The 72,089-nt window shown below is 39.8% G+C and overlaps 1 protein-coding gene across 1 annotated transcript; it reads left to right on the forward strand.

Annotated features, from left to right (window-relative positions):
- Window positions 1-14,095: 14,095 nt before the first annotated feature.
- On the forward strand, window positions 14,096-31,646 carry LOC104214750 (plant UBX domain-containing protein 11). Its single transcript, XM_009764462.2, has 10 exons — window positions 14,096-14,208; window positions 20,109-20,208; window positions 21,619-21,671; window positions 21,776-21,857; window positions 23,402-23,467; window positions 23,545-23,612; window positions 27,918-28,124; window positions 28,201-28,696; window positions 28,860-29,120; window positions 31,213-31,646. The coding sequence occupies exons 2-10, from the start codon at window positions 20,109-20,111 to the stop codon at window positions 31,434-31,436; spliced, it is 1,557 nt and encodes a 518-aa protein (XP_009762764.1). The 5' UTR covers window positions 14,096-14,208; the 3' UTR covers window positions 31,437-31,646.
- Window positions 31,647-72,089: the final 40,443 nt, after the last annotated feature.

Genomic DNA, 72,089 nt, shown 5'->3' on the forward strand with positions numbered 1-72,089 from the left:
CTTGACAAACCCATGTCAAATACACGGACAAACCTGGAAAAGAGGGGACTGGGAATTTTTTTGGGAAAAAGACGGTTCACGCTTCTTCTTCTTAAAGAAGAAGAAGCAGAAACCCTAAGGCCTCCGTCCATAACCACCACCCTAAAACAGCTTCCCCCTCCTTGTCATCAAACCACCCCGTCACCTCCAAGCCATCACCACCTACGTCCGCAACCCCACCAGCTTCCAACCAGCCCCCCCCCCCCCCCCGACGCCGGAACCCAGCAAAAGGACCCAAACAACCCGTCAGCCACCTTCCTCGTCGGAACTCCATCGTCGACCACGTCCAAACACCAAGCAAAACCCAGCAGCCATCGTCGACCACTATACACGACGTCCTCCGTCGTTACTGTCCCCAACCCACTGTCCAAGCGCCATAACCATCGACGAAAACCACCTCCATCTCGCACCCCGTCGTCACCCCCACCAAACACGACCACTCCTCGATCCTCCATTAAACCCTGTCGAGCAGCAGCTGCTGATGCTGCTGCTGCGTTTCGTTCTTCTCCTCCAAGCAAGTTAAACCCAAAAAACCAGTCGCTACCAGCTTAGTCCTCGACCACGAACGAAGCCCAGCTCTTGTTGCGTCGTCACTGCCCAAACAGCCCGTTGCACCCCCCGTCGTCAAACACTGCCCGTTGGGCCCACAGTCGTCGACCAAACAGTCCGTCAGTGAGGTCGAGTTGAAGTCGAGTTCCAGTCCAAAGTCCAAAAGTTGAGTCGAGGTCCGGTTCGTCGAGTTTGTTCCGGGGTTTGCGTTGTTGTTCCTTGTTCAGTGAAGTCCGGTTCGAGTTCCGTAGGAAGCACTGTTTGTCGTTCTAGGGTTGTCGAGGTTCGAAGGTTGGTGTTCTTCGTCCCTTGTTTCATTTTGTTCGTTTCGCATGTTATGATTCAAGGCAAATGAGAGTATTTGATATTGATGAATGTCGACAATGCAATTTTGTTGTTTTGTTAAAAATGTTTATTTTTATGGATAGTTACTGCATGTTTAAAGTGAATGTGAGAATGTATGAACGGTTTGCGAGTCATCTTGGTTGAATCGTTTTTTTATTTTACCATGGATATTATTATTTATTAGAATCGTTGTTTTCATTTAACCTCAGATGACGTCATGGGTAGAAAATCTTAATTATTTTTAGGCTTGCCTTTAATAAAAATGAGACGAGCCTCGAAAAAAATGCACAAATTGCGGGGCCCTCACAAAATATATGTATTAAATACTTAGATTCCGGGATGGGCCATTTAACAAATTTCACGGCCCTCCCCAAAAACAATAATGCGTTGGTTGCTTTAGGCGCGTCTTAATAATGTATCTCCCTGAACTCGGGTGCACATTTATGTGACCCAAATCCAAATCTCAACGAAATCGAAATGTGTCTATAACCACGGGTGCATTGATTGTGACGTGGTATGAGATGCATTTCCATGACGTTGCAAATTCCTTTTTTTAATAATGAATGAGACGAGCCTCGCCAAATAAAAATGCAAATTGTGGGGCCCTCAATAATTAGTCATAATAAATACTTAGAATTTGGGATGGACCGTTTAGTGAATTTCACTGCCTTCCCTAAAGATAATAACGCGTTAGCCTCTTTAGACGCAATTTAATCAAATTACTTTCTTAAACTCGGGTGTGCATTTCATGCGACCCAAATCCAAATCCTAAAACATCAAATAAAATATGTTTCGGATTGTGGGTGCATTTCATGTGACACAGTCCAAAGATATGTTTTAAGCGATGTTCACATTCCTAAAAAATAATGATAATAAAGCGGTAAAAGATAAAATTTGCACATGGTTCATAATTGTATTAAAAATCAGATAAATAAGCCGAATATAACAGTTGAGCGACCGTGCTAGAACCACGGAACTCGGGAATGCCTAACACCTTCTCCCGGGTTAACAGAATTCCTTATCCGGATTTCTGGTACGCAGACTATAATATAGAGTCATTATTTTCCTCGATTCGGGATTAAAATTGGTGACTTGGGACACCCTAAATCTCCCAAGTGGCGACTCTGAAATAATTAAACCAATCCCGTTTCGATTGTCCTTTAATTGGAAAAAACTCCCCTGCGCCCCCTCGGGTGCGGAAAAAGGAGGTGTGACATATATTGTATGTTATGAATATATATTCTCTTGTATATTGTCTTGTAGTATATATTGTATGTTATGTATATATATATCCCCTTGTATATTTTCTTGTAGTATATATTGTTGTTATGTATATATATTCTCTTGTATATTGTCTTGTAGTATATATTGTATGTTATGTATATATATTCTCTTATATATTGTCTTGTAGTATATATTGTATGTTATGTATATATATTCTCTTGTATATTTTCTTGTAGTATATATTATATGTTATGTATATATATTCTCTTATATATTGTCTTGTAGTATATATTGTATGTTATGTATATATATTCTCTTATATATTGTCTTGTAGTATATATTGTATGTTATGTATATATATTCTCTTGTATATTGTCTTGTAGTATATATTGTATGTTATGTATATATATTCTCTTGTATATTATCTTGTAGTATATATTGTATATTATGTATATATTCTCTTGTATATTGTCTTGTAGTATATATTGTATGTTATGTATATATATTCTCTTGTATATTGTCTTGTAGTATATATTGTATGTTATGTAGTATATATTGTATTGTCTTGTAGTATATATTGTATGTTATGTATATATATTCTCTTGTATATTGTCTTATAGTATATATTGTATGTTATGTATATATATATCCTCTTATATATTTTGTTGTAGTATATATTGTATGTTATGTATATATATTCTCTTTTATATTGTCTTGTAGTATATATTGTATATTATGTATATATATTCTCTTGTATATTGTCTTGTAGTATATATTGTATGTTATGTATATATATTCTCTTATATATTGTCTTGTAGTATATATTGTATGTTATGTATATATATTCTCTTGTATATTTTCTTGTAGTATATATATTGTATCTTATGTATATATATTCTCTTGTATATTGTCTTGTAGTATATATTGTATGTTATGTATATATATTCTCTTGTATATTGTCTTGTAGTATATATTGTATGTTATGTATATATATTCTCTTATATAGTGTCTTGTAGTATATATTGTATGTTATGTATATATATTCTCTTGTATATTGTCTTGTAGTATATATTGTATGTTATGTATATATATTCTCTTTTATATTGTCTTGTAGTATATATTGTATGTTATGTATATATATTCTCTTATATATTGTCTTGTAGTATATATTGTATGTTATGTATATATATTCTCTTGTATATTGTCTTGTAGTATATATTGTATGTTATGTATATATATTCTCTTGTATATTGTCTTGTAGTATATATTGTATGTTATGTATATATATTCTCTTGTATATTGTCTTGTAGTATATATTGTATGTTATGGTTGCTTTCGCACATATTAAGGAATTCACCTTTTAACAATAGTTAATAATGCAATTATCCATATTAACCTTAAAGTGGACCGGAGGGAGTATAGTTTAAAAGTATTTAATATGATGGTATCTTACTGAACATTTTTTTGTGGACTAAATTTTTGTGTGTGTATGTTTCCTCCTAATGATTTGGTTGCTCTGCTTTAACCAAAACTCTGGTTGTCGATCTTGATATCTCTCTTGAAACTGTAGCATACAGTTGTTCGTGCAAGAAAACATACTGCGGTAAATATAGTTCAATATTTAGGATGTTTGTCCTTGTGCTTTAGTTATTATATTTGCAAAACATAAACATACTAAAAATTAATTTCATACAAATTTAAAAAGGCATTCCTTAGTTTCGGAAGACAAAGTTGAATTCAGGGATAAGAATATACTTAGAAGCACATTGACCAGTATCATAAATTTTGCATGTATGATGTTATTGTAAAAATTCTATATACCATATGTGTGTTATTACAAAAGTTATTCAGCTTATCTAAATTTTTCAGTAACATGACAGACATATTTTCAAAATCAATCTATATACGATGGAAGGTCAATTTTAACTTAGTCTGTTATATATACAGTGACACAAACATACGTAAGAAATAATAAACTTGACAACAAACATGTATGGTAGAAGGCCATTTGATATTAAAGTATTTAAGTATTCTTCTTGGTAGTAATTATTGGTATTATTTTCTATTGAGTAAAAAACTGAAAAATATTTTGTTTTTACTATAATATTTGCAACCAACCTTTTATTTAGTTGATCAACATATTCATTTCCCCTAGCTAAGATTGCTTTTTAATTCTAGCATGCGGTTTGCACAAATTGCGTTTTGATCTAATGATAGAAATATTTTTCTTATTAAATGCACTACTATTATCATTGGGGTTGATAGCCAAGTATTCAGGAATAACCAAATCATCTTTTATTGGATGCTCTTCTTCGTTTCTGACACGAAGCAAGAAGACACTGAATACCGGATATGTTCTTATTTTATATTTATTGTCAGTTGAATCTTTTTCATTTGTGGCCAGAAGTATAACTTTGGAAGCTAGCTTTTACAGTCTCTGCCTTTATCGATTTTGGAACTACTGGTAGTACTTGACAGAAATCACCTCCCAAACCATTAATTTTCATCAAACGGTTCATTAATATCCCATATATCTCTAGAACTCCGGGCAATTGTTTTGATTATTTGACACTTAGCCATAAGTGCTTCATCCCGTACTATCAATTTTACTTTCCTTATAAATTTAGCATCATTGCTCTACTTTGATATATTTGTGATGGTTATTTAATTTATTTGAAGAGGTATATCAAATCTAAAGTGGGTGGCATCACAATAAATTTTTTGTTGGTACACCACTTGCTATTATTGCTAACATTATCATGCCTCTTGATATGATATTTGCAAGTAATGCATGACATATAAATATTATTTTAATTCCATTGGAGGCATCTACAAAGAATAATCCCGCAATACCAGAGTCGACTCTTTATAATATTGTCTTGAAGTCTTGTTCTTGTTTAGGATTTAGCTTTGATTGTACTTTCTCAGACACTTGCATAGCATTTTGATTCTTAGTAATATACTAACCTTTTTACTTTGTGTTCTAATTTTTTAAATCTCTAACGCTCTTTTTATGAAATAAATTTGTGTATCCCAATATTTTTTTAAAACTTGAATAAGAATTTTACTCATATGATGAATTTAAAAAATAATTGAATCGGATTCTCTTGCTAAATAATTAATTAAATGATTTAATTATTTGATTTTAAAATAAAAAATAATTTATTCTATGTTGATTCAAATCTTAATATTAGTTCATCTCTTGTTTTAATATTTAATCTTAATTATAATTTATCCATCATAAATTTTATTTTGAAAAAGTAAAAGATTGATATCACATTTCACTTTAGATCTTTATATTTGTAGAATCATTAGTAGTATTGACTCTTACCAACTATATTTTTCTCTTTCTCACACATTTATATTCTTAAATTTTCTTAGGTATTGTTTAATAATTGGGTATTTTTCAGTATTACTTGAAAAAATGATAAAAAAAATTATTTAAGTAGGAAAACGGTTCAAATATAATATAAAAATATATTATCGTGGGGATATTTTTTTCTCAATTTCAACTCTTTATGCAGTTCATTTAATATTGTTTTTATTTTTTCTTGGTATTGGACATTATGTAGTGGTAATGTATTGCCAACACGGAGGATTCTAATGAAATTGATATTATTAAACCTTCCTACATATTTTTAATTAGAATTTGGTAGACAAAATTTTATTAATTTTAAAATTTTTAATATTAAACATTAGCATAGAAGATATTGTAGTCCAAAAAATAGGTTATTGCAGTTATGTCCTTTCCCTATGAGTTCTTTCATTTAATCTTTTAAAGCTATTTTGGTCTATTAATATTATATTAGTGGTTTTGGCTCTTACCAACCTTTTTCTTTATTTTCTCACACATTATATTCTTAAAAAATTTCTTAGTTGTTCATTAATAATTTGGTATATTTTTATATACTACATGAAAAAATAATAATTAAAAAAATATTATTTGAGTAGGAAAGCATTTCAAATATAACATAATAATATATTATCGTGTGGATTGTTTTCTCAATTTCAACGCTTTATGCAATTCGTTTAGCATTTCTTTTACTTTTTCTTGGTGTTGAATATTATAGAGTGGTAATGTATTACCAATATTGAGGATTCTTATGAAATTAATTTTATAATATAATATAATATAATTAATTATATTATATTATATTATATTATATTATATTATTTTGGTGATTTGAGTACACGAATAAGTCCGAACCATATCTTTCTATCTACTAACTTTCTACCCTACTACCTTCATATCTTTCTATCTAGGATCATGTACTAGGTAAGCTGAAGATGCGTCGTGCCCTACCTAATCATTTCTTCCCAATACATCTTCGGCCTACCTCTACCATTCCTTAGACCTACAATAGCCAACCTCTATATCTCACCACTAGGTCATCTATATATCTTCACATGCCGAACCATCTCAGTCTCTCTTTCGTAGTATTGTCAAGTGTCAACCACGAAAGCCACTCCCACCTTATTTTTGAATTTATATCATTTTTTCAAAACAAATTCTCATGGATACAAGATACATTGCTTACCAAGTGACTGGCATATACATGAATATTTACAGATTTGATTGGATAATTTGATTTCTTGTTTAAAATGAGTGTGGACAAGAGGGGTTGCTTTAATGGTAAGCAAGCTCCACTTCCAACCAAGAGGTTGTGAGTTCGAGTCTCCCCAAAAGTAAGGTGGGAAGTTCTTAGAGGAAGGATGCCGAGTTTCTATTTGGAAACACCCTCTCTAGAGCTGTCAAAACGGGCTAGCCCAGCCCAAGCCTCGTGAGCTTTTAAATTTGGTGGGCTAGGGCGGGCTGGCCCTCCATCTATATGGGCCTTAAAATGGCCAGCCCAGCCCAACCCTAAGAGGGCCGCAGGCTAGGGCGGGCCGGCCCTTCAACTTTTTTAGAAAAACATATTTCTATATTTTTTTGTGACATAATCTTTTGATCATATGAATGACTCTGTTTATTTAGAGTGTACAAGAATCTTGATATTTGATAAGGAATCTCGTAATTGAAATGCAAATTCTCTATATCTCTAGCTCTTCTTTTTTTAATGTTACATGAATATTTTTTTAATACTTTTCTTACACTTTCCTTAGATTCAGGTAGTACTTCGATACGATTATATGTTAAGGTTTTTTAATTTAGGTATAACATTATTTGTTGATTTCATCATTATAGTCCATAAAATTTTTAAAATTCATGAACTTTGCTAGTGTTTATCAATTTTCTTTGGGTATTAAAACTTGACCTTTTTCTATACTGAAGAGCAATTTAATAATTAATAATATATTAAAGTAACCAAACTGATCATTGACCACTTAAAGTAATATTTCTTTTGAAAAAAATTACTATTGACCACGTAAAACTTTCCTAGTTCGTTGTTAATTAAGTAAAAGAAAAACTAATCTTGTCATACTACATGCATATCAAAAACATAAATTCTAGTTGATATGGAAGGATAAATGAGAATTCTAAGGGTGGGAAATGTGGATTATAATTAATATTTTTTTAGTTTTTACTTTTTTAAATATTTAAATATGAATTTAATTAATTTTTGGCCCACGGGCCAGTCCAGACCCAGCCTCGGTCAAGCCTCAAGGGCCAGCGAGCTGACTTGGGCCGGGCTTATAAGCCTTAATTTTAAATGGGCTAAAACAATCCAAACCAGGCCTACCCAAGTAGCGGGCTGGGTTGGGCTGGCCTCATGGGCCAAACCCATTTTGACGGCTCGAAGCCTCTCTAGCCCAGAGTAAGGGTAAGGTGTGCGTATACACTACCCTCCCAGACCCCGCTAAGTGAGATTATACTGGATTGTTGTTGTTGTTTAAAATGATTTTTTAAAAATTCAATGTCAAACCAAACTAAAGGATAAATGTTATAAAATAAAGACTGTAAAGTAAAGACAAGTATAGAGAGAAACTGATATATTATTCGAATTCAAACTGATGTACATAATGAACTGAAATCTCTTCTATTTATAGAAGAAAGGAAGCTGCTGTGTAAGCTGCTACTATACCAGATATGGATAATCTTCTACTGAGAGCAATGTTTATCCATAACGGAGTACTGAAAGGATAAGCTTATTATACCCGATATGTATAATCTTCTACCGGGGGTAATGTTTATCCATAACTGGGTACTGAAAGGATAAGCTTATTATACCTGGTATGGATAATCTTCTACCGGGGGTAATGTTTATCCATAACTGGGTACTGAAAGGATAAACTTATTATATATGGTATGGATAATCTTCTACCGGGGGTAATATTTATCCATAACCGGGTACCGAAGTGATAAGCTTCTTCAGGAAGCTTATTTCCAATAGAGTACTAAATAGATAAACATATTTACGGGGAGTCCCATATGGATAAGCTTCTTCAAGAAGCTTATTTAAACAGAGTACTAAATGAACATCCATAATATAATATATTTATAACACTCCCCCTTGGATGTTCATTAAAAGATAATGTGCCTCATTAAAACCTTACTAGAAAAAACCACGTGGGAAAAAATCTCAGTGAAAGAAAAAGAGTACACATATTTAGTAAGACGCATTGCTAGGTGCCTCATTAAAAACCTTATAAGGAAAACTCCATGGGAAAAAGCCTTAGTAAGGGAAAAAGAGTGCATCGCGTATTTTACTCCCCCTGATGAAAACCCCGTTTCAAATATTTGAGTCTCCACATTCCAATCTTGTATATCATCTTCTCAAAAGTTGAAGTTGGCAAAGATTTAGTGAATAAATCTGCTGGATTATCACTTGAACGGATTTGTTGCACATCAATGTCACCACTTTTCTGAAGATCGTGTGTGTAGAATAATTTTGGTGAAATGTGCTTCGTTCTATCTCCTTTTATAAATCCTCCCTTCAATTGGGCTATGCATGCAGCATTGTCTTCGTATAAAATTGTGGGTCTTTTCTCACATTCCAAACCACATTTTTCTCGATTAAAATGAATTATTGATCTCAACCATACGCATTCCCTACTTGCTTCATGAATATCTATTATCTCAGCGTGATTTGAAGAAGTAGCAACAATAGATTGCTTTGTGGAGTGCCATGATATGATAGTACCTCCATATGTAAATACGTAGCCGGTTTGAGATCGAGTTTTATGGGGATCAGATAAATAACCTGCATCTGCATAACCAACAAGGTCTGCACTATCTTTGTTAGCATAAAACAAACCCATATCAAGAGTTCCCTTTAAATATCGCAATATATGCTTAATCCCGTTCCAATGTCTCCGTGTAGGAGAAGAACTATATCTTGCTAGTAAATTAACAGAAAATGCTATGTCAGGCCTTGTAGCATTAGCAAGATACATTAGTGCACCAATTGCACTGAGATAGGGTACTTCGGGACCAAGGAGTTCCTCGTCCTCTTCTGGAGGTCGGAACAAATCCTTATTCACTTCAAGTGATCGAACAACCATTGGTGTACTCAATGGGTGCGCTTTGTCCATGTAAAAGCGTTTTAAGACCCTTTCTGTATAGGCAGATTGATGGATAAAGATCTCGTCTGCTAAATGTTCAATTTGCAGACCAAGACAAAGTTTTGTCTTTCCAAGATCTTTCATCTCAAATTCTTTCTTAAGATATTCAATTGCCTTTTGGAGCTCTTCTGGAGTTCCAACAAGATTTATGTCATCAACATAAACAACAAGTATAACAAATTCTGATGCCATTTTCTTTATAAAAATACATGGACAAATAACATCATTTATGTAACCTTCTTTCAGCAAATATTCACTAAGGCGATTATACCACATGCGCCCAGATTGCTTTAAACCGTACAAAGATCTTTGTAATCTGATTGAATACATTTCCTGAGATTTTGCTTCAGGCATTTTAAATCCTTCAGGGATTTTCATATAAATTTCATTATCAAGTGAACCGTACAGATAAGTTGTAACTACATCCATTAGATGTATTTCAAGCTTTTCATGTAGTGCTAAACTGATGAGATATCGAAATGTTATGACATCCCTAACAGGTGAATATGTTTCATCAAAATCGACTCCAGGTCGTTGTGAGAATCCTTGTGCAACAAGGCGAGCTTTGTATCTTTCAACTTCATTTTTATCATTCCTTTTTCGCACAAAAACCCATTTATGACCAACTGGTTTTATACCAGCAGGTGTTTGGACTACTGGTCCAAAGACCTCTCTTTTAGCAAGTGACTTCAATTCCGATTGAATTGCCTCTTGCCATTTTGGCCAATCAGATCTTTGTCGACATTCTTCGACAGATCGAGGTTCAAGATCCTCACTATCTTGCATAATATTAAGTGCAACATTATATGCAAAAATATTATCCACCACTATTTCAGATCGATTTAAATTAATCCCATCACCGATCGAACTTATTAAAAGTTCCTCACTCACATGAGCTTCGGGTTCATTGATTTCTTCGGGAATCTCAGAACTAATCAGATTTTGGGTCTCTTCAGGAGATCCCTTCATAGTATCATTTTGATCATTTGTCGATTTTCTTTTTCGAGGATTTCGATCCTTAGAACCCAAAGGCCTACCACGCTTCAGGCGTGCTTTAGGTTCGCTATCTCTCATGCTAGTAGATGGTCCTACTGGGACATCAATTCGGATAGGCACATTCTCTGCTGGGATATGTGACTTAGTTATCCTTTTCAAATCAGTAAATGCGTCTGGCATTTGATTTGCTATATTCTGTAAATGGATGATCTTCTGGACCTCCTGATTACATATAGGGGTACGGGGATCAAAGTGAGATAATGATGAAATTTTCCACACAATTTCTCTTTTGATTTCCTTTTTCTCTCCCCCTAATTGTGGAAAATTTGTTTCATCAAACCGACAATCTGCAAATCGAGCAGTAAATAAATCTCCTGTCAATGGTTCAAGATAGCGAATAATAGAGGGTGATTCAAACCCAACATATATTCCTATCCTTCTTTGTGGTCCCATCTTACTACGTTGTGGTGATGCTACTGGCACATATACAACATATCTGAAAATTCGTAGATGGGCAATATTTGGTTCATGACCAAAACTAATTGTGACGGAGAATATTTATTATAATGTGTCGGTCTGAGACGGATAAGTGATGTTGCATGTAAGATAGTATGGCCCCAAGCAGTAGTGGACTATTTTGTTTTCATAAGTAGTGGTCTTGCTAGTCAATTGCAGGCGTTTAATAAATGACTTTGCAAGGCCATTTTGAGTATGAACATAAGCTACAGGATGTTCAACTTTTATCCCAACGGATATACAATAATCATCAAAAGCTTGAGATGAGAATTCTCCAGCATTATCAAGGCGAATAGCCTTTATAGGATAATCTGGGAATTGTGCCCTTAATCGAATTATTTGGGCTAATAGCTTTGCAAACGCCAGGTTGCAAGATGATAGTAGGCACACATGAGACCATCTTGAAGATGCATCTATTAGGACCATAAAATATCTAAACAACCCACTTGGTGGGTGAATAGGTCCACATATATCCCCATGTATACGCTCTAAAAAGGCAGGGGATTCAATACCAACCTTCATTGGTGATGGTCTAGTGATCATTTTTCCTTGATAACAAGCATCACAAGAAAATTCGTCATTTGTAAGAATCTTCAAGTTCTTTAATGGATGCCCACTCGAATTTTCAGTAATTCGTCTCATCATTATTGATCCGGGATGGCCCAAACGGCCATGCCAAAGCACAAAAGTATTTGAATCCGTAAACTTCTGGTTTACGATAGAGTGTGCTTCAATTGTACTAATTTTTGAATAGTATAAGCCAGAAGATAAAGTTGGTAACTTTTCTACAATGCATTTCTGGCCAGAAATATTCTTTGTAATACAAAGATATTCCCTGTTCATTTCATCTATTGTCTCAACATGATACCCATTTCGGCGGATATCTATAAAACTCAACAAGTTTCTTCGGGACTTGGAGGAGAACAATGCATTGTCTATAATAAGTTTTGTTCCCTTAGATAGAAATATTATGGCTCTTCCGGAGACTTCAATCAAACTTATATGACCAGAAATTGTTGAAACATTTGCTTTTTCCTTATGCAAATAAGAAAAGTATTTCTGATCGTTGAATATGACATGAGTTGTTCCACTATCAATAACACAAATATCTTCATGATTTGTCTTTGATCCAAACATAATTTGAGGGTTATCCATATTCTTCAAAATAACATAAATAAAATATATTATAGTAAACATCATTATCAAAGCATAACTTTTATTTATGTACAACAATTACATAACCATACTATCTATTACAAACAACAAAAATTAAAATATTTACATTTCTACAGATTCACTACCGATTACATGACTTGTTTCTCCTTCTGGGAGTGCAAAGTAATCAGCTACATCCAAATGCATGAAGTCTAAATTATCTTCAGAAATAAAATTTGCTTCAGCATTTTTCTCTGTCTTCTTCAGGGAGGCTTGATAAAGCTCAACCAGGTGCTTTGGCGTACGACAAGTACGTGACCAGTGCCCTTTTCCTCCACATCTATAGCATGCATTTTCTGCATTTGGCGCTTGCACCGCTTCATGCTTTTGTTCCTTCCTTTTCCACTGCTGGTGGTGAGGAGGCTTCTTTGGTGCATTATTATTACCATGATTGGGGTTTCTTCCCCGACCACGGCCATGACCACGACTGGGGCCACGACCTCTTCCACGTTTAGCTTGGTGGAAGTTCGTCTCATTCACTTCAGGGAATGGACAAGAACCAATAGGTCGGCTTTCATGATTTTTCATTAATAGCCCATTATGTTGCTCTGCTATAAGAAGATGTGAGATAAGTTCAGAATACTTTTTAAATCCCATCTCTCGATATTGCTGCTGCAGGAGCATATTCGAGGCATGAAAAGTGGTGAAAGTTTTCTCCAACATATCATGATCAGTAATATTATCACCACATAATTTTAATTGGGAAATAATTCTGAACATAGCAGAATTATACTCACTGATAGATTTAAAATCTTGTAGCCTTAGATGAGTCCAATCATAACGTGCCTGTGGAAGAACGACCATCTTCAGGTGGTCATATCTATCTTTCAAATTATTCCACAGTATGACTGGATCTTTAATAGTGAGATATTCCATTTTCAGGCCCTCATCAAGGTGATGGCGTATGAATATCATTGCTTTGGCACGGTCTTGGTTTGATGCCTGATTTTTATCCTTGATGGTGTCTGCCAGACCCATCGCATCAAGATGAATTTCAGCATCAAGCACCCAAGACATGTAGCTTTTGCCCGATATATCCAGGGCTACAAATTCAAGTTTAGAAAGATTTGACATTATTTAGGAAAAGAAAGTTCTTACCTCTAATACTTTCAAAGTATTTGCTCGAGATGTCAGAGTCTCGTGCTGATAACGTGTTATAAAATAAAGACTGTAAAGTAAAGACAAGTATAGAGAGAAACTGTTATATTATTCGAATTCAAACTGATGTACATAATGAACTGAAATCTCTTCTATTTATAGAAGAAAGGAAGCTGTTGTGTAAGCTGCTACTATACCAGATATGGATAATCTTCTACTGAGAGCAATGTTTATCCATAACGGAGTACTGAAAGGATAAACTTATTATACCCGATATGGATAATCTTTTACTGGGGTAATGTTTATCCATAACTGGGTACTGAAAGGATAAACTTATTATACCCGGTATGGATAATCTTCTATCGGGGTAATGTTTATCCATAACTGGGTACTGAAAGGATAAACTTATTATACCCGATATGGATAATCTTTTACCGGGGTAATATTTATCCATAACCGGGTACCGAAAATAGAGTACTAAATAGATAAACATATTTACGGGAGTCCCACCCATATGAATAAACGTTTCCAAGAAGCTCATTTATAAAGGATAGTAAATGAACATTCATAATATAATATATTTATAACAATAAATTCGTATTTACGGGGTTTCCTTGTGTTATAACACCCCTGCCACAAAGAATATTCACATTAAATTACGACCCGAATTCCCATTGATTTTGTTTCGACGAAGCTAACGTTTTTCTCCGGCGAAGTCAAGTTGTGAGTTTACCTTTTCTTTCTCTCATCCCTTCCCGAATTTCCTTTTTGCCCTCTCTCAGGATACAAAAACCCTCAATCCGTTTTATCAAGTTGAATTTAGTTTTTCTTTCAGTTTTTTTTTTTTCTGTCATGTTGTTTGATGGACCGGTGGAAATTGAAATCATCTAGCACGATCGGAGGGAACGATTTTGGCACCTGAGGCCAGATGATGATTACTCAATTATCTTAAATTTCAAATAGTTATGACATATAAGTAGTAGTAGAAGAGAATATTAAACGTCAATTGGACGGGATGAAACATTACATCAAAGTATAAAACGGATTAGTCAAATGTATTTGCATTGTTGAAACTCATGAAAGTTGTGTTAATAATGTTATTTGTCAAGTAGTGTCTAACACTTTTGAAAATCCTAAATAGAAAAGTGGTATATAAATTGGCACATTGGTAATAATGTTTTTTTGCTACATCTGATTGATATGTTAACAAAGATATCTTAGAATGAAGCAAAATATACATGTCTTCTTTTGATCCAATTGTATATTCCAAATTTTGCTCCAATTAATTTGGAAGCTTAAGTTAGTTGGAATTCAACAAGTTAAGGGTTAGTATATGTGTGCAGTTTGGAAACTTAGTTTGATTTTATCTATAGCTTACCATAGTAGGGTAATGCCTTGTACAAATCAGTGTATCTGTCCATTGCTTTTATCATCAATTAAGTATTTCCACGTCCTTGGCTCATCAACAAGAATGAAGCCCGCACTTGGAGGGGCGTATTGAAGACATAATTAAATAAATAAAACTGTGCTCTTTCTAACGGCTTAATCTTTTAGTTGAGATGGTCACACACTTCAATAGGATCACTGTGCCTTCTTTTGAATGTGAATCTAGTAACATTGAAATTCCTGCATAAGACCGGAGGCCCATCATATAAACCATAACAACCGAGAGTTCGAGCCACAATTCCTGTCTCTCCATTCTATTATTAGGGGCATATACGCCATAAATGTCACAACAATTTTTTTTTGCTCCATTAGATAATGAAATAGATAAAGAGATATAGCCTTTTAGTATTACCTCGACTGTCATACCCATCTATCCCATATAAAACACGCCTTTTTTAAAATCCATCCGCTTCCAAAGAAATAAAATAAGACCATCTGTTAGCCAAAAGCTGGCCTGCCATTTTCGGATCCCATTGTTGAATTTGCCTCTCGAAGAAACAAAATGTCGGCAATGCCAATGTTATGGCAAGAAGGATGTTGATGGGACTTTCCTGCCTTTCTTGCGACTCACGCTGCCTTCATAATTGATGTGAAATTTCAGATTTTACTCAATTTTCCTTTGTTCTTATTTAGAATAAGAAGAATGTGAATTTTTATTTTTCCTTGATAAGCAATGAGAAGATTTTATAAATGGTAAACTTGCTGTAATAAAGTGCTACAAGGAATAATTACAGATTGTGCAATTCCTCTATCATATCTAGTACTAAATATACATCATATACAAGGGGGAGTTGCACCAAAACCTAACAAAGAAATAGATCTATGTATAAGTAAGTATATTCTTTCTTTTGTCTTAAAAAATTATGTTGTTTCTTTCAAGCCAAAGAGTCCATCAGGTGAGTTGAGGTATATTGTTTCAAGTTTTCTGATTTCTCTTGTATTGTCCCTCTTTTTTCCACCCAGACCCCACTTGTGGGATTTCATTGGGCGGTTGTTGTTGTTGTTGTTGTAGTCCCTCTTTTTTCCAGCATAACAGAAGATTTGCGATGGAGTTTGGCATTGTCCAACTCATGTCAAGAATTGCAAAAAAATGCTCCGACATTGACTTGTGATCTGTAATGCAAACTGAGGTGGTGGATATCTTCAGAATGCTCTTCATACAAAGGACATCTATAAGAAAGTTGAATTCCCCTTTTCTGTAGATTTGATTGGGTGAGGCATGCCTCCCTAGGCACCAACCAAGAGAAGCAAAGCTACTTTTTTGGGTGGGGGGGAGGGGGCTTTGTCAAAGCGAATCTTCTTCCATGGGCAGAAGCTTATGTTGTTGGTAGACTCCAACAGTTTGTTGCTTGACTGCACTAAGAGGAGGCCCTTAAGATGTCTTTCCATTTGATATCAGCATGCTTATATAGGTCCAAAACCAAATTGCTCAAACGTTGAGATAAGAGACTTATCCTTTCTACTTCCCAGTTACTAATAGTCCTCCTCAGAAATAGATTCCAACCTTGTGGAGAGGAAAATTCAGCAACTGAGCCATCATGAAGTGAAGCTAGGCAGAAAATATCTGGAAAGAGAAGAGGTCTTTTAGAGGGTATGACCCAACCATGCATCCTTCCAAAGTCTGATTTTTCTTCTATTAGCAAGTAGAAGACCGTGTGTGCCGTAAAATTATCCCAATACTTACTATGAAACCTTTGAGATATTAGTGTGCCAAGGACCTTCAAGAGTGAATGTTTTCACCAATATTCTCCTCCTGAGTGCATTGATGCATTCTTCTCCAGGCCGAATCTCCAGTGCCATTTCATTAAGAGACTTTTATTGTGTCTCTTAAGATTCTTAATATCAAGACCACCATGCTCTTATCTTTGGTAACAACTTTCCAATTTAAAGGGCAAAAATAATTGGATTGTTTGTTACATAATCACGTCGTGGTTGTGAAAGTTTATTTTCAATAAAAGGCATTGGAGTGATATCCTAAATCTCTCCCATTTGAAGACTATGGGTATTGCTTTCACAGGTGAAGGAAGACAGACGGAGAGGGTGAGAAATTCTGGAGTGCTTGATGTCCATATGAGCTGAATTAGAAATCTGAAGGTGGTGTTTAAATTTACTGGCAACTGGTAAGAGATGAAACCAGAACAAGAAAGAGAGACTCACTTGAGAAGTGGGATTAAAAAAGGGGGTTGACTGAGGACTTGAATGGAGCTAAATGTATTCATAATGAAATGAACAAAGATTATTCAAGGCGGAGAAGTGTTTGAGGGGGGAAGTGGGTTACTGTAGGTTGATGGGTTAAGTCAGAGTGAGGAGACAATGAGGGAGTTTTTAAGGTTCAGTTTGGTTACAGGGACTAAGTCCAAAAGAAAGAGATTTGGAGAGGGATTTTTTGGTTAAGTGGGAATATGGGTTTAAGGCTTATGGATTTGTGGGCTTGAGCAAAATGGTTAGGTCCAAAGGAATGAGGTGAAATACGGGCACCGCCTAATCTGATTGACTCCGGCTTGAAACTGTTTAATTTGAAAATTCAACCTCTGCCATGTGAGAAGGGATGTGTTACATGTTTAAGGCGGTGTAGAAAAAACTATTCCATCATCAATATCTAAAGGACCACATTTTGGACCCTATAAAACATTGTTTCTTCATTTGGTTGATGATGGAGGATCAACAAAGGTAGTATGAAGGGGGGTCCTATTTCTCTTCCGTCAACATTGAACTTTACAAAGTTTTGAGGATTAGTAGGGGATTTCTAACTTGGATTTTGGCCCATTTGAGGACACTTTTGTCAACTGTGAGCTGGTCAATCACCGTCAACCTACTAAACTTTTTCGATCGTTGAAAAAACCTTCGACAGATATGTTCAGGAACGTTAATAAGTTTAACCCATGTATTGACGATCTTACGGTTTTCCCTAAGAGACCAAGGTCAGATTACTACCATCGTAGCCCTACTCAATGTCCACCTTTGCACCAGTCCAAACTTAAAATATGGGAAACACCATCCATAGAAAGACATTCCAGGAGAAAGCAATTGTTGAAATTTCTTCAACATTGGCATAAACCTACCACTTTCTGAAGGCCCATGAGAGAATGTCCATTAAAGAGGGAGCTTTAATGGCAGAAAAGTACCCGATTTCTTTTTCTTTTTTCTTTTTTTTGTTTTGTTTCGATAATCAAGAAGTCCTTGAGGGCCAGTGATGCACAATTCGAAACTTGTTGGATAAAGTGTTCTCCTCTATCCTTCTCCATTTAAATACAAGTTTTTGTACGCAGTAGGGTTTTAATCCGTGACGTGTGCTTAACCGCACATCACCCGCTACACTCTTACCACTAGGCCAAAGCTTGGGGCTACCCACAAGACATCTTTTAAGGAAAAATTGTCTTGAATGAGTAGAATCATCATTAGTAGAGATTCAAAACCATCAGAATCAGATATTTTTGGAAGAACAAGGTTGGTGGTCCAGCAGGGATCTTGGTAGTATTTGTGAAACTCTTTGGTGCTGGCTTGTGGATTAAATTGGTAGAACCTTCAGAAAACCTCCATAACTTATTAGCAAAGTCTGACCTGCCAACATTGGTGGAGAATATAATGGTTGTTCTTCTTCTAAAATTTGAGGACTTAACAACTCTCATGTTTCACCCAAATCTGTTGAAATTCTGAAAACCTGAGATATCTAAGAAGTTTTCCCTGGTTGTATACTTATTGATGACCGTTCTATATTTCTCGGAGGCCAGAAGAAAGACTTGATAGACCCATAGAAGAGTGGTCTTTTCCTTTCCATATCTCTCGAGGCCAAAAGAAAAAATTGATGAAGATATTGCTAACAAAACTAGGTTTGCTTTCAATCTATTCACCAAATATTAGATTCTAATGACCTTTCGTTGATCTCAAAAGATTTGTTACCATCGATGAAGATTTCCTGTTCATGGGTAGTTTGAAGGAGATCGTCAAAAAGCTGATCATCGGCAAATTAGGAGGAAGGAGAGAAGTGTGAGGGGAGAAAAGAAGAGGAAGAAAAGGAAAAAGTTCTCGAAGAGTTAAGAGAGAGGGAGGATAATTTTCTTTGGGGTGAGCACAAATATCTATGTTCCATAGTAATAGTGAAGTTTTCCTTCTGTAATAGAATGTTGCCCAAGGATCATAGCCGTTCACCTACAAGCGAAGCAGAAATTTAAAAGAAAAAAAATATACGTATAACTTCCCTTTCTAGAAATATCAAAGTGACCCAAACTTGGGATAGATGATAGAGGGAGTCGATTCTTCTCAACGAAACATTTGAGGAGAAATACGCTTCTAAAACCCACTAAACCATATCAATAGGAACCAAAGGAGAAAAGTACATTCAATAGTTTGGATACTCAATTTTAACCCGCTGATTTTGGTATTGTTATGGGCTTTAGGCCGAAGTTCAATCGTACAGTGAGGTCGAAGCAAAGGTCAATGTAATATTTTAATTCAGAAGTCTTCATTTTGCACTCATTTTGTTTAAGACTAATCGATGCTATCGCTAAAACACTCTGTCAGACATTGTATAGGGCTAGCAACTCACTTTTGTTATTTTTGTATATCTACTTCTTGTAAGTAGCTCCTTGTACTCTTGCATCTTCTTGATGCCTTTTAATACAACAATTTATTTCATAAAAAAAAAAAAAAAAAAGACTGTCAGATTTTTTTCCTGTTTGAATATTTCTCAAGTCAGCAATAGTGGTGTTTCTACTTGAGGAGATTCCCCCCTTCCCCCCCTCCCCCCAAAAAAAAAAAAAGCCTCATTCGCCTATCTTGTGGAGAATCAGAGATAAAGTGCTTGTTAATGGGGATACCAATTATTGGTAAGCCAAACTTGAGTAGATTACTGCTGCATCATAAGGAAACAAAGTCCTTTACCATGTTAGAGTCTCTTGCTTTTCTTCACTAATGTTAGAATCTCAAAAAATTAGAATTTACAAATATAGTTTTGAAGTCATTCATAGATCTCTAAGATCTACTTTTTGCACAGGCCTGTGTTTGTCTTGTGTACTTTTGTTTGAATTATGGATGATTCTATGAGTATTTCTTTGTCTTTGCTTATTTCTTTTTTGTTACTTTCTTTTCTGTAGAATCTTAATCTTTCTTTGTCACCCTGAAGCTGGATCATATCATCATGAAGGAATAATGAAGTTTATATTTTCCTCTTATAATAGATGGAGCGACCTTTATCTTCACTTGTGTTCAATGGTTCTATTATAGAAGCCATCGCTGAAGCCAAGCAGCAGAAGAAGCTTTTTCTGGTTTATGTTTCAGGTAAATAGTTTCCATTTCTCTGCAATTTATTTATGCTATAGTTTCCATTAGTGTCCTAAAAGAACCTGATGTTAGAGAGATTTGGGTGATGTTGCACCAAGGTTGAAGACATAGAATGACAGCAGGTTCCCTAGTAGCTCGGCTGGACTCTAGGGTAACATGGTAGTGGTTAGACTCAAGATAATTGTTATTGACTGACCCGGGGAAACATATTCTCCCACTCAACTGAAAATGGAAGCGTTTGATTGCAACTTAATCTGTTTGTCCTGAACAATATCTTTTTTTTGGATGAAGTAATGTGTTTCATTAAAAAAATGCATCAAGAAGATGCAAAGTTACAAGAGGCATAGTTACAAAAGAACAAAATCAAGAGCATTGTTTGCCCCAAAATAATATCTCAATCTTGAACAAGAGTGCTTATAAATCCAAAAGTGTCCCGTACTATTTAGTGGGGACAATTTTGTCCAGAAAAAAAGTGTCCACTGCCATTTAGTGGGGACAATTTTGTCCTGCAAAAAAATGTTGAGCAAGCATTTAGCTGTGAGTGAGTGCTTTGGATTTGAGGTGCCATCACAACATCTTCCTGAACAATATCTAATACTATATATTCCATGTTGGTAGAAGGATAGAAGAAGTGCAGATGGGATAGGCTGCTTTAGTTACCCTTTACTTGCTTAATTTTGAATTTTTTTTATTATGCAATATGCAGTTTTACATAATTCACCCATTGCTTAAACAATTAATGCAATGGAATACCAATTGTTAACAAAGTACACATGATGAAAAATGAGTAGTAAGTTGTTGGAGGTTGTATATTCAATCAAGTTTAATCCTCTTTGAATAAAATTGCTTACTGTAGGAGAAAATGTTAAAATCATTTTTGATAATTTACTATTCCACAATTTCCCAAGGACATTGCATTACCTAGCGACATTGTTGAGGATAACAAAATAGTCTAATTGGCGGGTCCATTTTCTGACTTCGTGAATTAGGGTGAATTGTTAAATTTTTTTCATACAGATGCTATATGGAGCTGTTTACAAGAATAATTAGCTGATTTTACAAGAATCATCATAAGAATTTAATAACTAATGTCGACAATATGGTGGCAGTACCAATGACTGAGCCCAACAGGACTCTTACTATATGTAATAGTATTAGTTAATGAATGAAAAGTTCCTATTACAACCAAAAAAAAAAAACTAATTTTGCTTTTCCTGTTTTTGTGTTATCTTCAGCATATATTCTTGCAAAATATATTTGTCATTCTTACTTTATCCTTTTACTTTATTCTTTTCTTAGTTCTTTAGTGAGAGGGATTGGGTATATGAGAAATGACTTTGATGCTTATGAAATGCAAAAATCATTATACTTGTCATCCTGATTGTATTTTTTAAATTTGTGTCCTAGGTGGCAATATGGAATCAAACCAATTGGACGCATCAACTTGGCCGGACCCAAGAGTAGATTTATCCTTACGCTGTCGCTTCCTAGAATGTTATTAGATTTGATACTTTTGGCCCTTGGATAGTGAGTTCACTTTCTCGTCCTTCTTGTAATTGCTCAGGTTGCTGATTCTATATCAAAATACTGCATTTTGTTGCACATCCTAGAAGAAAGTACTGATGCCAAAAACTTCTCAGCACTGTGTATCCTTTACCCTGTAGCTAGCTTCTTCCTCCCTTCTTAAACCTTGACATACTTGCTATTCTTCTTTTTATTTCTCTTTTTTTCTACACATCCCTCTCTTTGTCGGTGCAGGGAGTTCTCTTTTCTTTGGCTATTAATTGCACGTAATCTGAGAGGGTGGGGATATTTTTCTTCTAGGAGTACCATGGAGCTCACGCTGGATAACATAAACAAGGAATTCTAGGACCTGGTTTTATTGAGGTTTTCTAGCTGAAATTGTGTAAATGGCGTTAGTTAAAGAAGCTTCGAGCAGAGTCATGATGTCACACTTCAGTTTGCTTTACTTGTTCTGTACATAGTTCCACTTGGTAATAACATCTTTAATTACCCCAAAAAAGACTTGATAGGATCTCTCTAGGAATAGAAAAGGGACATACTTTTGATCTTGATCTGTAAATGCTTTTGACTGCATCTTCTTGGTGCAATGTTAATGATATAATTACTCATTCTTAAAGAAAAAAGAATCAATTGATGCAAGAAGATTGAAAGGGGTAACGATGAATTGTATTCTAAAGAATTTTGATTACACTTTCTCCCTTGTGCTAACTTGGGAGGGTGTTTTGCATGAGGCCTGGTAGATAAAGTTTCAGGTGCATAAATGTAGTAGTTATTTCTATAATTGGGCACAATGGACTTATTTCTTCACCTTATTTTTGTATGCATATTCAAATGCATATCCCGTTTTGAATGATTTGTTGGGTCCGGGTACTAGTTTATCTTCTTTAAATATGGACTTGTACTATTCGAACTTGGAAGGGGCAAAGACAGTGGGAGAACAAACAACAACAACAACATACCTAGTATATTCCCACAAGTGGGGGTCTGGGGAGGGTATTGTGTACGCAAACCTTATCCTTACCTTGTGCAGGTAAAGATGCTGTTTCCGATAGACCCTTGACTCAGGTAAGCACAATATCAACACTAAAGAAATGTAATATAAAAAATGAACAAGTCATGGAGAGGAAACAACAACAATAGCGGGATATTAACAAACCAAAATAAAAACAATATCAGGTAATAGTATGAATCCAAGAATAGGCCACAACTAGAGTAATATTAAAGGTACCGGTATGTAAGGGAAATACGCTTTACTGCCTACTAACCTTCTACCCTAAGCTTCGACTTCTACAACCTCCTATTAAGGGTCATGCTGTAAGCTGAAAATCGTCATATCATGCCTAATCACCTCTCCTCAATACACAGTGGGAGAAGTAGAAAAGAAATGTTATGCATAGTTTCCAGAGTACAAGTACTTCAACACGTGTTTACCCTTTATATTTATTAGCAATGTTCCTCTCGTAATACATGGAAAACCTGCTTTAGTATGAAAATTGAGGAGTTCAGTATTGACAACGGTCTACCATGGGAATCTTGTCAAAACCATTTAAAACTTTGTGAATTCTTTCTTGCTTGAGAGTCTTAAAATTGGGCAAATCTTGCTGTCAATGTCATGCTGTTGCTATGCACTTTTCACGTAGATATATCCTTACATTGATCTTCATAGATCCACAGAAGGCCGCCCCTTGTATTACAGCTATTGGATACAATGGTGTTCAACTTTGGCAACATGGTATGGTTAGCTGTTTGAGATGTAACTGACTTGTTGTGTCTCTTTCTGGTTTCTTAATTCTGTATCTAATTTTTCAGAGGGTTTTGTTTCTGCTGATAATCTTGCATCTAGTCTTGAGAAGGCGTGGTTAAGTCTTCATGTTCAGGTATTTATGATGTCATGGTCTTTATTGCCATGGAATTTTGTTCTGGTGCTGGAGATATTATCTGAATTTCTTGATTTTGTTCCCAATAGTCGTGATGGATGGTTTTACTAGGAGACTACTAGCTTTACAGTTTACACTGAGCAAAATGGAGGGGATTACTTGTTTTGAGCCATTCTTTTAAGACTTTTTAGACAACTAGATTCTGCATTGTGAGTGTGAGTAATTGCTAGAATTGTGACTTGTGTTGAATCGGTAGAAAATTACATGTTAATCCATAAAAAAAAATATTCCCCTTTAAGTGGGATACACAGAATTATTCTTGTGCCCCATCCAGAGGGGGGAGTCTACACTCTACTAGCTCTAAATCTTCAATGAAATCTGATAGTTCTATTATTTTCTGAATATTCTTATGTTTTTGCTTCTTTTCATTATATGTCTAGTGACAATAAAGTCTCCATAAAATACTGAGGATCCCCCACCCTAACAACAGCCACCTCATCCTGGATCGACTCAAAACTATGGTTTCTTTCTTCCCGGATTCACTTAGTCGAAATCTTTTTTTGAGTCAACCTACTTGTTTGAGATGTTGAGGAACTTTATTGGAATAACTGGAAGAGGAGGATATAATGTTGGGTTGTAGTCAGAATATTTGAGGGAAATGTGGTGACAGTGTTTGTAGATTTGAATTTCGGGTGGTTGGAGTTTTAGAGAGAAAGCAGACCTTCTCTCTAACCCATGTTATCACACGCACTATTCATCTCCAAATGTCCACACATTTTCAGCAACAAACTAGTTGGACAAAGTGATGCATTGTATCACAAATGAAGAATCTTGTTTTTGTTAACATTGTTTTCTTTTGTAGGCAGAGTTATTCCCATTACGTCAATGGATTATTAGTTTCATAATGAAGGAAAAACGAGAATGAATTATAGCTAAATTTCATTTCCATTTACATATTCAAAAAAAGAAAACATTTTCATTTAAAAGTGAAGCATTGCAAAACATCACTTTTGTGAGTGGTTACAAGATGAGACGTGCGCTTTGGATGGTATACGTGGTAGGCGGAAAATTATCTTTAGCAAGAAGTGTTCTTTCTGTGGATGGTTCTTTAGAAGAAGGAAAGGGAAGGAGAAGAAAAACATAGAGGCTATATCTGTGTTAGGAGACCTCTCCATGTAAACATCAGTGTTTTCTTTGACTTGTTATTTTTTAGTCTAGTTTGCAATGACTTTTATATTACTTCTGTCTTTCTATTTCTTTTGATGTGCTTCTTTTGTTTTCTTTTTGTTTGCCTCTAGTCTTTCTTCTTTTTCTTCTGGTGTGCACATTCTCTTGTTTTGCTACTTCAGCTTGTGGACTTCTCTTTGCTACTCTGTTGTATTCTCTTTTGTTTTAAACAAATCTTTCCTCTACTTTCTGGTAAGCTTTTTGCTTTTTTCTATTTATTTAATAATTATTTTATCTTAATGCATATCTTTAGATTCATGCTACTCAACTTCTTTATTTATAAAGTATCATGCCCCTTGACTTCTTAAATTATATAAACAACGGAGAAGGGCCAAAAATGCCCTTATACTATTGAAAATAGAGCATATTTGTCCTCCGTTTGAGTTCTGGCCCAAAATGGACCTTGCCGTTACCCAACTAGCTCATATATGCCCGTTCGAGTTAGCAGACCTCAATATCCATGTTTAAAATAATAATGCTTAAAATGAGCTCCACATTCGAACCACTCCCCCCAACCACACACACGTCTAATATCAAATTCTTCTCCTCAATTGACAAAAGTCCTCCTCACTTCCTTATCTTCATAGTTCAAACGTAAATAGTGGGAATAGCATATAACATAGTTGAAACTTGCGAAAAACCCTACGTAAAAGACCAGCCAAATCGAGAACCATTAGAAGATGGGTCTATCACTGTATTAACCTCTACGTAAAACCTCAAACCCAGAAAAATAAAAGTTTCTTATTATCCATAAATGGAGCAAAAGTTAGTCTTTGTTAAACATAAAGATTTACCAATGTTTTTCATTAAAAAAAGTAGCAAAATTGGGATGAAAATGTGGAAAAGGGAAAGTGGGAAATTGCTTATGGCTAAGATAAGATCGGGCATGTTGCCATCGCGAACAATAACTTGGAGCCCCAGGTGACAGCATCTTCGTTGCTCACAACGTCCTATACCTTGGCGGGTCGGAACTTCTCTACCCAAGGGATATCTAGCTGCATGATAAGTCGAAGAGACCATTTCTGAACTCGATTAGTGACTTCGAAGGTTCAAAGCTCAATTTCCGAAGAGAGAGAAACACCACATGGACGCTTCAGACATTGAAAATGGAATTTCGCACAATGATTTCAAGATGAAGAAGCAAGAAGAGATTTTATTAATGGAAGAGAAGAATCTAAATATTAGACCTATGTGGGAAGGGGGTTGGGGGGTTTCCAATGTGGAGCTCAATTTAAGCAAAAAAATAATTTTTAAACATGGATATTGCCCCTGGAGGTCTGTTAACTTAGAAGGGCATATATGAGCTAGTTGGGTTGCAACAAGGTCATTTTTGGGCCAAAACTCAAACAGAGGGCAAATATGCTCTAGTTCCAATAGTATAAGAGCATTTTGGTCCTTATCTGTATAAACAATGATGATGAAAATAGAAATGACAAAAAAAAGTGAAAATGCAGATTTAATGAGAAAAAGCTTTCTGCTCTCTTTTAAACCTGCCTTTCTATCTTGATTTTGCAAAACCTGTTAGTTTTTTGGTTCTTTTTTTATTAACCTTTTTGATTAAGCAAAAATCACTTGAAGAACTTGAATGAGGATATAGAGTTGCTAAAGAAAAGAATAAAATTAACGTATAGAGGCAGGCCCCCCCCCCCCCCCTTTTCTTTTTAATAGAGACAGACCCATTATCCATCAAGTGTCTCTTTGTGTATTATAATATAGTTTTGTTTCATAAAACCAAAAAGGGTTTTTTTGGTGTGAAATTTGAAACCAAAAAGGAAGGTATGTGTGACAAGTCCAAACCTCAGGGGGAGTTTGTGCTACTTTCCCTCATCATTTTTGTGTCTTCGTTATGTTGTATTGTATACTGTTCAAATTTTGTGCAATATATGTGAATTACCGGAAAGAAAAGAAGTTTTGTATCATCTGACAAGAGAGGGTAGCTTAAGTGGAAAGCCACCTCCGCCTCCACCTTCAACCTTTAGGTTGTGGGTTTGAGTCACCGAGGGAGCAAATTTTGTGCATGATATTTAGAATAGGCAGTTCGGCTAAGTGGCAACCAGGAATTCAAGAATCAAGAGTTAATTTATTTCTACAAATTTGGTTGCTCTTTGGTTCTTCACGATGCTTCGCTACAAGAGCTTCAATTATCATCCATGTGCTGCATGTATAGCCTTATAGCTGTGGCTAAATCAAGTCATTTCCGTGATTCAAAATCTACAAAGTCATCCTCTCAAGGGTATTGCTTACAGCTTTCTGTAATTCAGCTACAAAGCTATCTAAAATCAGCCTCTAAATTGCTATTCTTATCCCTGCTAAACCAAAAATAATTAAACCCTCAATTTGTTTATCCTTGTCTCCTTTGCTGCTGTAATTGGTTTGACAAGTCAGTTCAACCAATGTTGTTAGGGAAAATGCCATATTTACCCATGTACTTCACGAAAAGGTCTACATTTACCCTCCGTTTGAAGTTTGGCTCACTAGTGCCCCTGTCGTTAAACTTTTGGCACACATTTGCCCTGTGGTTTGTGAGAGAGTTTTCTTTTCCTCCGTTAGTGAAAAAGTGTGAAAGTAAACTTTTCACGAACCACAGGGGCAAATGTGTGCCAAAAGTTTAACGGCAGGGGCACCAGTGAGCCAAACTTATAACGTAGGGTAATGTCGACCTTTTCACAAAGTACAAGGGTAATTATGACCTTTTCCCCTTGTTGATAAGGTGAATACTCTTGCCTATGTTTCTCTCTGCCATTTTTTCCCCTACTCTGCCCTGTAATCTGAAGGAAAAATGCGAAGGTTGGATGTTGTTTCGCTAGCTGTTCACTTTTACATTTCATTACTTCATAAACCGTGTTTAGCATAACATACTCAATTGGAGGCTGAAATAATTAGTTCAGATTTGGGTTTAAGCTCATGGGGTTGCTGTTTAGCATGTTAGGAAGCACTGAATTTCCTTCATGATAGAGGTCTACAGTGTTACCCGCTTCATGATTTTGGGATGCTCCACTTAGTTTATTATGTTGGTCCTTGAAATAGGTGCAATCTGACCTTGGTCCTTTTGTATCAAATTTTTATTATTAACTGCAGGAGACAACAGCTACTTTCTTGACTGCTGCACTTGCTTCAAAGAAAGAGCTTGTACCTGGAGCTTCTTCTGTAACCTCTGAAGTAGGGAGTTCTTCAAATGCTCAAGTTTCATCAGCTCAGGCAGAGACACAGATACAATCTTCAATGGCTACATCGTCTAACAACAATCAGATAGTAGAGGAAGAGGACCGTGGACGTGCTGCTACAGTAAATCCCATTTACTGGCTTTCAGACCTTTATTCACTATTGTCCTGCATAATTTTTTAATTTAACTACTTTGCAGGAGATAGATTCCTTGGTGATTGACATGGCTTCTCATGGATCAGCTGATGCTTTTGAATCCAGAGTTGGCGAGTTCAATGAGTCTACCGGTGCGATCACAATAGCAGAAAAGCCACTTGATCTTGTGGGGGTAGATTCAACCAAGACTATAGGTGCATATTCAATGTCAAAAGAGAATCCTGATTTGCATGATCAACTCATGTATCCTAATGAGGAAGCTCCCGGAGAGATCGCCAAGAAGGCAAGGAAAGGTCCTGAGATAAAAATAGTTGAAGGTGCAGCTGCTGAGAAAGCTGATTTTTCAGATGCCTCGTCAAATAGATCTCACGATGTTTATTTAAACATTAGATTACCTAGCGGTTCAAGTTTACAAGTGAAGTTCCTTGTCATGGATACCTTAAGAATGGTCAAGGACTATGTTGATAAAAACCAAACAAGCAGCTTTGGTTCTTACGATCTAGCAGTTCCTTATCCCCGCAAGGTTTTTGGTGATGGAGGTAATAGAATATTCGTATTTTCTGTCTCATTTGATCCTTATAGTTCTTTTTGGAGCTTTACAGCTATTAATACCATTTACTTGATTGCCTGATACTTTAGAGAGTATGCATTAAATTGCTGTTATACCTGAAAGACATCTTTTTTTCCTAAAACATGGAACAGATTTAGATAGAACATTGTCAGATTTGGGTTTACACAATAGACAAGCACTTATAATCGTTCGTCATAACAAAGTGAACGTTACACCATTGCATGGTCAAAGCAGTTCTGCTGAGAGTAACCATTCAGCAATTGGATTCAATGAAGGCTATTTTTCTATGATCAGAAGGCTCTTTTCGTATGTGAATCCTTTATCTTATCTTGGTGGAAGTTCCAACACATCAGACACTGCTCAGGGTTCTCAAAATAGCATATGGCAATATGGTAATTTCCGCTCCTTTCTTTTTGACCTCTGTGAGAACTTTTGTTTTGAGATGGTAACATTTGAATATATTAAAAACGCTACATTAATAACCATATTTACAAGAGAGCAAAAATAGAAGACAAACTGTCCAGTAATCCCCGCAAGAGACTAGAATTTCTATGATTGAGACAGTATCTTCTGTGTAAACCTGTTCACACTAAAACAAAAAAGCCTATACAATTCAGTTTGATCTTCTGTACTGCATTGCTGCTGTTTTCATGTTGTCCACCAGATACAGGTTGGGCCGAATCTCCATCTATCTCTTTCCCTTGCTCCAACTCCTGCTTCATCCCAGCTAAAGAGTACTTCAGTAATCTTACTAGTCATTGTCCAAGATATGCCTCTGAGATAAATAAAAATCTTCCGGTTGACATGGTCATAAGTCTTCTCTATGCCCAATTTACAAAGAATTCCTGACTTCTTCTGGTTGATTCTAGAATCCACACAATTAAAGCAACATCCATTATTTGTCTTCTTTTGGTGAAAGCCATCTGTTGAGAGTCCACCAATTTATCTATCACCCTTTTGAGTCTTTCTGTTAGAACTTTTGAGAACAATTTGTAAGCACTGCCTATTAAGCTTATAGGCCCAAAATCTCTCAACTCTTTAGCTCCTGTCTTCTTAGGAATCGGAGCTATGTAAGGTGGAACTTTTCTCAGAAATTCCCTGCGAGTGAAAATTATAGAAAGCTTCCATAATGTCCTGCTTCAACACATCCTAACATTTGATAAAATATCCCATCCTGTAACCATCAGGACCGGGGGCTTTGTCCAAGGCACACATCTTCAGGCAGCCAAAAACCTCCTGTTATCAGAGTTGCCTTTGTAAACATTCCTTCTCTTCTTCAATTATAACTAGACAGTTGACAAAGCTACTAGCAGGTCTCCATTCTTCTTTCTCTATGTATAATCTTTGCTAAAAGTTAATAATCTCATTCTTGATTCTTCCTGGCTCCACAACTATTTTTTCCTGGATCACTAACTGGTCAGTGTTGTTGCTTCTTTTATGTGCATTAGCTACTTTAGGAAAGAAGCTAGTATTTCTATCACCTTCCTAAGCCAATGAGCTCTGGATCTTTGTCTCCATGCAGTTTCTTCATTTTTAATGTGTTACTCTTAAGAAGAGAAACCTTCTTTCCTGATCCATCCTCTTCAGGACACCTTGTCCTGTAAAGAGTTCAACTTTTGTGTTGCTTGAATATTCTTATAAGACGCACATTAACAGACACTTTACCCAGCATCTTTGCTATACAACACCACCTACACTTCAGTTATTGACGTGTTAGGGGCCGACGATATGAATCCTTCCTCACCATTTTTCTCCATTTAAATTCATCTTAGGTCAACATTTATGCGAAATAAAAATAGGGAAAAAGGCCAAATTTACCCCTCTACTTTTTGATATCGTCTACATTTAACCTTAATTGTACTATTCGGCTAAATTTACCCCTCCTAGAAGTTCTCTTTATTTTCTCTTAATATTGTGTGAAAGCAATTTTTCGTGATTTTGTGCCCGACTTTTGACTCTCCGGTGTGGTTGTTTCTCCATGTTCTAAATAAAGTAACAAGCTTGTTATTGAGCTTTTCGAGATCCACTCTCAGCTATCTGGAACTGAGTTTTGGGATTTTGTTATTTCAATGCTATTAAAAATGTTCTTTGTAAATGGATAAGATAGGGCAGAACTAGGTAGGAGGAAGGGGGTTCAACTGAATCCCTTATGTTGTAAATTACATTGTGCAAATAAGGTAAAAAGAATTTTTTAGGCTACATATGAATTGTTGAATTTTCTTTACACGGGAGAATTCTAGTGAAGTTGTAAAGGAGATTAAAAAATTGCTTTAGGTCACATGTTCAAATGTAAGGTGTGACATTCTCCTTATCAAAAAAAAAAAAAAGGTGTGACATTCTATTTTCTTAAAACCCCTTGTATAGATTTTTGGCTTCGACATTGGATAATATGTTTATATATTCATGCGTTGAATGCCTTTGTGCCATGTTAATTTGGTTTTGCTAATCTGAGATAATTTAGTACTGTCTCCTCATGACATGCAGGTCCAAACCCCACACCTCAGAATAATCAGACATTGGCACGTAAACCATACCAAACTCCTATAACTTCCACAAGTAATAACAGAAGTACGAAGCCAGCTTCATCTCGCTTTGGAAGCAACATCCACACTCTGAAACATGATGAAGACGAGAATCAGTTTGGTGACAAAAACACATTCTGGAATGGTAACTCTACTCAGTTTGGTGGTGATGACAACAGTAAATAAATTTCCTTAAGATTTCTTTGCACTTTCTTGTACATTGATGGGTCTACAAATAGCATAGTGGGTACAATTCAGTATATTCTTCCTGTTAATGCTTGCATTAAGTTTTGAATTGAAGCCTTTTCCGTTTATCTTTACAATGATTGGCTTATAATAAATTGCGGTTGCCACAATAAACCTGAATTGAGGTTAATTCGAAAGGCGAGTTTAGTATCTCTGCTGAAGCTTTTTACAGTTGGTGAAAACTGTTGCAGGAAAGCTATATGATGTTTCGATCACTACTAATCATTACTATTCAACTAGATTTGGTACTTGTTCTTGTAGTAGGTAGATTTATTGTTCTTCTAATACAACTCTTACATGAAATTTCCCTCCAAAGTTAAGCTTGTCCTTCCCCTTATTAGTCCAATAGGAAAAGGGAAATGTTAGAGAAGATAGGTGGTAGGCTATGGTTATAGAAGGTTTGGGCTAGTGGGAAACGATAGTTCTCTTTTCCAAAATGCTAGAAAAAGGCCAAAAAACGAGGAACGATTGACGAGGCGATGACTATTGTTCCTTAGGTCGTTTTTGATGGACCGACAAAAATCAATATTTCGGGTGATTCAGGTCTGGTTTTTCGGACCCATGCAGATGGTGTAGGCTATAACATATGAAAATTTGGAAATCGGGTCGAATTTCAGTTTTACAGCCCTAGAACGTTAAAAAACGAGGAACGATCATGGTGAGGTGGTGACTAATGCTACTTAGGTCGTATTTGATTGTCTAGAAAATTTTTAGGCGGTCCGGGGGCTCAGGCCCACGCGGAAGGCCTGTTTTATAACAAGCGAAAATCTGGAAATCGGGCAGAATATTAGTTTTATGGCCGTAAAACACCAAAAACGAGGAACAATCATGGCGGGGTGGTGAATATGGTTCCTCAGATTGTTTTCTATGGGCTGGAAAAATTTTAGGCGATCCGAATTCGGTCGCCCCGGCCCATGCAGTAGGCGTGGGCTATAGCACACACAAATTTGGGAATCAGGCGAAATTTCAGTTTTATAGCCTTAAAATGCCAAAAAAGAGTAACGTTCATGGCAAGGCGGTGACTATTGTCCCTTAGGTCATTTTTTACGGGTCGGCAAAATTTTAGGCGATTCGGGTCTCTGATCGCCCGGGCTTATGCAGAAGGCGTGCGCTATAACACACAAAAATATGGAAATCGGGCAGAATTCAAGTTTTATGGCCCTAATATGCCAAAAAATGAGTAACGGTCATAGCGAGACAGTGACAATTATTACTTCGGTCGTTTTTGATGGGCCGACAAAATCTTAGGCGATCCGGGTCCCGTTGTCCGGTCCTATGCAGAAGGCGTGAGCTATAACACAAGAAAATCTAGGAATCGGGCGGAATTCCAGTTTTATGGCCCTAAAACGCCAAAAGAACGAGGAACGATCATGGCGAGACAGTGACTATTGTTCCTTAGGTCGTTTTTGAGGGGACGACAAAATTTTAGGAGACCCGTGACTGGTCGCCCGAGCCTATGCAGAAGGCATTTGCTATTAGCACACAAAATTTAAAAATCGGACAGAATTCTAGTTTTATGGTCCAAAACACCAAAAAACGAATAATGGTCTTGGCGAGGCAGTAACTATTGTTCCTTAGGTCATTTTTTATGGGACGGCTAAATCTTTCGTGATCCGGGTTCGGTCGCCCGAGCTCATGCAAAAGGCGTGGGCTATACACACGAAAATTTAGGAATCGAGCGAAGTTCCAATTTTATGGCCCTAAAACGCTAAAAAACAAGGATCGGTCATGACAGAGTAGTGACTATTGTTCCTTAGATCTTATTTGATGGCCCAAAAAAATTTTAGATAGTAGAGGTTCGGGGGCACGACCCACGCAGAAGGCGTGAGTTATAGCACACGAAAATTTGAGAATCGGGCGAAATTCTAATTTTTATGGCCGTAAAACGCCAAAAAACGAGCGAAGGTCATGGCAGGGCGGTGACTATGGTTCCTTAGGTCGTATTTGATGGTCTAAAAAATTAGACGGTCCGGGCCCGGGGGCATGGGCCCATGTAGAAGCGGTGGGCTATAGCACCCAAAAATCTGAGAACCAAACGAAATTCAAGTTTTACGACTGTAAAACGCCAAAAAAGAGGAACAGTTATGGCGGGGTGATGACTATGGTTCCTTAGGTCGCATTTGATGGCCCGAAAAGTATAAAGACAGACCGAGTCGGGGGGCCCTGACCTACGAGGAAGGCGTGAACTATAACATAAGAAAATATTAGAATCAGGTCAAATTCCCGTTTTATGACCATAAAATGCCAAAAAACGAGGACGGTAATGGCGGGGCAATGACTATGGTTCTTTAGCTCGTATTTGATTGTCTAAATTTTAGGTAGTTCGGGTCTGAGTCCAGAGGCTCGGGCACGCGCGGAAGGTGTGGGCTATAACATACAAAAATTTAAGAATCAGGCGGAATTCCGATTTTATGGCCGTAAAATGCCAAAAAACAAGGAACGATCATGGCGAGGTGGTGACTATAATTCCTTAGGTCGTATTTGATTGTCTGAAAAATTATTTAGGCTGTCCGGGGGCCCCGGCCCCGGCCCAGGCGGAAGGTGTGGGTTATACCATACGTAAATATTAAAATCGGGCCGAATTCCAGTTTTATGACCGTAAAACGTCAAAAAACGAGGAACAGTCATGGTGGGGCGATGATTATGGTTCCTTAGGTCGTATTAGATGGTCCAAAATTTTTTCAGGCGTTCCGAGTATGGGCCCATGCGGAAGGCGTGGGCTATAACACACGAAAATCTAAAAATCAAGCGGAATTCCTATTTATAGCCATAAAATACAAAAAAGTAGGAATGGTCATGGCGGGGCGGTGACTATGGTTCCTTAGGTCGTATTTGATTGACTGAAAAAGTTTTAGGTACCGTGGGTCGGGGGGCTCGGGCCCACGTGGAAGGCCTGGGCTATAGCACACGAAATCTAGAAATCAGGCGGAATTATAGTTTTATGGTCGTAAAATGCCAAAAAACGAAGAACGGTCATGGCGGGGCGGTGACAATGGTTCCTTAATTCGTATTTGATGGACCGAAAATTTTTTAGGTGGTCCGTGTCAGGGGGCACGGGCCCACGCGGAAGGAATGGGCTATAGAATACGAAAATATTAGAACCGGGTAGAATTCTAGTTTTATGACCGTAAAACGCCAAAAAATGAGGAACGATCATGGCGAGGCAGTGAGTATGGTTCCTTAGGTCGTATTTGATGGCCCGTAAAAATTTAGGCGGCCAGGATCCGGGGGCCCGTGCCCAAGCGAAAGGCGTGGGCTATAACACACGAAAATCTGAGAATCGATCAGAATTCCATTTTTATAGCCTTAAAACGCCACAAAATGAGCAACGATCATGGCATTGCAGTGACTATGGTTCCTTAGGTCATATTTGATGGCTCAGAAAATTTTTTGACGGTCCGGTCCGGGGGCCTCAGCCTAGGCGGAAGGTGTGGGCTATAACACACAAAAATATAGAAATCAGGCCGAATTCTAGTTAATGACTTTAAAACGCCATAAAACGAGCAACGGTCATGGTGGGGCGATAACTATGGTTTTTTAGGTCATATTAGATTGTCCAAATTTTTTTTAGGCGTTCTAAGTCCAAGCCCAGGCCCACGCGGAAGGCGTGAGCTATGGCCCACGAAATATAGGAATCGGACGAAATTTCAGTTTTATGGCCGTAAAATGGCAAAAAATAGGAACGGTCATAGTGGGGTAGCGACTATGGTTCCTTAGGTTGTATTTGATTGTCTAATAAAATTTTAGGCGGTCCGGGTCCGGGGTCCCGGTCCCACGTGGAAGGCCTGGGCTATAGCACACGAAAATCTGGGAATAGGACAGATTATAGTTTTATGGCCGTAAAATGCCAAAAACGAGAAACGGTCATGGCGAGGCGGTGACAATGGTTCCTTAGGTCGTATTTGAAGGTCTGGAAAATTTTTAGGCGGCCTGGGTCTAGGGGCCTGGGCCCATGCGGAAGGCGTGTGTTGTAGCACATGAAAATTTGGGAATCTGGCAGAATTCTAGTTTTATGGCAGTAAAACGCGAAAGAACGAGGAACATTCATGGTAGGTCAATGCCTATGGTTCCTTACGTCGTATTTGATGGCTCGGAAAATTTTTAAACGGTCCGAGTACTTGGGCACAGACCCACGCAGAAGGGGTGTGCTATAACACATGAAAATTTGAGAACCGGGCGGAATTCCAGTTTTATGACCGTAAAACGCCAAAAAATGAGGAACAATCATGGAGGGGAGGAGACTATGGTTCCTTAAGTCGTATTTGATTGTTCGAAATATTTTTTGGCGGTCTGAGTCCGAGGGCCTGGGCCCACGTGGAAGGCGTGGGCTATATCATACAAAAATGTGGGAATTAGGCAGAATTTCAATTTTATAGCCTTAAAATGCCAAAAAAAAGGAACGGTCATGGCGGAGTACTGACCATGGTTCTTTAGGTCATATTTGATTTCTAAGAAATATTTTAGACGGTTCGAGTCAGGGGCCTCCGAGGCCCACGCGAAAGGCGTGGATTGTAGCATATGAAAATTCGGGAAACAAGTCGAATTCTAATTTTATAGTCGTAAAATGCCAAAAAATGAGGAACTGTCATGGCGGGGCAGTGACTATGGTTCTTTAGGCCGTATTTGATTGATTGAAATTTTTTTAGGCACTCCAGGTCCGGGGGCCCGGGCCCACGTGGAAGGCCTGGGCTATAGCACACGAAAATCTAGGAATCGACGGAATTATAGTTTTATCGTCGTAAAATGCCTAAAAAATTAATAACAGTCATGGAGGGGTGGTAAAAATAGTTCCTTAATTCGTATTTGGTGTCCCCAAAAAATTTTAGGTGGTCCGTGTCAGAGGGACGGGCCCACGCGGAAGGAATAAGTTATAGCATACGAAAATCTTAGAACCGGGTATAATTCTAGTTTTATGATCGTAAAACGCCAAAAAATGAGGAACGATCATGGCGAGGTGGTGAGAATGGTTCCTTAGGTCGTATTTGATGGCTTAGAAAAGTTTTTAATGATCCGGGTACGGGGGCCCCAACCTAGGCGGAAGGTGTAGGCTATAGCACATGAAAATATGGAAATCAGGTCGAATTCAAGTTTAATGGCTGTAAAATGCCAAAAAATGAGCAACGGTTATGCCGGGGCGATGACTATGGTTTTTTTATGTCATATTAGATGGTCCAAATTTTTTTTAGGCATTCTAAGTCCGGGCCCACGCGGAAGGTGTGGGCTATAGCCCACGAAATCTAGGAATCAGGCGAAATTTCAGTTTTATGGCCGTAAAATGGCAAATATTAGGAACGGTCATAGTGAGGCGGTGACTATGGTTCCTTAGGTCTTATTTGATTGTCTAGAAAAATTTTAGGCGGTCCGGGTCCAAGGGCCAGGGCCCACGTGGAAGGCCTGGGCTATAGCACACGAAAATCTGGGAATAGGGCATATTATAGTTTTATGGCCGTAAAATACCAAAAAACGAGAAACGGTCATGGCAGGGTGGTGATAATGGTTCCTTAGGTCGTATTTGAAGGCTTGGAAAAATTTTAGGCGGCCTGGTTCAGGGAGTCCAGGCCCATGCGGAAGGCGTGTGTTGTAGCACACGAAAATTTGGGAATCTGGCGAAATTCTAGTTTTATGGCCGTAAAACGCGAAAGAACGAGGATCATTCATGGTAGGGCGATGTCTATGGTTCCTTACGTCGTATTTGATGGCTCGAAAAAATATTAGATGGTCCGGGTCAATGGGCACGGGCCCACGCAGAAGGGGTGTGCTATATCATATGAAAATTTAAGAACCGGGTGGAATTCCAGTTTTATGACCGTAAAACGCCAAAAAATGAAGAACCATAATGGAGGGGAGGAGACTATGGTTCCTTAAGTCGTATTTGATTGTCCGAAATTGTTTTTGGTGGTCCGGGTCCGGGGGCCTTGGCCCACGCGGAAGGCGTGGACTATATCACACGAAAATGTGGGAATCAGGCGGAATTCCAATTTTATAGCCTTAAAACACCAAAAAAATAAGGAACGATCATGGAGGGGCGCTGATTATGGTTCCTTAGGTCGTATTTGATTCCCCAGATATATTTTAGACGGTCCAAGTCCGGGGCCCCCCGGGCCCACGCGAAAGGCGTGGATTGTAGCATATGAAAATTTGGGAAACAGGTCGAATTCTAATTTTATGACTGTAAAACACCAAAAAATGAGGAACTGACATGGCGGGGCAGTGACTATGGTTCCTTAGGTCGTATTTGATTGCTTGAATTTTTTTTAGGAACTCCAGGTCTGGGGGCCTGGGCCCATATGGAAGGCCTGGGCTATAGCATACGAAAATCAAGGAATCGGGCAGAATTATAGTTATGGTCGTAAAATGCCAAAAAACAAAGAACGATCATGGCGGGGCCGTGACAATGGTTCCTTAATTCGTATTTGATGGCCTGAAAAGTTTTTAGGTGGTCCGTATCACGGGCAACGGGCCAACGCAGAAGGAATGGGTTATAACATACGGAAATCTTAAAACCGGGTATAATTTTAGTTTTATGGCTGTAAAATGCCAAAAACGAGGAACAATCATGGCGAGGCAGTGAGAATGGTTTCTTAGGCCGTATTTGATGGCCCAAAAAAATTTAGGCGGTTAGGATCCGGGGGCCCGGGCCCACGTGAAAGGCATGGGCTATACATACAAAAATTTGAGAATTGGTCAGAATTCCATTTTTATGGCCTTAAAACGCCAAAAAATGAGCAACGAATATGGTAGTGTGGTGACTATGGTTCCTTAGGTCCTATTTGATGGATCAAATTTTTTTTTGATGGTCCAGGGGCCCCAGTCTAGGCAGAAGGTGTGGGCTATAACACACAAAAATATGAAAATCAGGCCGAATTTCGGTTTAATGGCCATAAAACGCCAAAAAACGAGCAACGGTCATGGTAGGGCGATGACTATGGTTTTTTAGGTCATATTATTGATCCGAAATTTTTTTAGGCGTTCTAAGTTCGGGCCAACGCGGAAGGCGTGGGCTATGGCCCACGAAATCTAGGAATCGGGCGAAATTTCAGTTTTATGGCCGTAAAATGGCAAAACATAGGTACGGTCATAGTGGGGAGGTGACTATAGTTCTTAGGTCGTATTTGATTGTATGGAAAATTTTAGGCGGTCCGGGTCTGGGGCATCGGGCCCACGTGGAAGGCCTGGGCTATAACACACGAAAATCTAAGAATAGGGCATATTATAGTTTTATGGCCGTAAAATTCCAAAAAAGGAGGAACGGTTATGGGGGGGGGGGGGTGACAATGGTTCCTTAGGTCATATTTGAAGGCTTGGAAAAATTTTAGGCGGCCTGGGTTAGGGGGCCCAGGCCCATGTGGAAGGCGTGTGTTATAGCACATGAAAATTTGGAAATCTGGCGGAATTCTAGTTTTATGGCCGTAAAACGCGAAAGAAAGAGGAACATTCATGGTAGGGCGATGCTTATGGTTCCTTATGTCGTATTTGATGGCTCGGGAAAATTTTAAACGGTCCGGGTCCATGGGCACGGGCCCACGCAGAAGGGGTGTGCTATAGCAAATGAAAATTTGAGAAGCGGGCGAAATTCCAATTTTATGATCGTAAAATGCCAAAACATGAGGAACGATCATGGAGGGGAGGAGACTATGGTTCCTTAAGTCCTATTTGATTGTCCGAAATATTTTTTAGCGGTCCGGGTCTTGGGGCCTGGGCCTAGGAGGACAGCGTGGGCTATATAACACGAAAATGTGAGAATCGTGCGGAATTCCAATTTTATATCCTTAAAACGCCAAAAAATAAGGAACGGTCACGGCGTGGAGCTGATCATGATTCCTTAGGTCATATTTGATTTCCCAGAAATATTTTAGACGGTCCAAGTCTGGGGGCCCCCGGGCCCACGCGGAAGGCGTGGACTGTAGCACATGAAAATTCGGGGAACAGGCCGAATTCTAATTTTATTGCCATAAAACGCCAAAAAATGAGGAACTGTCATGGCGGGGCACTGAATATGGTTCCTTAGGTCGTATTTGATTGTCCGAAAAAATGTTAGGCAGTCCAGGTCTTGGTTCGGGTTCGGGGGCTCGGGCATACGCCGAATTCGATTTTATGGCTGTAAAATTTAAAAAAAGAGGAACGATCATTGTGGCGCATGACTATAGTTCCTTAAGTCGTATTTGATGGCTCAGAAATTTTTTAGGCGGTCGAGTCCAGGGGCCCATTCCAACGCAGAAGGCACGTGCTGTAGCATATAAAAATTTGGGAATCTTGCTGAATTCTAGTTTTATTACTGTAAAATGCCAACAAATTAGGAATGGTCATGATAGGGAGGTGATGATGATTCCTTCGGTCGTAATTGATGGGCCAGAAAAATTTAGGCGGTCAGGGTCTTGGGGCTCGAGTCCATGCGGAAGACGTTGGCTATAACACACGAAAATCTAGGAATCAGATTAAATTTCAGTTTTATGGCCGTAAAACACCAAAAAATAAGGAACGGTCATGGCAGTATTGTGACTATGGTTCCTTAAGTCGTATTTGATGGCTCGAAAATTTTTTAGGCAGTCCAGGTTCAGGGGTCCCGGCCCACACAGAAGGGGTGGGCTATAACATATGAAATATGGAAATAGGGCCGAATTCCAGTTTTATGGCCGTCAAATGCCAAAAAACGAGGAATGGTCATGGCAGGACGATAACTATGGTTCCTTAGGTCGTATTTAATGACCCAAAAAATCTTTCGGCGGATCGAGTCTGGGGGCATGTGGGTCCGGGGCCACGCAGAAGGCGTGGCTATAGTACATGAAAATCTGGAAAACGATCGGAATTCCAGTTTTATGGTAGTAATACGCCAAAAACGAGGAATCGGCATTGAGGGGTGGTGAATATGGTTCCTTAGGTCGTATTTGATGGCTTTGAAAAATTTTAGGCGGTTCGGGGTCCGAGGGCCCGACCCACGCAGAAGGCATAGACTATATAGCACATGAAAAATTGGGAATCAGGCCGAATTCTAATTTTATGGTCGTAAAATGCCAAAAAAATGAGAAACGGTATTGGTAGGGCGGTGACTGCGGTTCTTTAGGTCATATTTGATTGTCCGAAAAAATTTAAGGCGGTCCAGGTCCGGGGGCCCTGTCCCACACGGAAGACGTGGGCTGTAGCATACGAAAATATGGGAATTGGGTGAATTCTAGTTTTATGCCCGTAAAACGCCAAAAAATGAGGAACTGTCATGGTAGGGCGATGACTATGGTTCCTTAGATCGTATTAGATGGCCTGAAAAATATTTTAGGCGTTTTGAGTCCGGGGGCTCGGCCCATGTGGAAAGCGTGGGCTATAACACACAAAAATCTTTGAATCGGGCATAATTCCAGTTTTATGGCCGTAATACGCCAAAAAACGAGGAATATGGGCGATAACTATGGTTCCTTAGGTCGTATTTGATGACCCTGAAAATTTTTAGGCGGTCCGAGTCCGAAGGCCCGACCCACGCGGAAGGCGTAGGCTATAGAATATGAAAGATTGGGAATCTGGCCGAATTCTAATTTTATGGCTGTAAAATGCCAAAAAATAAGGAACGTTCATGGCAGGGCATTGACTGTGATTCTATAGGTCATATTTGATTGTCCGTAAAAATTTTAGGCAGTCCAGGTCCGAGGGCATCAGCCCCCGCGGAAGGCATAAGGCATAACACACAAAAATATGGGAATTGGGCCGAATTCCAGTTTTATGGCCGTAAAATGCCAAAAAATGAGGAACTGTCATGGCGGGGCGATGACTATGGTTCCTAAGTTCGTATTAGATGGACCAAAAATATTTTATATGTTCCAAGTCTGGGGGACCGGCCCACGCGAAAGGCGTGGGCTATAACACACGAAAATATGGGAACCAGACAAAATTTCAGTTTTATGACCGTAATACGTTAAAATGAGGAATCATCATGGAGGGGCGATGATTGTGGTTCCTTAGGTCATATTTGATGTCCTGAAAATCATTAGGCGGTCCAGGTCCTGGTCAGGGGTCCTAGGCCCACATGGAAGGCGTGGGTTGTAGCACACAAAAATTTGGGAATCAGGCAGAATTCCAGTTTTATGGCCGTAAACCACCAAAAAACGACGAACGGTCATGACGGGGTGGTGACTATGATTCCATATGTCGTATTTAATGGACTGAATATTATTAGGCGGTCCATGTCCTGGTCAGGGGTCCAGGCACATGCGGAAGGCGTGGGCTACGTCACACAAATATTTAGGAATCAGGCGAAATGCTAGTTTTATGACCGTAAACGCCAAAAAACGAGAACGGTCATGTCAGTGCAGTGACTATGGTTATTTAAGTCGTGTTTGATATATCAACAAAAATCAAGGCGATCTGGCTCCGGAGGCCTGGGCCCACGTAGAAGACGTGGGCTATGTACACAAAAATCTAGGAATCGGGCGAAATTCCGGTTTTATGACTGTAAAATATTAAAACCGGTGTGAAACCAGTTGGTTCCGTAGTTTTAGAATTCTGCTGATCCCAAGTACTCCATCTCCATCATTGCATATAGGAATATAGAATGTAAAGAGGAAAAGGCATGACCAGAAGAATTGTGTGAAATAAGTGAATTTATCTAGTTGAGGCTTTCTTAATTGATTGAGACAAAACGATTCCATCAATACAGCTTAACTCCGTCATGCCTGTACGAGTAGTGAATAAGTATAGAGCACTTTGATTGGTTGTTGACCAACGTAAAACATGGGAGAAAAAAAGATGCACAACCGTACGGGCATGAATCGCATATGTTGGTTGAGAATTGCTCGGGAATTCATTGATAATGACCTTGCCAGGTTCTAGGGAGGCTACTCTTCTTTTTTGTCGATCGAGCCACTTTCCCACCCACTGTAAACACTTACTAACGGACTTGGAATATGAATGAGATAAAAAAGGCCATCATTGGGGCAAACGATGCAATAGCTTCGGTTAGAGCAAAGCCCAAAATGGCATAACCAAATAATTGTTTAGCCATCATCGCGAATGAGTAACGGTCATGGCAGGGTGGTGACTGTAGTTCCTTAGGTCGTGGTTGATGTCCTGAAAACTTTTTAGGCGATCCGAGTCCAGGGACTCGGTCTCATGCGGAAGGCGTGGGCCGTAGCACGCGAAATCTAGGAATCGGGTGGAATTCCTATTTTATGGCTGTAAAACACCAAAAACAAGGTATGGTCATGGCAAGGCAATGAATATGGTTCCTTAGGTCGTGTTTGATGTCCCAAAATTTTTTTAGGCGATCCGGGTTTGTGGGACTAGGCCCATGCGGAAGGCGTGGGCTTTAGCATATGAAAATCTGAGAATCGGGAGGAATTCCTGTTTTATTGCCGTAAAATACCAAGAATGAGGAAGGATCATAGTGAGGCGGTGACAATGGTTCTTTAGGTCATGTTTGATGCCTCAAAATAAAATTTAGGCGATCTGTGTCCGTATGCCGAGACCACATAGAAGGTGTGGGCTATGCACACGAAAATATTGGAATCAGGCGAAATTATAATTTTATGATCGTAAAACAGCAAAAAATGAGGAATGGTCAAGGCAGGACAGTGACTATGGTTCCTTATGTCGTGTTTGATGTCCCGTAAATATTTTAGGTAATCTGGATCGAAGGCCCGGGCCCACGCGGAAGGCATCGGCTATAGCACACAAAAATATGGGAATAAAACGGAATTCTAGTTTTACGACCGTAAAATTCCAAAAAACGAGGAACAGTCATAGTGGGTGGTGACTATGGTTCTATAGGTCATTATTGGTGGTCCGAAAATTTTTTAGGCGATCTGGGTCCGGGCGCCGGGAGTGGAAGACGTGGCCTATAACACACGAAAATCTAGAAATCTGCTAAAATTTCAAGTTTATGGAAGTAAAAAGCCAAAAAACGAGGTACGAACATGGCGGGGCGATGACTATGGTTCCTTAGGTCGTTTTTGGTAGCCCGATTGTTTTTTTTAAAATATCCTGGTCCAGGTGCCTAGGCCCATGCAGAAGGCGTGAGTTATAATACACGAAAATCTGTTAATCATGCGTAATTCCAGTTTTATGGCCGTAAAATACCAAAAAATGAGGAACGGTAATGGCAGGGCTGTAATTATGTTCCTTAGGTTGTTTCTGGTGGCCCGAATTTTTTTTAGCGATCCGGGTCAAGTAGCCCGGGCCCTTGCCGAAGGTGTGGGCTATAGCACATGAAAATCTTGAAATCGGGCGGAATTCATGTTTTATTGCAGTAAGACATTAAAAAATGAGGTACGGTCACGACAAGGTGGTGAGTATGGTTCCTTAGGTCGTGTTTGATGTCCCAAATTTTTTTTAGGCGATCCGGGTTTGTGGAACCGGTCCCACGTAGAAGGCGTGGGCTATAGCACACGAAATCTAGGAATCAGGAGGAATTCCTACTTTATGGCCGTAAAATACAAACAAAAACGAGGAACGATCATGGAGAGGCGGTGACTATGGTTCCTTAGGTCGTGTTTGATGTCCCGAAAAAAATTTAGGCGATCCGGGTCCGAAAAGTTCGGGCCCACGTAAAACGTGTGGGCTTTGCACACGAAAATTTGAAAATTGGGCAGAATTCCTTTTTTTGACCGTAAAACGCCAAAAAATGAGGTACGGTCATGGCAGGACGGTGAATGTGGTTCCTTAGGACGTCTTTTGTGTCCTAGAAATATGTTAGGTGATCCGGGGCCCATTCGGAAGGCGCGGGATATAACACATAAAAATCTTGAAATCGGGCGGAATTCCAGTTTTATGGCCGTAAAACGCCAAAAGATGAGGAACGATTATGGCGGGCGGTGACTATAGTTCCTTAGGTCGTGTAGGATGTCCCTGAAAATTATTAGGCGATCCGGATCCGGTGGTCCGGGCCCATGCGAAAGGCGTGAACTATAGCACACGAAAATTTGGGAATCAGGCAGAATTCCAGTTTTATGACCGTAAAATGTCAAAATATGAGGAACAGACATGGCGGGGTAGTGACTATTGTTCCTTAGGTCGTATTTGATGTCCTGAAATTTTTTTAGTCAATCCGGGTTTAGGGGCCTAGTAAAGTGTATTATAGTAAGTTGTATAAATTGTATTAAAAATAAGTAGAATTTTAAGTAAGTTTAGATAATTCTTAATTATATGAATAATTGGTTAATTATCGAGTAACGGGATATTTCCTAATTAGTAAATTAAAAGATAAGACTAAACCACCCCAAAACGTGGCACCTAGCCACATTCTAAGGCTATGACTCTTAGCAAATCTTCCTTAGGTAGCAACCTAAGAAATTTCATTAAAGGGCATTTCTTGTCCAAAATATTCATTTCTTACTATACGCTACCACCTAACATGATTCATTTTCAAGACTTTTCATGTCTAGTATTTGCATTCCATCAACACTACAATCAGATGGAGCCTTTGCACGTTAGAAACAAATTCCTACAACACCACATTAACAACGAGACTTTCTTCAACCAAAAATCCAACAGGAATTATTAGAAGCTTAACAACGTAAAAATTTTACGGTTCTAAAAAGAGTACGGTGTAATCTTTTCCAAGAGTATCATACAGATTTTTTTTTCTATTCCAGGTATGTTAAAATTATCCCTTTTTTATTTTTGGCATGATCCATACCATACAAACGAAATGAGTAAAGACACAACTTTCATAAATGACTCTATTTATAGAAACACTAGAGATTCTTATGTTCTTAATTCCCTATCAGGGGCGGACCCACGCTGGTTCAAGCGGGTTCAACTTGTAGTATTTAGTCTAAATTTGTTTCTTGAAAAATAACTAATACATGAAAATAGTCAAAATATATATATATAATGAAGCGTGCAATGTTCTAATACCTTGATTTTTCATTTGCTGCTCTATTTTTACCACCCAAACCCCAAGTCCACTTGTTCTCTGTTATACCGTGATTTTTCAATGTTTTTCATTTAAAGATGAAATATAGAGATCAATCTTTTAAAAAGAAAAAAACTCCATTATTCAAGATATTGCACGAATTTGTCTAAATGTGCATATAACGGATTATTTTCTCTTCAAATATTTTTCCGTCTCAAGTTTACACCTTTTCTTTTAAATTTGAAATGTTTCAAATATTTAAAACTATTCTAACTTACCTCTTCCTCGTTATCGCTCAACAAACGTTCCCCGTTAAATTATTTGTTTTAATTTAACTTATTTTCATTCCAAGATTCTTATATTATTAAATTATTAATTTCATTTAATTTATAGTTTTTTTTTATTATTGTTTGCAATGATTAGTTTGTTATGATAATATTTTAGCGCTAGTTAATTTTTCAAACTTATAAATAGAACGTGGTATTTTGGTATATGTTGAATCAATTTTTGTTAAGTAAAATTTTCAAATATATGGAAGTTTAACAAATTTCCAAATTTGAAAAGTAAATAGGTGTCATATTATTCTATCATCTATTTACGGGTCTCCGGAAATACGTAAGTTAACAAAGTTTATTTCACGATATTAATCAGAGGTATAATGGTCTTAATTATTGATGCACTTTCTCATGCATTGCATTCATTTACATGTACATTGACCCATGACCAGATGACGTTATATACGCGTATATAAATATGTATGTATATGTATATGGGATATGGGAAAATGTTACGACGTTATATATGCATCACCACCTGATCAGCTGGTATAAGATGATGATATTGCCCACAGTGGCTGAAATGATATGATGGGATGCCCTCAGGTGCTTGATGATGTTATGTACGTACTGACCTATGCATTACATGACATGTTACGCATATGCATGACATTATGAATATTTCATGGTTTATAGAGCTATCCAGACTTACAGGTTGAGTCCTTTACTCCATGTTTTTTCCATATCCTTAAATAAATGTTGACTTACTGTTATGTTTCAGTTCCGCCTTACATACTCGGTACATTATTCGTACTGACGTCCTTTTGTTGGGGACGCTGCATTCATGCCCTGCAGGTATAGACAATTTGTTTGACCAGCCCTCATAGTGGACGAGGTCAGCATTCTACGAAGGATCGGTAAGACTCCACCTCATTCGGAGTGCAGTCGAGTTTTATGAGTCATCGTGTCAGAATTTTGCTATACACTTATGGGTAAGACGGTACCCTACCCCATTTGATGTTAAATAATCATAGAGGCTTTGTAGATAGATGTTCATTTTGTACAGTATGTCAGAGGCCTTGACGGCCCATATGTATTCATGTTTTAAGAAAAATGGTTCAGTGATACAATGTTGTCCGCTTACAATTGTCCATTACGAGTTGTGACCCTGTTGGCCCATGATAGTTACAAAAAGGAATGAATGAGTTACAGAGTGGTTCACTCGTGCCACTATGACATCGAGTGCCAGCCACGCCTCCCTAGGTTCGGGGCATGACAACGGGTTTGAGGGCCCAGACCCAGGCAGAAAACGTGAGGTACAACACACGAAAATATGGGAATTGACGGAATTCCAGTTTTATGACCGTAAAATGCTAAAAAATGAGGAACGGTTATGGCAGGGCGGTGACTATTATTAGTTAGGTCGTGTTTGATGTCTCAAATATTTTTAGGTAATCCGTGTATAGAGGCCCGGGCCCATGCGTAAGACGTGGGCTATAGCACACAAAAATCTGGTAATCGAGTGGAATTCCATTTTTATTGCCGTAAAATGCCAAAAAACGAGAAACGATCATGCGGGGCGGTGATCATGGTTCCTTAGCCCGTATTTGATGTCCCAAAATTTATTCGATCATAGTCCAGGGGGTCGGGCCCAAGTGGAAGGCGTGGGTTATATCACAAAAAATCTGGGAATCGGACGAAATTCTTTTTTTATGACCATAAAATGCCAAACAATGAGGAACTATCATGGCGTGGCGGTGAATATGGTTCTTTAGGTCGTACTTGATGTCCTGGAAAAAAATTAGGCGATGTAGATCCGGGGGCCCGATCCCACGAAAAATGAGTAGTCCATAATGCATGAATAAAAGAGAATCGGGTGGATTTCCAATTTTCATGTCGCGGCGATCACTATAGTTCCTTAGGTCATGTTTGACGTCCCAAATTCTTTTTAGCTGAACCAAGTCTAGAGGCCCGTCCCACGCGGAAGGCGTAATCTATAGCATATGAAAATATGAGAATCAGACAAAATTCCAGTTTTATGACCGTAAAACCCCAAAAAACGAGGAACGGTCATGGCGAGGCGGTGACTATTATTTCTTAGGTCATGTTTGATGTCCCGAATTTTTTTTAGGCAATTCGGGTCTTGGACCACACGAAAGGTGTGGGCTATAGCATACAAAAATTTGGGAATCGAGCGAAATTCAAGTTTTATGACCGTAAATCGCCAAAAAACGAGGAACGGTCATGGAGGAGCGGTAAGTATGATTCCTTATGTCGTATTTGATGTCCCGAAATTTTTCTAAAATATCCGGGTCCAGGTGCCTGGGCCCATGCAGAAGGTGTGGGCTATAATACACGAAATCTGTTAATTAGGCATAATTCTAGTTTTATGGTCGTAAATACCTAAAAATGAGGAACGGTAATGGCGGGGCTGTAATTATGGTTCCTTAGGTCATTTCTGGTGGCCTGAAATTTTTTTAGGTGATCTGGGTCAAGGAGCCCTGGCCCTTGCAGAAGGTGTGAGCTATAGCACATGAAAATCTAGGAATCAATCGGAATTCATGTTTTATTGCTGTGAGGTACGGTCATGGCGGGGCGGTGAATATAGTTCCTTAGGTCGTGTTTGATGTCCCAATTTTTTTTAGGTGATCTGGGTTCGTGAAATCGGTCCCACGTGGAAGGCGTGGGCTATAGCACACAAAAATCTAGGAATCGTGACGAATTCCTATTTTATGGCCGTAAAATGCAAATAACAATAAGGAACGGTCATGGAAAGGCGGTGACTATGGTTCCTTCGGTAGTGTTTGATGTCTCAAAATAAATTTAGGCGATCCGGGTCCGAAAAGTCCATGCCCACATAAAAGGCGTGTGCTATGCATACAAAAATTTGGGAATCGGGTAGGATTCCTTTTTTTATCGTAAAAAGCCAAAAAATGAGGTACGTTCATGGTAGGGCGGTGAATGTGGTTCCTTAGGTCGTCTTTAATGTCCTAGAAATATTTTAGGCGATCTGGGGACCATTCGGAAGGCGTGAGATATAACACATAAAAAATTAGAAATCGGGCAAAATTTCAATTTTATGGCCGTACAACGCCAAAAAAAGAGGAACGATTATGGCAGGCAGTGACTACGGTTCCTTAGATCGTGTAGGATGTCCCTAAAAAAAATTAGGCGATCCGGGTCTGGTGGTCCGGGCCCACGCGGAATGTGTGGTCTATAGCATACGAAAATTGGGAATCGGGCAGAATTTCAGTTTTATGACCGTAAAACGCCAAAATATTAGGAACGTTCTTGGCGGGGTGGTGACTATTGTTCCTTAGGTCGTATTTGATGTCTCGAAAACTTTTTCATCGATCCGGGTTCAGGGGCCTAGGTAAGACACGAAAATCTAGGAATCAGATGAAATTCCAGTTTTATGGCCGTAAAATGCCAAAAAATAAGGAACGTTTATGGCGAGTTGGTGACGATGGTTCCAAAGATCATATTTGATGTCCCAGAAAAAAATTAGATGATACGGGTCTGAGGGCCCGGGCCCACACGGAAAACGTGGTCTACAACACACGAAAATATGGGAATCGGCAGAATTCCAGTTTTATGACCGTAAAATGCTAGAAAATGAGGAATGGTCATGGCAAGATGGTGACTGTGGTTCCTTAGGTCGTGTTTTATGTCTAAAAAAAATTAAAGTAATTCGTGTATAGAGGCCCAGGTCCACGCGTAAGACGTGGGCTATAGCACACAAAAATCTGGTAATCGAGTGAAATTCTAGTTTTATTGCCGTAAAATGCCAAAAATGGAGAAATGGTCATGCGGGACAGTGACTATGGTTCCTTAGATCGTGTTTGATATCATGAAATTTTTTTGTTCGATCCTAGTGAAGGCGTGGGTTATAGCACAAAAAATTTGGGAATCAGGCAAAATTCTTGTTTTATGACCGTAAAACGGCAAAAAACGAGGAGCGGTCATAGCAGGGTGGTGACTATGGTTTCTTAGGTCATGCTTGATGTCCAACAAAAAAATTTAGGCGATCCAGGATGGGGGTCCGGGCCCACGCAAAATAGGTGGCTGTAGCGCACGGAAATTTGGGAATCGGGCGGAATTCCTATTTTATGATCGTAAAACATCACAAATGAGGAACAATCATGACGAGGCGATGACTATTATTCCTTAGGTCGTGTTTGATGTCCTGAAAAAAATTTAGGGTGTTTGTGGGACCGTGCCCACGCGGAAGGCGTGGACTATTGCACACGAAAATCTAGGATTCAGGAGGAATTCCTGTTTCATTGCCGTAAAATGTCAAAAAATGTGGAACGATAATGGAGGGGCGGTGACTATGGTTCCTTAGTCATGTTTGATGTCCCGAAAAAAATTTAGGCGATCCGGGTCTGGATTTCCGGCCCCACGTAGAAGGCCTAGGCTATGCACACGAAAATCTGAGAATCAGGCAAAATTCCAGTTTAATGTCCTTAAAACGCCAAAAAATGAGGAACAATAATGGCGGGGTGGTGAATATGGTTCCATAGGTCGTGTTTGATGTCCCGAAAACTTTTTAGTCGATCTAGGTCAGGGGACGCGGGCTCACACGGAACACATGGGATATAGTACACAAAGATATGGAAATCGAGCGGAATTCCTGGTTATGGTCGTAAAACGCGAAAAAATATGGAACAGTCATAGAGGGACAATGACTATGGTTCCATAAGTCGTGTCTGATGTCCCTTAAATATTTTAGGTGATCCGGATCCTGGGGCCCTGGCCCACACGGGAGGCGTCAACTATAGCACATAAAAATTTGAGAACCGGGCGAAATTCCAGTTTTATGACCATAAAATCTCAAAAAATGAGGAACGATCATGGCGGGGAAGATGTCAATGGTTTCAGAGGTCGTATTTGATGTCCTGAAAAAATATTAAGTGATCCGGGTTTGTGATCCCGAGCCCACGCAGAAAGCGTCAGCTATAACACACGAAAATCTAGGAATCAGGCGAAATTTCAGTTTTATGGCCTTAAAACACCAAAAAACGAGGAATGATCATGGCTGGGCAGTGAAAATGGTTCCTTTGGTCGAGTATGATGTTCCGAAATATTTTTTGGCTATTCGGGTCTGGGGGCCCACGCCCACGCGAAAGACGACGACTATAGCACACGAAAATCTAGGTATCGAACGGAGTTCCTATTTTATGATCGTAAAATGCAAAAACACGAGGAACGGTCAAGGTGGGACGATGACTATGGTTTCTTAAGTTTTGTTTGATGTCCCAAAAATATTTTAGGCTATTCAGATCCGGGGGCGAGGCCCACGTGAAAGGCGTCGGCTATAACACACAAAAATTGTAGAATCGGGCGAAATTCCAGTTTTATAACTGTAAAACGCCATGAGGAACGGTCATGTCGAGGCATTGACATGGTTCCTTAGGTCGTGCTTGATGTCCCTAAAAAATTTTAGGCGGTGCGGGTTGGGGTGGCCCGGTCCCACGCAGAAGGCGTGAGCTATAGAACACAAAAATTTAGGAATCAGGCGAAATTCTTCTTTTACGACCATAAAATGCCAAAAAAGATGAACGGTCATGGCGGGGCGATAACTATGGTTCCTTAGGTCGTACTTGATGTCCTGGACTACTTGTCTGTGAATCAGGCGGATTTCCAATTTTCATGGAGGGGCGGTCACTATAGTTCCTTAGGCCATGTTTGATGTCCCGAAATTTTTTTAGCCGAACCGAGTCTAGAGGCCCGATCCCACGCGAAAGGCGCGATCTATAGCACATGAAAATATGGGAATCGGGTAGAATTCCAGTTTCATGACCATAAAATACCAAAAAATGAGGAACGACCATGACGAGGTAGTGACTATGGTTCCTTAGGTCGTGTTTGATGTCCCAATTTTCTTTTAAGCAATCCGGGTCTTGGCCCACACGGAAGGCGTGGGCTATAGAATACAAAAATTTGGAAATCGAGCGGAATTTAAGTTTTATGACCGTAAACTGCCAAAAAAAAGAGGAACAGCCATGTCAGAGCGGTGACTATGGTTTCTTAGGTCATATTTGATGTCTCGGAATAATTTTAGGCGATCCAGGGCCCACTCGGAATGCGTGAGATATAAGACACAAAAATCTAGAAATCGAGGGGAATTCAAGTTTTGTGGCCGTAAAACGTCAAAAAACGAGGAACGATCATGTCAGGGGGTAACTATGGTTCCTTAGGTGTCTGAAACTGGGGAGCCACCTCCTCCGGAGTGCGAGTAGCGGGAGTCTGTGCTCCTCCCAAACCCCGAGAGACGGCTGGTGCTATAGGAAGTATGCCGGCTTGAGTAACACTCTCCATAATGCTTGATGTCCCGGAAATTTTGTAGGCGATCCGGGTTTGGGGGCTTGGGCCCATACAGAAGGTGTGCGCTACAGCAGGAGAAAATCTGGGAATCAAGCGAAATTCTTGTTTTACGACCGTAAAACGCCAGAAAATGAGGAATGGTTATGGTAGGGCAGTGAATATGATTACTTAGGTCGTGTTTGATATCCCTAAAAAAATTTAGCCGATGCGGGTCCAGAGGTCCGGGCCAATGCAGAAGGCGCGGGATATAGCAGAAGAAACGTTGGTAATCGGGTTGAATTCCAGTTTTATGATCGTAATATGCTAAAAATGAGAAACGGCTATGGAGAGGCGGTGACTATTCTTCCTTAGGTCGTGTTTGATGTCTTGAATTTATTTTAGGCGATCCGGGTTCAGGGTCCAGGTAGTAAGCGAAAACCCGGGAATCGGGCAGAATTTTAGTTTTATGGCCGTAAAATGCCTAACAACGAGGAACATTCATGAATGGACGGTGACTTTGGTTCCATAGGTTGTGTTTGATGTCCTGAAAAAAAATAGATGATCTACGTCCGAGGGCGCGGACCCATGCGGAAGACGTGGACTAGAACACATGAAAATCTGGAAATCGGGCGGAATTTTAGTTTTATGACCGTAAAACGCCAATAAACGAGGGACAGTCATGGCAGGGGGGTGACTATGGTTCCTTAGGTCGTGTTTTATGTCCCAGATAAAATTTAGGTGATCCGAGTATGGGGGCCCGACCCACGCAGAAGACATGAGCTTTAGCACATGAAAAATCTCGGAATGAGGCGGAATTCTAGTTTTATTGTCGTAAAACGCCAAAAAAAGAGGAACAATCTTGGCGAGGCAGGTGTCTATGGTTTCTTAGGTCGTTTTTGATGTCCCCAAAAAATTTAGGCATATCGGGTCCAGGAGACCGGACCCACACGGAAAGTGTTGGCTAAAGCATACGAAAATTTGTGAATCAGGCAGAATTCCAGTTTTATGACCGTAAAATGTCAAAGAACGAGGAACGGTCATGGCAGGGCAGTGACTATGGTTCCTTAGGTCGAGTTTGATGTTTCGAATTTTTTTAGGCGATTCGGGTCTAGGGGCCCGGGCTCACGCGGATAGCGTCAGCTATAGTACACGAAAAATGAGGAATTGAATTGAATTCGAGTTTTATGACCGTAAAATAAAAAACGGAGGAACAATCAAGGCGAGATGGTGATTATGGTTCCTTAGGTCGTGTGTGATGTCCCAAAAATATTATAGGTTATCCAGATTCGAGGGTCGGGCCAACGTGAAAGGCGTTGGGTATAACACACAAAAATTATGGAATCGGGCGAAATTTTAATTTTATGACCATAAAATGCCAAAAAATGAGAAATGGTCATAGTGGGGCGGTGACTATGGTTCCTAAGGTCGTGTTTGATGTCTCGAAAAAAATTAAGATGATCTGGGTCTGGGGCCCCGAGCCCACGCAGAAGGTGTGGGCTACCACACGAAAATCTGAAAATCGGGCGAAATTCTTATTTTATGACCGTAAAATGCCAAAAGACAAGAAATGATCATGTCGGGGTGGGCCCGACCCACGCAAAAAGCGTGGCCTATAACGCATGAAAATCTAGGAATCGGACAGAATTCCATTTTTATGGCCATAAAACGCCAAAAAATGAGAAACGATCATAGTGGAGTGGTCACTATAGTTCTTACGGCCGTGTTTGATGTCCCGAAAAATTATTAGGCAATCCAGGTCCGTCGGACTGTGCCCACGCGAAAGGCGTGAGCTATAGCACACTCTGTGAATTAGGAGGAATTCTGATTTTATTACCGTAAAATGCCAAAAACGAGGAACGGTCATGACATGGTGATGACTTTGGTTTGTTAGGTCGTATTTAATGGCCCGGAAAATTTTAGGCGATGAGGGTACGGGGGCCCGGGCCCATGCGGAAGACGTTTAGGGCACACGAAATCTGGGAATCGGGCGGAATTCCAGTTTTATGGCTGTAAAACGCCATAAAGTGAGGAACTTTTATGGCGGGGTGGTGACTATGGTTCCTTAAGTCTTATTTAATTTTCCAAAAATATTTTAGACGATCCAGATCCAGTGGCCCGGGCCCACGCGGTAGGCATCGGCTATAACACAAAAAAATCTGGGAATCGGACGGAGTTCAAGTTTTATCACCGTGCTAAAAAAAGAGGAACGGACATAACGGGCGGTGTTGCTTCAGTAGCTGCAACTGCCTTGCTACGCACAACTGGAACAATTTGTTGGTTTTTTCCACTGCCGGAAGACATCTTCTCCCTTATCTCCTTATGCTGCATAAATCCCCCAGCATCCACCTGTTCATTATCTGTATGAGTTGCATTATGATCCTGAACAGTATATGGATCATCCACAACACCAACATCCTTTGATCCAATTAAGTGGGCACTAGCAGTTTTTGAAGTTTGCGGCACTTGTACACTGTCTGAACAGCTTGTACGAGCATGTTTTGAGACTGCTTCTCCAGCTCCCTTTCCAGTCGATGACCTCGTTTCTTCCATCACCTCTAGGCCCCATTGTTGTCACTAACGTGCTCCTCAACAAGAACACCCTGTGCACCTTTAGCTTTGACAGTCACAGCAGTAGGTTGATTACCAGATTCATTCCAGTTACAAGACTGCCCAGTTTCAGCATTTGCTTTTTTGAGTTTATTTGCTCGATCAACACACTCCTCCAAAGCATCATTAGTGTCGAGCACCTGCTCATCTGTTTCATCAATGTTAGCTGCTCCAATTCCTTCTGAAGCTCGATCAAACACTGGACCTGTATCATGAATCACTGATGCAATACGAGCCATTTGAAGGATTGCATATAGGTGTTCGTAACACGCAGAGGAAGACAATAATAATCTTAGGCAGATCTTTTAGTGTTTAAAATTTATTTACATGTCAATAGATCGGATCTAAGACGTACCTGGTGAAGAAAGTCTCGTTTCAAATTCTTCGATAGTGCGAAGACTCTATGCGTATCCACACCGAGACCGATCCTTGCTATTAACTCTTTGATCAATGAAACCCGCGAACAAATTGAACGAAAAATATTGTATTGAAATTTTTATCAAAAATCTCAACTCAATGTTAATTTTGTATTTTACTCTTACTTTTTTTACAAAGTATTTTTCATTCTCAAGAATTTTGTGCGGCTCATGCGCTTCCGTTCCCTTTTTTCGTATATACACATGAAGTTGCAACACTTTTCCAATAGGACAAGGAAAAGTTTAGAGGCGTTGGTTACTTTTTTCCTTCTCAAAGTCAATTCCAAAATTGGAATTATGGATGGAAAAATTCAATCCCATTCTAAATGAGATTTGTAGGCCGACACGTCCTTTTAGGACCTACGTTGATCCAATTTAAAATTGGATTCAACTTTCAATCCTTTTATTGATATTTCATATGCATTCTTATATGAAACATTAATTATATATATCACATATATATTTCAATTAAGAGATATAATTTATTTTTCTATTCCAAATAGAAAACTTCAATTTGTTCACAATATTAATTATATCCTATGTGCTAGCAAAGAATATAATAATATTTCATTTAGACTAATAACTAGATTTATTCGACTAATTAAATTCTTTAATTTAATTATCAAATAATAAAATAATTAATCCTTTAGCAAAGATCAAAACACTCGTTAGTGTGCAACCCCATATGTTCAATACTAAACCGGTAGTAAATTGATCACATCAATATACTAATCAAGGGTGGCGTCTAGCAACACTCCTTAACGACCGGATAGAATGAAGTATACAATTTACTCTCAAGAACCAGTAGAAAAAAATATAGTAATTCCTTCTGTGCTTATAGCTCTGGGTCACCCTAGGATATGGTTCAACTGTCAAATCCTAATAGGCAACCAACTATGTGTTCATGTCAAATATAATCGACCATTGAATGACCTAAGAAACTCTTTTCTTCTTTTCATTCAATTGCCCTGGCCAAGGTCTTAATTTGGTCGTTTATAATTCATGACAACATGGAGCTTAAACTCATTACCAAGAGTTGACAGATTCCATCTTGATCAATCACTAATTCTACAAGCATTTAATCATACCCAATATCCTTTCAACTATCGCCCTAGGGCCATAAGTGTCTGGTATCAAAGCACAATAAATAACTTGTCAATTATTATGACGATCTCAGGTCAAAGGAAACTTTTACATCACATTCTTCAAGAGAATATCCTATTGACAGTTTATGGTAATTCTAACCATTAGGAATTATCAAATGAGTCGGTTCAATGATCATATCTCTATATGCATCATCTATCTATGTAATTTAGTTAATGAGATCAACTAATCTTTATCCCATAAAGACGATTACATAAATATTGATCTAACCGAATTACTAGTATCCAAATTAATAATCCTACTATCAAGAACAAATTTAGATTAAATTATAAGAAACCTTACTCTCATTATCATGATCTCCATCACAATGTCAAGTCTCAAAATATAATCAATGACCTTATCAAATTAATCAAGCAATTAATAACAATGATAAAAGAATATCAAATGCCATATATATATTTTATATCAAATAACTTTCACAAAAATACGTTCAAATCATCAAATATGATATTGGATCTAGGGCATATCTACTATATCCCTAACAATATCTCCTTACCAGCTTGCCCAACTACAGTAATAGTAACTAGGACAGTAGCTTTCCCAACACCATTCGCTGCAAACACAGCAGAATTATGATCCCCTGTAGCATTCAATGGAACATAGCTTCCAAATTTGAAGCTACAAATGCAGACTGATTTCCATGTGATGCAATTTTGCCCTGCATATCGATCAGTTGTAGCTCGATCCTCTTGTCTTTGAACACCACCAGCTGATTTCCCATACAAGTCAGCTGAACTCACATGTCCAGCATTATTAGCAGGAAAGTCATATGTTGGTGTAGCTCGATCCCCACTCGTCTGCATACCATTATATTGTCCATTGAGCCTGGAATTAAATTAGTCTGCCCAGTTATAGCTACATCTTGAGAAATCCTAGCTAGAGCTGTTTCAATATGAGCAGCATTATCACGAGTTTTTTGGCAGATGTCTACATGTATTTTCATCATGTCCTTGATGCTTACAACAATTACAATACAATGGTAAATTGTCATAAACAATTTCCTGAAACCCTTCTACAATTTTTCCACAAGTTTTATCCAAACTTTGGATCCTCACACGTTTGGGATGCTTGTTCATCAAGTCTAAGATCACCTTTACCCTTGCTGTGCTTGGTTTTGATTTAATTTGCGTCGCTTTATCAATTGCAATAGGTTCTCCAGCATCAGAAGCGATTGATAACAACGAAGCATTGCAAATAACTCCGGCGACAGATCCGACAGCGAAATCCAAACATCTGCCATTGTAGTTTCTTCGCTTTGATGAAATCCAATTGTCCATGGAAAGACTCTATATTGACGTTCTTCACCATTCCATAATAAGTAATTTACTGCACGAGATGAGGCAAGAACATAATCTTCATTTTGATCAAACCTTAACAGAATTCGTCGTGGTGCGAGTGAACCCACAAGGCATCAACTATTGTTCCTTAGGTTTTTTTTGATGACCCAAATTTTTTTTAGGCAATTCGGGCCCGGGCTCAGGCGAAAGGTGTGGGCTATAACACATAAAAATCTGGGAATCGAGCGGAATTTAAGTTTCATGACCATAAACTGGCAAAAAATGAGGAATGATTTTAGGCGATCCGGGTCTGGGGACTCGAGCCCACGCTGAAGGCGTGAGCAATAGCACACAAAAATCTAGGAATCAGGCAAAATTTTGATTTTGTGGCCGTAAAACGCCAAAAATTAAGGAACGGTCATGGCGAAGCGGTGAATATGATTCCTTAGATTACGTTTGATGTCTCAGCAAATTTTTAGGTGATCTGGTTCCGGGGGCTCGAGACCACGCGGAAGACCTGGGCTATAGCACACGAAAACCTGGGAATCGAGGGGAATTCCAATTTTATGGCTATAAAACGCCAAAAATGAGGAACGTTCATGATGGGGCGGTGACTATGGTTTTATAAGTCGTGTTTGATGTCCTGAAAAAAATTTAGGCGATCCAGGTTTGGGAGCCTGGGCCCATGCGGAAGGAGTGGGCTATAGCATATGCAAATCTAGGAATCGGGCGGAATTTCAGTTTTATGACCGTATAAAGCTAAAAATGAGAAACGACCATAGAAATGCGGTGACTATGGTTCCTTAGGTCATGTTTGATGTCCCAAATTTTTTTAGGTGATCCAGGTCCGGGGGCCTGAGCCCACATAGAAGGCGTGGGCTATAGGACATAAAAATCTAGGAATCGGGGGGAATTTCAGTTTTATGACAATAAAATGCTAAAAAATGAGGAACGGTCATGGTAGGGTGGTGACTATGGTTCCTTAGGTTGTACTTGATGTCTCAATTTTTTTTGCAATCCGGGTCGGGAGCCTGGGCCCATGCGGAAGAAGTGGTTATATCACCAAAAATTTGGGAATCGGGCAGAATTCCAGTTTTATGGCCATAAAACGCAAAACAACGAGGAACGGTCATGGAGGGACAATAACTATGGTTCCTTAGGTCGTTTTTGATTTCCCGCAAAATTTTTAGGGGATCCAGGTCTACGGGTCCGGTCCCACGGGGAAGACATGGGTTGTAGCACAAAAATCTAGGAATCAGGCGAAATTCCTTTTTAGGACCATAAAATACCAAAAAATGAGGAAAGGTCATGGAGGGGCAGTGACTATGGCTACTTGGTCGTGTTTGATGTCCCGAAAAGTTTTTAGGCGATTCGGGATCGGGGACCCAGGATCACGCGGAAGATGTGGGCTATAGCACATGAAAACCTGAGAATCGAGGGGAATTCTAGTTTTATTGCTGTAAAATGCAAAAAAATGAGGAACTCCCATGGAAGGGGGTGACTATAGTTCCTTAGGTCGTGTTTGAAGTCCTGAAAAACTTTTACGTGATCTAAGTCTAGGGGCCCGGGCCAATACGGAAAGCGTGGGCTATAGCAAATGAAAATATGGGAATCAGGCAGAATTTTAGTTTTTTGGCTGTAATAAAATGCCAAAAAATGAGGGACGGTCATGGCAGAGCGGTGAATATGGTTCCTTAGGTCGTGTTTGATATCTTGAAAAACATTTATGCGATCCAGGTCGGGGGTCCGGGCCCACGCGGAAGGCATGGGCGATAAGACACAAAAATTTGGGAATCGGGAGGAATATCCGTTTCATGACCATAAAATGACAAAACACGAGGAATAGTCAAAGAATGACAATGACTATGGTTCCTTTGGTCGTGTTAGATGTCCTAGAAGTTTTTTTGGTGATCTAGGTCAGGGGGCCCGGGTGCACATGGAAGGTGTGGGCTAGCACACGTAAATCTGGGAGTCGGGTAGAATTGCAAATTTATGGACGTAAAATGCCAAAAAATGAGAAACGGTCTGGGCAGGACGGTGACTATGGTTATTTAGGCCGTGTTTGATGTCCCTCAAAACATTTAAGCTATCCAAGTTTGGGTTCTCGGGCCTACGCGGATGGCGTGGGTTATAACACACTAAAATCTGGGAATCAGGTAGAATTTCAGTTTTATGGTCGTAAAACGCAAAAAACAAGAAACGATCATGGCATGGTGGTGACTATGGTTCCTTAGTACATGTTGATGTCCAAAAAAGTTTTTTAGGTGATCCTGGTCCGGGGCCACGGGCCCACACGAAAGGCGTGGGCTATAGGACATGAAGCTTTAGGAATCAGGCGGAATTTTAGTTTTATGACCATAAAACGACAAAAAACGAGGAGCAATCATGGCAGGGCGGTGACTTTTGTTCCTTAGGTCGTGTTTGATGTTCTACAAAAACTTTAGTCGATCCGGATCCGAGGTCCTGGGCCAATGCGGAATGCGTGGGCTCTAGCACTAGAAAATATGGGAATCAAGCGAAATTCAAAATTTATGATAGTAAAACACCAAAAAACGAGGAATGGTCTTGGAGGGGTAGTGAATATGGTTCCGTACATCATTTTGATGTACAAAAGTTTTTTAGGCGATCCAGATCCGGGGACCTCGGCCCACGCGGAAGGCGTGGGCTATACACACGAATATCTAGGAATCAGCGGAATTCCTGTTTTATGACCATAAAACACCAAAAAATGAGGAAAGGTTAGGGCAGGGCGGTGACTATGGTTCCTTAGGTCATATTTGATGTCGCGGAATAATTTTAGGCGATCCGGGTCCGGGGACTCGAGCCCATGGGGAAGGCGTGATCTATAGTACACGAAAAATTGAGAATCGGGGAGAATTTCAATTTTATGGCCGTAAACGCAAAAAAAAGGAACGGTCATGGAGAGGATATGAACATGGTTCCTTAGATTATAATTTATGTCCCAAAAAAGGTTTAGGCGATGCAGGTCTAGGGGTCAGGATCACGCGGAAGATGTAAGCTATAGCACACGAAAACCTAGGAATCAGGGGGGATTCCAGTTTTGTTGCCGTAAAACGCAAAAATATAAGGAACAGTCATGGAAGGGTGTGACTATGATTCCTAAGGTTGAGTTTTATATCCCCGAAAAACTTTTACGAGATCTAGGCCGGGGGTCCCGGGTCCACACGGAAAGCGTGGGCTATAGCAAATGAAAATCTAGGAATCGGGCAGAATTTACGTTTTTTGGTCGTAATAAAATACCAAAAAATGAGGAACAGTCATGGCAGGATAGTGACTATGGTTCCTTTGGTCATGTTTGATGTCCCGAAAAACTTTTAGGCGATCTAGGTCGGGGGGCCAGGTTTCGCGTGGGCTATAGGACACGAAAATCTAAGAATCGGGCAGAATTTCTATTTAATGACCATAAAACGACAAAACACGAGGAACGGTCATGACATGGTAGTGACTATGAATCCTTAGGTCGTGTTAGATGTCTCAGAATTTTTTTGGCGATCTAGGTCAGGGGGCGCATGCGCATGCAAAAGGCATGGGCTATAGCACCCGAAAATTTGGGAGTCGAGCAGAATCGTATAGTTATGGACGTAAAACACCGGAAATGAGAAACGGTCATGGCGGGGCAGTGACAATGGTTCCTTAGGTCGTGTTTGATGTCCCGTAAAAATTTTAAGCAATCCAGGTTTGGGAGCCCGGGCCCACGCGGAAGGCGGGGGCTATAGCACATGTAAATTTGGGAATCGGGCGGAATTTCAGTTTTATGACTGTAAAACGCCAAAAAACAAGAAACGGTCATGGCAGGATAGTGACTATGGTTCCTTAGGTCATGTTTGATGTCCCGAACAGGTTTTTAGGCAATCCTAGTCGGGGGGCCACGGGCCCACACGGCAGGCGTGGGCTATAGGACATGAAAAGCTAGGAATCAGGCGAAATTTCAGTTTTATGACCATAAAACGCCAAAAAATGAGGAACAATCATGGCAAGGTAGTGACTTTAGTTCCTTAGGTCGTGTTTGATGTTCCAGAAAAACATTAGGCGATCTGGATCCGGGATCCTGGGCCAACGCGGAATGCGTGGGCTATAGCACTAGAAAATCTTGAAATCAAGCGGAATTCCAAATTTATGACAGTAAAACACCAAAAAAATGAGGAATGGTCATGGCGGGGCAGTGAATATGGTTCCGTCGATCGTGTTTGATGCACAGAAATTTTTTAGGTGATCTAGATCCAAGGACCCCGGCCCACGCGGAAGTCATGGGCTATAACACATGAATATCTGGGAATCGGCGGAATTCCAGTTTCATGACGATAAACACCACAAAACGAGGAACGGTTAGGGGACTCGTGCCCATGCGGAGGGCGTGAGCTATAGCATACGAAAATCTGGGAATCAAGTAGAATTCCAATTTTATAGCCGTAAAACACAAAAAACGAGGAACAATCATGGCGAGGCGATGAACATGGTTCCTTAGATTATAATTTATGTCTCGAAAAAATTTAGGCGATGAGGGTCTGGGGACCACGCGGAAGACGTGGGCTATAACACATGAAAACCTGGAAATCGGGGGGAATTCCAGTTTTGTTGCCGTGAAAAAGCTATATAATGAGGAACGGTCATGGAAGGGCGGTGACTATGGTTCCTTAGGTCGTGTTTGATGTCCCCGTATAACCTTTACGCGATCCAGGTCTGGGGGCACGGGCCCACACGACAAGCGTGGGCTATATAACAAATGAAAATCTGGGAATCGGGCAGAATTTTAGTTTCGTAGCTGTAAAACGCCAAAAAATAAAGAACGGTCATGGTGGGGCAGTGACTATGGTTCCTTAGGTCGTGTTTGATATTCCGGAAAGTTTTTAGGTGATCCGTATCCAAGTGCTCAGACCTACGCGGAAGGCGTGGGTTATAGCACACAAATATCTAGGAATCGGGCGAAATTCTTGTTGTATGGCCATAAAACGCCAAAATAAGAAACGGTCATGGAGGGTGGTGACTATGGTTCCTTGGGTCATTTTTGATGTCCCAAAATGTTTTTAGACGATCCTGGTCCTGAGGTCCAGGCCCACGCGGAAGGCATGGGCAATAGCACATGAAAATCTAGGAAATGGGTAGAATTTCAGTTTTATGACTGCAAAACGCCACAAAACGAGGAACAATCATGGTGGGACAGTGACTATGGTTCCTTAGGTCGTGTTCGATATCTCAGAAAAATTTAGACGATCCAGGCCGGGGGCCTAGGCCCACGCGAATGGCGTGGGCTATAGCACACAAAAATCTGAAAATCGGGCCGAATTCAAGTTTTAAGGCCATAAAATGCTAAAAAGAAAATGAGAAACGGTTATGATGGGCAGTGACTAATGTTCCTCAGGTTATTTTTGATGGTCTAGAAATTTCTTTGGTTGTCCAGGTACGGTGGCCCAGGCCCATACGGAAGACATGGGCTATAACACACGAAAATATAGGAATCGAGCCAAATTCAAGTTTTATGGCCCAAAAATGCCAAAAAAGAGGAACGGTCATGGCTTGGCGATGACTATTGTTCTTTAGGTCATTTTTGATGGTCCGAAAAAATTTTAGGTGGTTCGGGTCTAGTGACCAGGGCACATGCGGAAGGCGTGGGCTATAGCACATGAAGTTCTGAGAAATAGACTGAATTCAAGTTTTATTGCCCTAAAATGCTAAAAAATGAGGAACGATCATGTCATGGTGGTGACTATTGTTCCTTAGGTCGTTTTTGATAGTCTGAAACTATTTTAGGCGATCTGGATCAAGTGGCACGAACCCACTTGGAAGGCGTGGGTTATAACACATGAAAATATGAGAATCAGGCCAAATTCAAGTTTTATGGCCCAAAAATGCCAAAAACAAGGAACGTTCATGGCGAGATGATGACTAATGTTCATAAGGTCATTTTTATGGGATAGATATTAGGCGGTCCTGGTCCTGTGGAGTGGGCCCACGCAGAAGGCGTTGGCTATACCATACGAAAATTTGGGAATCGGGCCGAATTCAAGTTTTATGTCCCAAAAACGCTAAGAATGACGAATGGACATGGCAGGGCGGTGAATATTATTCCTTAGATAGATTTTGATAACCCGAATAAATTTTAGACGGTCCGGGTCCGGTGACCCGGGCTCACGCGGAAGGCGTGGATCTTGGAATCAGACCGAATTCAAGTTTTATGGACCAAAAATGCCAAAAAATAACGGTCATGGCGGGGCGATGATTAATGTTTCTTAGATTATTTTTGATGGTCTGAAAAAATATTTGGCGATCCGGATCCAGTGGCCCGGGCCCTCACGGAAGGTGTTGGCTATAATACATGAAAATATGAGAATTGGGCCGAATTAAATTTTTATAGCTCTAAAATACCTAAAAAGAGGTACGATCACGGCGTTGCGGTGACTAAAGTTTCTTAGAGAGATTTTGATGGTCTAGAAATATTTTAGGGGGTCCGGATCCGGTGGCCCGGACCCATACGGAAGGCATGGGCTATACCACATGAAAATTTAGAGATCAGGTTGAATTCAAGTGAGATGGCCCTAAAGCGCTAAAAAATGAGGAACGGTCATGGGAGGCGGTGACTAATGTTTCTTAGGTCGTTTTTGATGATAAGCAAAAAAAAATTGGCGGTCCAGATCAGGTGGCTTGGGCCTACGCGAAAGGCGTAAGCTATCGCACACGAAAATCTAGAAATCGCGCTTAATTCAAGTTTTATGGCCTTAAAATTCCCAAAAACGAGTAACGGTCATGGCAGGGCCGAATTGCGTAAAAGTTTTTCGGACCATTAAAAAGTCCTAAGGAGCAATAGACGTCGTTTTTCCATGCTTGTTCCTCGTGTTTTGGCATTTTAGAGCCATAAAACTGAAATTTCGTCCGATTCTCAGATTTTCATGTGTTATAGCCCACACCATCTGCTTGGTCTGGAGGATCGGATCCAGATCGCCTAAAAAAATTTCGGTCCATAAAAAATGACCAAAGGAACAATAGTCATCTCTTCGCCATGATCGTTACTCGTTTTTTGGTGTTTTAGAGTCATAAAATTAGAATTTTATCGGATTTCTAAATTTTCGTGTGCTATAGTCCAAGCTATATGCATAGATCGGGGTAACCGAATCCGAATCGTCTAAAATTGTCCTGGCCCATCAAAAATGACCTAAGCAACAATAGTCATTGTCTCGCCATGACCATTCTTCTTTCTTGGCATTGTAGGACCATAAAATTGAAATTCCGCCCGATTATCAAATTTTCTTGTGGTATAGTCCACACCATTTGCATGCATCTGGGCCACCAGATCGAATCGCCTAAAAAAATTTCGGCCCATCAATAATGACCTAAGCAATAATAGTCATTGCTTCTCCATGGTTGTTCCTCATTTTTGGCGTTTTAGGACCATAAAACTGAAATTCCGCCCGATCCCAGATTTTCGTGTGCTATATAGCCCACGTCATCTGCATGCATCCGGGCGACCTGACTTGAATCGCCTAAATTTTTTATGGCCGATAAAAAATGACCTAAGAAAAAATAGCCATCGGTTTTCCATGATTGTTCCTCGTTTTTTGGCTTTTTCGGGCCGTAAAACTTGAATTCCGTCTGATTCTCAATTTTCGTGTGCTATAGCCCACGCCATCTACATGTATCTGAGTGACCGAACCCGAATCACCTAAAAGTTTGTCGGCCCATCAAAAACGACCTAAGGAACAATAGTCGTCGCTTCGCCATGGCCACTCCCATTTTTTGGCATTTTAGGGTCGTAAAACTGGAATTTCTCTCGATTCCCTGATTTTTGTGTGCTACAGCCCACGCCATCTACATGCATTTGGGTATATAAGTAGGCAAACCTTAGACTCTAGTGACGCGTTTTAGAGCCGTATGGGCCTAAGCACAAAGCGGACAATTTCACTAGTAGTCTGGGCTATTACATATGGTATCAAAAGCACTCCTCGTACAACCTTGAATGGTGGTGGGGCAAACCTCAGCGATGACGCTGAGTCCCTAAGGGGGGCGGGGGGGAGATTGTATGCGACACCCTAGGCAATCGACAAAACACGGGAAAGATGTTGGGTATATAAGTAGACAAGCCTTAGACTATAGTGATGCATTTTAAAGTCGTGCGAACTTAGACCCAAAGCGAAACATATCACTAGTGGGCTGCGCTGTTACACGTTAGGTCATTTCCAATAGACATATAGATTTCAGGTCAATCAAGAGCAGTGACGGACCCAGACTTTTATGCAAGCAGGTTCAGACAAATATATTGAAGTTCTCAAAAATAATCGACGACAAAAGTGACACTTAATTAATAAACAAACATGTTTACTTAGTGCTTTTTATTGTGGTTCGTAACAAAACCCTAAAAGAAAATTTGCCCAAAGCACTTTATTTCGTTTTCAAGTTACACTGTTTTTCCAACAAAAAAAAAAGAGGAAAATGAACAATATATATATAAATAGAACCATTTACCTTTACAATTTAACATTTTGCTGAACTTTAGAAAATTTTACTGTTTACAATTTAACATTTTGCTGAACTTTAGAAAATTTTACTGTAACAAACATCTGTTTGATGATATTAAAAATACTAAAGTCTACTTATTTATTAATGTTAATTTAATTTGCACTAATACTTAACAAAAAATAAATAGAAGAGCTAAGCAAAATTAAAAAATTCATATAGAAATTCCAAAATGGAAATACACTTAGTAAACAGTAAAAGATAGAGAAGAAGAAGTGCAAGGACATAAACTGTCAGATAAGCTGTCCAACATTTTGAGAAAGAGAGAAAGAAATAGTAAAAAATAATTTTCACATAAAAATAGTAAAAAATATTTACGAAGCGGGTTCAGTTGAACCTAGAGTTGTGCATAATTTGGTAAATACTGAATTACTATGCCGAAATCGAAAATGTTGGTATTTGGTATACGGTATTTTGGTATTTGGTATGGTGTTTGGTTTAAGTTTTAAAAAAAAATTGGTATTAGGTATGGTATTTGGTATTTGGTATTTTAAAATAAAATACCGAAATGCCGATACCGTACCGAAATATATATTATATTACATAAAACACATATTATCAATTATAACATAAATATAAAAAATCTAAAATTTTTGTTTCCTTTATTCTCTAAGTTCATCAATTAACTCTAAACAAGTAACAAGATATTTTTAATGATCAAATATTCTTTTATGTACAATTTTTTCTATTTGGGCCGATATTTGCTAGTTTAGGACAAATTTTTTGTCAACAAACATTTTCAGTTTTGTATTTTTGAGTACTTTAATTAAGAATATTCGAGTCTATAGCTCTATGCACTAGTTAGTATTCAAACCGAATAAACCGAAGTTACCGAACCGAATAAACCGAAACCAAAAGGAGAAAAACCGAACCATACCGAATTTAATTAGGTACGATATTTGTATAGGATTTTAAGAAACCGAATACCGAAAATACCGAACCAAAATATCTAAATACCATGCCGTACCGACCGACGAACACCTCTAGTTGAACCCGCTTCAACCAATGTCGATCCTCCCCTGATCATGAGTGTGTTAAAAAAGATTCTACAAAAACCAATTTAGGTGGGCTTTATTCCAAATAAATATTGTAGCTGGTGTGTATGTCCCCCTCCACAATTATGCCAGATTTCTATACTGTTAAGCAAGAAATTGGGCAGAAAAGGCAATGAATATCCCATTAATTACTTGCTAAAGATACGCTCTATATTTTATAATTTGTCGAAGAATAATGAAAGAATCAATTGACACAGACGATCTTATGTTGTTTATCAATCATAACTAGTACTAAAGGTACAAAAGCTTTCTTTCTGGAGGGGATAGATTACCACCGTGATTCTCGTGTTTCAAATATTTCATGTTTATTTGTGACGTATTATTTGAAATTTGAGAGAAGTTGGCTGCCTATGGAATAGTTTAAAAGGGTAAACTACTAATGATTTCTACGTAATGATTCTTCGTATTATTAGGGGTCCATCTTCCTTTTAGTTATCACTTTCAATGATATAATCCATTGATAATTCAGTATTAGGGCCTCGGTTAATTCGAATTCATATCATGTACGACATTAATAGAGACTTTTTTTATTTTTAAAGTTTGAATCCAACTGAATTCATGTTTGGAGTTGCTGCAACAACAACAACAATAACAACAACAACAACAACAACAACCCAGTATAATCCCACTTAGTGGGGTCTGGGGAGGGTAGAGTGTACGCAGACCTTACCCCTACCCTGGGGTAGAGAGGCTGTTTCCAAATAGACTCTCGACATCCTTCCCTCCAAGAACTTCCCACCTTGCTCTTGGGTAGACTCGAACTCACAACCTCTTGGTTGGAAGTGGAGTTGGTAAGCTTGAAATAAAGGGTTTTATTATAGATATACACCAAAAAAATTACTCGTGAAACATCACAAAAAACATAAAGTAACAAATGTTTCTTCCCTTCTCTTTTTCTTCTTTCTTACACTTGAAAGAATTATATGCTAAAATAAGATATTCAAACATAAAAGAAGAAAAATAGCACCAAGGCATATGTCAATACATAGAGACTGTCATGGGCGGCTTTCCAGCCGTGCCCCATGACCCCTTGGGCGCGCCCCGTGGCGTCTTAGCAAGCCTTTCAATGCCTAGCGCCACGGACGACCCCGTGGTCTTGGCCGCGCCAAGTGACAAGCGCGCATGTGCCTCTGTCGCCCCACCGATATCCCTCGCCAGCGCCCAACCGCAGGCAGATGCCAACAGCGCCGCGCGCGCAGACCCTGATGCCAAAGACTATGCTGTCGACAACGGACCTGTTTCCTGCCTTATAGCAAACTAAGTTTTTTTTCATTGTAAATAGAGTAGTTTTATTTCATGTAATTCCATTATGTTTCTCTAGCTTAATCAAGTCTAGTCTTGTAGCTTTGGATTATTTTTTTTAAGCATTATTAAGGGGGACCAAACAATCAAAACTTTCTAGCAAGCAAACAATTCTCTGTACTGGTGTCTCTCCCCCTCGACACCGCATTGCCTTTCTGTAATAGCTTTCATTAATGCAATCAAGCTTTCTTTCATTCTCAATTCTCATTCCTGTTCTCTCAATTTCTCTTGACATTGGTTTTCCCGTACGGCACTGACAATCTAGTCTAGCGTACGGAGGGGACCTCAGTTGGCGGACAGCAACTGCACTGACATCAGTTGCTTAGCCTTACGTCGCCCTTCCAAGGAATCTCAGGAAGGCGCCGCGTAACAGTTGGTATCAGAGCCTAGGCTCGACATCGGACGAGGGAACGCATTGCCATTACCACCATTTCTGACCATGGTGAATCATGGGGACCGCATTGCGGCCCTTGAACAGACGGTTGACGGATTACTGCCCATCATGGATACGGTGCCTGAACTAAGAACCAGCCTAGGGCAAAGGTTGGATGACCTGGACCGCAGGGTGCTCCAGGCCGAAGTTGACATAGAAAACATCAGTCGTGACTCCGAGGGAGATCGGCAAACGGCAGCCACAGAGGCAGCCGAAATTTTTGGCAAATTCGAGGGACTCCAACAGGAGCGTGCCGAGGATTTAGCTTACAGGGCACAAGAGGCAGACAGGGTGACTGCCATGCAACAAACTATTGACGACTTGACAGACAAGCTCAATGTTGTCAATGCTGCTTTACAGGGCCTACTGCGAGGCGGTGGAAACCAGGTCGGGGGCGCTGCAAACCCCACCTCCGCGACACAAAAACTGAAAATTCCTGAGCCAAAGCCATACAGTGGAGCTAGGAATGCCAAGGAAGTGGAGAACTTCATCTTTGATGTCGAACAATATTTTGATGCTGTTGGGGGCCTAGAAGAAGCTAAGAAGGTAGCAACTGCTGCCATGTATCTTCAGGGTGATGCTAAACTCTGGTGGCGGGTGAAATACGAAGCCATCAAGGCCGGTGAAGATGCTCTCGAAACATGGGCAGAACTGAAGGCAGCCATCCGCCTACAATTCTTCCCCGAAAATGTTGAATACAATTCAAGGAGAAAGCTACGGGAGCTCCGTCAGACCAAATCTGTGCGGGACTACGTGCGGGAATTCTCCGCGCTCATGCTAAGCATACGCGACATGGGGGACAAAGACAAGCTCTTCACTTTCCTAGAAGGGCTGAAACCTTATGCCCGTATGGAGCTACAAAGGCAACGGGTAGATACCCTGCCCAAGGCGATCCAAGCAGCTGAATGCCTTGGGGACTATCAAATGGAAGCCCGGAAGGATAGGCCTCAACCGCCTACCCGAGCGGGATTCAAAGGGGGCCAGTCTAGCAATGGTGGCCCTAGCAGAAGTGGGGGAGATCGGAGCTCAACCAAACCTAAGGCTCCCTCCACAGGCAGCAACATTGCTGCGTCTAACAACAATGATCGGGGGAGGAAGCCTCCTTCAGGGTGCCGTCATTGCGGCGGACCACATTGGAACAATGAGTGCCCACATGCACAGATGAATGCCCATCAGACTTTTGATGATGGGACGGATGACGATTCAGACGATGCGGATCAGACTGAACCAGTAGGTGCCTTCAATGCAATTGTTGGCTCCATTTCTGAGGCATTAGCAGAGACTAGTGCTGGTATCCGTAAGAAGAAGGACCCATGTCCAGTCACCAAGAAAGGGAAAAAGAAGGCGGATGATGAGACTCCTCTTAAGCATGAGAGGACCTTAATGTTCGTTGAGATGAAGGTGAATGGCAAGCCCATTCGGGCCATGGTAGACACGGGTGCTACCCACAACTACTTAGCCTCGACTCAGGTGGAGCGCCTTGGTCTAGTCGTAGGGAAAGGTAGAGGCCGTGTCAAGGCTATCAACTCACCTCCCCAGCCAGTGGGTGGAATAGCCAAAGAAGTACCGATGAAGCTTGGCCCTTACGAAGGAAAATTCAACTTGCGCGTGGTGATCATAGATGACTTCGAGTTGATAGTTGGATTGGAATTCCTGAGGCAAACCAACACCATGCCTGTACCGTATGCTGACATGTTACTGATGATGGGAGCAAACGGGGCCAAGCCCTGCGTTATCCCGTGCATGCCCATGAAGATGGCCGTTGAAAACATCTCGGCCTTGCAGTTGAAGAAGGGGGTCAAAAGAAACGAACCTACGTTCCTGGCAACCCTCTGCATCGAAGATGTAGAATGCTCCTCGGGTCCCATTCCTGAACCCGTGAAGGAGCTACTACTAGAGTTTGAAGATGTCATGCCACAAGACATGCCAAAGCGACTACCGCCTAGGCGCACTGTGGATCATGAAATTGAGCTGGTGCCGGGCGCGAAGCCACCTGCCCGGGCGCCTTACAGAATGTCACAACCCGAACTCACCGAACTTCGGAGACAATTGACGGAAATGCTAGACACAGGGATTATCGTGCCCTCCAAATCCCCATACGGGTCCCCTGTGCTATTCCAAAAGAAACATGATGGTAGTCTACGACTCTGTGTGGACTATCGGGCTCTAAACAAAATTACTGTGAAGAACAAGTACCCTATTCCGTTAATGGCAGACTTGTTCGATAGACTGGGTGGTGCGACAGTGTTCACCAAAAATAGACCTGAAGACAGGTTATTGGCAAGTTCGGATTGCAGAGGGTGATGAGCACAAGACGACCTGTGTGACAAGATATGGGTCGTACGATTTCCTGGTTATGCCATTCGGCTTGACTAACGCCCCAGCTACATTTTGCACTTTGATGAACCAAGTCTTCCGGGAGTACATTGATGAATTCGTGGTGGTCTACTTGGATGACATTGTGGTATATAGCCAAACATTGGAGGAACACCTGATGCACTTGCGGAAGGTCCTAGCTCGATTGCGGGAGCATGAACTATATGCGAAGCTATCTAAGTGCTCCTTTGCTCAAAAGCAAATTGACTTCCTCGGACATGTCATTGGGGAAGGGCGGATCAAGATGGACCAGCAGAAGATTCAGGCAATCACAGATTGGCCGCCACCTAAGGATATCCACGCCTTGAGGGCGTTCCTTGGTCTATGCAATTTCTATCGGCGATTCGTGAAAAACTACTCCCTCATTGCAGTACCATTGACAGAACTCCTCAAGAAGGTCACGCCTTGGGAATGGGGACCCAAGCGAGCGGAGGCCTTCAACGCATTGAAAGCGGCTATGTCTAGTAGCCCCGTCTTGGCCCTTCCTGATCTGGCCAAGCCATTCGAAGTACAAACAGATGCATCTGACTATGCCCTCGGTGGCGTCTTGCTACAAGAAGGGCATCCTGTGGCGTACGAGAGCCGGAAGCTAAAAGATGCAGAGCGGCGCTATGCCGCCCATGAGAAAGAATTATTGGCTGTCGTCCACTGCTTGCGCCTCTGGAGGCACTATCTGCTGGGAACCCCGTTCGTGGTCAAGACAGACAACACAGCTGTTAGCCATTTCATGACCCAGCCGAAGTTGAATGGTCGACAGGCCAGGTGGCAGGAACTCCTAGCTGAATTCCACTTCAACCTGGAATACCGAAGTGGGAAGACCAATCATGTTGCTGATGCGCTCAGTCGGAGAGCTGATCTAGCATCAGTGTGCTTACTCGCCACCCTAAGGGGGAGCGAGGTAGCCACCTCCATCAAGGACCAGATACAAGATCTACTCATCAGAGATCCTGCTTCACAGTATTTGGTTGATTTGGTAGGACAAGGCAAGACTCGCCAGTTCTACATGGAAGATGGTTTTC

Source organism: Nicotiana sylvestris, chromosome 1, assembly GCF_000393655.2.
Source record: "Nicotiana sylvestris chromosome 1, ASM39365v2, whole genome shotgun sequence".
NCBI classification, from domain to species: domain Eukaryota; kingdom Viridiplantae; phylum Streptophyta; class Magnoliopsida; order Solanales; family Solanaceae; genus Nicotiana; species Nicotiana sylvestris.

Coding starts and splice junctions, on each gene's coding strand:
- LOC104214750 (XM_009764462.2), top strand. CDS start 20,109: ATGGAGCGACCTTTATCTTCACTTGTGTTCAATGGTTCTATTATAGAA. Junction 28,125..28,200: donor ACCGTGGACGTGCTGCTACA/GTAAATCCCATT, acceptor ACTACTTTGCAG/GAGATAGATTCCTTGGTGAT. Junction 28,697..28,859: donor CAAGGTTTTTGGTGATGGAG/GTAATAGAATAT, acceptor AACATGGAACAG/ATTTAGATAGAACATTGTCA.